This window comes from Lepisma saccharinum, chromosome 20, assembly GCF_977018435.1.
Source record: "Lepisma saccharinum chromosome 20, izLepSacc3.1, whole genome shotgun sequence".
Classification (NCBI taxonomy): Eukaryota; Metazoa; Arthropoda; class Insecta; order Zygentoma; family Lepismatidae; genus Lepisma; species Lepisma saccharinum.
In genome coordinates, this window is record NC_139248.1 from 56,347,024 (window position 1) to 56,419,112 (window position 72,089).

At 38.2% G+C, this 72,089-nt stretch overlaps 2 protein-coding genes across 2 annotated transcripts; both read left to right on the forward strand.

The window, feature by feature from the left end:
• The first annotated feature begins 5,975 nt into the window (after window positions 1–5,975).
• LOC146003475 (neuropeptide Y receptor type 1) lies at window positions 5,976–32,303 on the forward strand. The gene is made up of 5 exons (XM_083141765.1): window positions 5,976–6,450; window positions 9,693–9,871; window positions 13,894–14,037; window positions 29,819–29,995; window positions 31,980–32,303. The coding sequence occupies exons 1-5, from the start codon at window positions 5,976–5,978 to the stop codon at window positions 32,301–32,303; spliced, it is 1,299 nt and encodes a 432-aa protein (XP_082997891.1).
• Window positions 32,304–66,179: 33,876 nt separating this feature from the next.
• LOC146003476 (uncharacterized) lies at window positions 66,180–69,214 on the forward strand. The gene is made up of 2 exons (XM_083141766.1): window positions 66,180–66,472; window positions 67,471–69,214. Exons 1-2 carry the CDS (start codon window positions 66,180–66,182, stop codon window positions 69,212–69,214), a joined length of 2,037 nt encoding a protein of 678 aa, XP_082997892.1.
• Window positions 69,215–72,089: the final 2,875 nt, after the last annotated feature.

Sequence of the window (72,089 nt, forward strand, 5' to 3'; positions counted from 1 at the left end):
TCATGGGGGTATTCCATCTCACCAGCCAAAATTCAATATTGAAACTCAAATTGCATGATGACATAGTGTATCCCAAAACAATAGCTCTCAGAGCATTTTATGGCATGTACTTGATCCCTAATATTACACACCACAACAACAAAATTGCAGATGACAAAAAATTGTCATCACTCCAGGGCAGTATAATCTGTCCACTCTAAATGCTCAATTACCCAGAGGTGTAGTGTTAAGTCAAAATTCTGTCACTCACAGAGTAGAGATTGTATCTGCCACAGAAAGAGTGGATCTGGGTACTATAGGAGAGCTGTTAGGCTTTGAGAACAACACAAAACTTGAACCAGGCATCAAACACACTGCTATTAATATACCTAAATTCTTAGCCATAGAGACTCTAAATATTCACTGTAATGTGGCAGAGGGTATGATCACCAAATCAAATGGCATAGGCACTCACAAACAAACTGGCATCATTGCAACATTTAAACCTAATTCTGAATTTATGGAGCCCATCATCTACAATCCATCCCCAACATTATATTTTCCTGTGTGCCACAACAGAATAGATTATATTGAATTGATGGTCACTAATGAAAAAGAAGAATTAGTTGATTTTGCTGGAGCCACAACAACTGCAATCATAGAGATTAATATTTAAATAAAAATACATACAAAAAAAATGGAAAATATTGAGAGTTATGAGCTACAATCATTCCCCCCAAACAGGAGGACATTTGCAAATTTAAATCAACCCAACACAGAAATTGAGGTTGATCTTGATGTAGGGGATGGCTTTATACACCCCCACAGAGCAGATCTATACATCAAATTTGATGTTGTAAAGCTCGATGGAACAGATTATCCGGCAAATTCAAATATAAGATTGGTGGACAATTTTGTGCCGCATCTGTTCTCTGAAATTGAGATCAGAAAGCATGGTGTTGTTATAAACAGAGTGGATTATCCCGGCATTACCTCCACAGCTTTGGCCACATTAAAATTATCCAAAACCGAGGCTTCTTACTACAAAATAGGTGGATTTGAGGCTGGTGATAAAATATTAAGCAAAAGCCACACAGTGCTGTTCCCCATGCGCCTGTTGCCAGGATTCTTCTCAGATTACAAAGATATTATGTGGAAGGGTGGTTTAAGAATCACATTTAGAAGAGCTGCAAATGATAATAATGCTTTGATGAGGTACAGCACATTAAACTCTACAGGGGAAGCTCTGCCCAATACCCTACCTGATGAAGGCAAATGCATTATTCAGACTATGGAGCTAAGAATCCCAGTTGTTGAATATGAAGCCAGTTATGCTCTTAAATACAAAGCAGATATAATAAAAAATCCACAGATTCCTTTACAATTTTATACATATCAATGTGTACAGAAGCCTGCCGCTGGTACTTAATATGAGTTTGATGCTACAAATTCATTCTCCAGTATACAATATGACATGCCGGATTTTGTGGTGGTATTGTTTCAGACTGAAAGACACAATAATCAGGAAAAAAATTCAAGTAGATTTGATAACTGCAACATCAAGAACATATATCTTAAAAATGGCAGAAATGAGGTATTCCCTAGAGAAAATTATAATTTAGACATGTCCAAGGATGATTTCCTTAAATTATATGAAGCATTTACAGCATACAAAAGGGTCACTACTGGCAATACTGACATGTATTACACACCAGATGAATTCAAAGCACAGAGACCCATGTTTGTCATCAACACTTCAAAAAGAAAACAAGTTGTGGTTAATGATGGGACAAATATTAAAATTATCTGTGAATTCCATGAGGCATTACCTAATGACACCATATGTAGTGTTATTCTCATAGGTGAAAAATCATATGTTTATGATGTAAGAAATGAGAGAGTCACAGAACAATTCTAGAAGAATTACATTATCTTAATACTAGATATACAAGTTGAGCCTGGTGCCCAATTGAACTTAAACCGGAAGTAAATATGTGTGTGTGTGTGTGTGTGTGTGTGTGTGTGTGTGTGTGTGTGTGTGTGTGTGTGTGTGTGTGTGTGTGGTGTGTTAATACGTTTGGCGTAGTTTTAGGTGTGGCCAAAAAAAATATCAAGAGGGGCTTATTTTTGACAGGTTTATGGACAACAATCTCACAGAAGTGCCTTTTATAAGTGTAGGCAAATCAATCTGAGGGGGCTCATACTTTCTCAGGAAATTCCCGAGGGCATTTTTACAAAAATCTTGGATTAGACGGGGTTCCACACTTGAGCAAAAAGCTCATATGGGCATGTTGAGCAAGTTTTAAGTGTAGACAAATCTGCCAGAGGGGGGCTCATACTTTCCGGTCCTGGTTATACAGTCAATCAGACTACTCTTTCTCTTTCGCGAACCCGAAGTGTTTCCACCTTTAAGGAAAAACCTCTGAATGCATGCACAAGGTATTTTGGTAATGTATCTCCTTTATTTTAATTCATCGCATCTAATTCCAGCTTCTATTTGTTTCCACTCATCCATCTCTGACACAATCTTGCATTTATTCCAAGGAGTTCGGTGCAAAAATGATACAAGAGAAGATTGAATATGTAATGTGTGCGCTTCAAACTTGAACCGCACGCAGCAACACTGGAAGGGAGGAAGCAGCGAGAAAGGAGCCTTGTCCCGCGCCTTCTGCGAGAGAACGAACTGCGCATGACCGTTGGGTTGAACATAGGTTCTGCAAATCTCATCTCCCATGTATTTTGTCCTATACCCTCCTCGCGCTTCTGCTCCCGCACGAAGCTTTCACAATGGCACGAGCTGTCCTGTGGGGGTTCAACTGAGGGTCTGTATCAGGGCGGCCGATTCGCGGTTTCTTCTTCTCAACAAGAGAGTTCGCCGTGTTACGGGCACAAATACATGACTTATTGTGTAGAATTTTTAGCGAAATAATGTGAAAATTTAAAGACATTGTTCATTGTTCATTCTCGAGGTGATTATCGTATATTACTGGGGGTTCACTGATCCTGTGCGCTATAGGGCCAACCGCGCCTGGGGTTGGGGGAACCCAGTGTCTCAAAATAATAATGTTTAATCTAAACTAATTATAATTATATTAACTTAATTAAAACAGTATTAATTAAAATATTGAAATTAATTAATATTATATTTTTATTACATGAATAGGTAAAAGGACGGCATAAGAATAGTGATATAACAGTACGTATTCATTATCTAGCTTACGTGTAGTTAAGGACGGCAAAATTTGTAAAAAAAAAGGCTCTGACAAGAAAATTAATGTGAAATAAATACAGAATTTAACATTTATTGAATATAAAAACGGATGTTAGGCCAGTTGAGAAAAGTAAAGTTCTTGGTATTTTATGAATGTGACGTTGTAAGAAGTAATAAATCTTGCGTAATTCTTCTGTGGCACTGCCATTCAAAGTTGTATGATCACAATATAATCCTTGCCTTGGCGGAAATAAATATCCCTCGACTAGACAACATGTGCAATCTTTTCATTATTTAATTTTAGTTATTTTATTATTTCATTATTTAATTGTATTACTTAGTAAGTCTTTCTGGGTATCCGGACCCCCTAAATACGTCCTGTCCCTGGAGCAAGCGAACGAAAACAAGTCTCTGCGCAAGTAGTGACACCAGACGACTCAACCAATGAACACGTGAGAGGGAATGGGATTGCTTGGAGGGGGGAAGATACTGCAGTTACCAGCTTTCGCAGCAGCGTGTACTGCTTCGCTCTGCCCACTCGATCCCCCCTCCCTTCTCTGCTGCTATGCGCGGCCTTGCTCCAGAGATAGTCGGGACAGAGTATAGATCCACCCCTCTCAAGTTGTCATCCCTGCTACAGAAAGCTAGGGTTCGAGTCCCGGCCTCTTCATGGGTGTTCTTCATGAGTGCCCGTTCAACAATTCCATATAATCATCATTGATCCTCTACGTCGCGATTATTCTAGAGTGTAAGAAAAGCAATGTAAAAGAACAAAATGCAAATATCACACCTCTCCCAACACTCTTAGACAGTGGCGTAGCTAGTGTTGGGTGAAATGGGCGACCGGCCATGGTCTCGCGCATGAAGGGGCCTCCCGCCCCATAGGGCTTACTTTTTTTTTAAAAAAAATGTAATAAATGGAAGTGAGGAAAGTAGATGGAAAATGCTACTTTTTTGTGGGCAAAAAAATTAAAACATTCTCTTATAACTGGCTTTAAATTCTAGTTTAATGTTATAATTTGAATGAATACGTGAAATCATAGGCGTGACATACAAGCGGGCGGGGCCCTAAGCTTAAGGGGGTTCGATATAAAAGTATAAATTATTGCCGTCGTATTTCTCATGTGAAACGTTTACGCAAGAATTCATAATAAGATTTGTACTTTGCATTTCTAATTTTTAAAAACGTTTCGTATATTTAAGGATAGTTTAGTTATGTCTTAATGCCTAAAGAACATCTTTATAAACGTTCTATTGCTATTACTTTGGTTACAGAAAAATCCAGCAGCGTTTTACAAGAATGTCTTTAAGTGTAAATTTCTCCGTCACATATTATTAAAGTATCATTTTCGTCAGTAATTTATTGTTAATATTAATATTTAAATATAATTTGCTGACGTATCCTTGTAGATTTTCTATTGATTCAAATTGAGATTTCAAATTTAAAGAACGAATAGGGGGTCTTGCTTTCTAATCTCGCCCAGGGCCTCGCGATATGCTGCTACGCCACTGCTCCCTGTACAGGGACAACGAAGTTAGTAGTGAGCTGGATACATATATACAATTTGCGTATCCAAGGAAACCTACCTCCCGAAATGAAATCACAAATACGAATCTTTATAAAATTGTATGAAGGAAATATACAAATATTTGACCACACGAAGCTCATCCAAAAAATAATGCGAACTGCGCCATAACACTGAAGTAAAATATACGTAATACTTCCAATTTCATCTTGCAGGTCTATATCAGACATTCATATCATCCCGATGTAGTTTCCAGAAGCTACTTCCTTGATATTATGAAAGTCGATAAAAAATGGGGAAGGCACATATTTGGGACAAAACTTAATTTATTGTACGTTGTGGCTCCTGATATCATTACTGCGTATATACTATATACGTTATAATATTCTCTGTAATTTTGTTCACTAAGGGACCCGAATATTTTACTTGCGGGGGGCCATAGAAAACTGCGCTACGCCAGTGGTCGTATACTCATGTACGTATGTTTCTCGACCCACAATATTTTGTCCACTCTTCTCTATACCAACGTTGCCAGGTGATGCATTATCATTAACTGATTTGAAGAGGATTTTAAACATATCCGCTAATGTACAGGACAAAGTAAACTTGTATAATGGAGTTGCGAAGGTAGAAAATTGTGATAAGGACATGGAGCTTTTGCGTTACATTAGTTGACAGGTGTCTTCCATTTCATCCGATATGAAGTCACGGCTTATCTTCTTCATGAGAGCAAATTGTGTTAAGCAGTGTAAACAGACTTGATCGTTTTGTGTAAAGTAACATTCACCCCTAAATCTAGTCTTCATTTTGGTACAAGGGTAATCCACCATTCTCCGAATATCATCATAAAACAACCACGAGTGTGAAGAAATCTGAACGTTTACGATTTGTGATCGGACCAAAACACATTCTCTATCAAGAAAAGTAATCAGTATCTACTGTTTTAAACCTAAATCTACCACCAGCTTCTGGGTTAGTTTGGTGAAACAGCTGTAAAATTGTGCAGTATTATTTGCTCTAAATCTATCGTGAAATTCAGTACAAGAATATAGTGTTGCCAGAACATGGACACAAAAGGCTGCGCTGAACAGAATTGTAAAGAATTATAAACATTTCTAAACGTCGTTGTTACATACTATAGTATGATGTGTGAAGAAAGTGGGAAAGCAACGATCATTTAGTTGTATTTTAGTGTAACAAGATTTACAGTATTAATTTACAATTCATCACAGTTTGTAAGCAACTGCTTTCTCTGAAAGATGTGTCTGATAAAAGGAGTTTCGATGCGAGATCAGGATGATTGTCCAGCACAGAACAACAGTGTCGGAATAAATTGTAGTGGCGATTCAGATTTGTTTCAAGTAGAGCTTGAAATGGACGTTCGGAACAACTACCATACATTCTATCTTACAGCCGCCGATGTACTGATCGAAAATTTTTCGAACCTCAGTTTCCCCAATAGCATTTGGATCAGAAATTCAACCTTGGAAATAAGCATGAAGACGGTTAGTTTCCTTCCAATTATTGTTGGTGGTATTTTGGGGAACATTGCTGTGCTACATGTGATCAGACAAAATCGTTTGATGCGAACGCCGATCAATTTGTTCATCGCTAATATGGCTGTTGCTGACCTTCTCACTGCAATGAGCTGTCCTTGGATTTTCATGTGTATGGATTCCTTCCAGAATTTCGTCCTTGGCTCTTTCTTCTGTCTTACTGAAGGATTCTTGCAATGTAAGTTTACTTTATGTAAAGTTAAATGTTTATATTTTTCTTGCCAATCACATGGTTTGATGAACAAGATGTATAAAGTATGTCTAGTGTGAATTTCGAACGCAGTTATTGATTGGAATTTACAAGTACTGTGGGGTCCACAAATATTACCAGGCAAATTATCCATTGATATTTTTATTCATCCTTCTATTTGTCGTAGTAAGGAATAAATTGTACTGATGTGAATTTCTTCGTTGGCGCTTTGTGTCAGTTCTTAAACTAACATTATAACATACAAAGTTACTAGACTCTCGATCAGAGATGGGTCGGTTAATTTCTAGCTACGGCTCTGGTGAGAGACGGCGAGATATTCTGTTATGATTAGGCTTACCATATTTTTTGGGTCCAACCCAGGACATATTCGCGATCAACTCGTTACTGATGAATTTCAGGTATTTTTACAAAAAAAAAAAATTAAAAAAATGAAATTACTTAAAAACATTAACATTTTATTGGAACATTAAACCATAAATTGTACAAGAAATAATATTAACATTATTTTCTAAAATCAATCAATTAATTTTCAAATGTTTAATTGAATAATACATTTTCTGATGTTTTCTCTGTTCTGTTAGTTGACTCAGTTGTAATTTTCACTAGACATGACTTTTTTTTTTTCAGAAATGGCTTGTTTTCTTTAATAACATCATAAAATTCACAACATGAAAGTTCTGAATTAATTTAAACATTCAGCAGATGTTTAACAGTCGATATTACAAGTCTACCTCTTTCTGCAGACCTCATAATTAATAATACTCTCTGAACCGGAGCAGATGCCAGGCAAAGACATAGCAAACTCAACCATTTTAGAAATGTTGGTACATGAAATATCAGTCTTTTGAAACATCTTAAAAATTGGTCGTGAATATTCAATACCGGTAGCTATTTTCCTGTTCAGATTCTCAAAACCCCGGACAGCACTAAAAAAAACAGGACTGTCTGGGCTAATCCCGGACGTATGGTAAGCCTAATTATGATTATTACACTGTAAAACGTTAAAGTAATAAATTTGCAATAGAAGAACACAAAATATTATGCCAAACCTCATTCGCCTATTTTAATTATTACCTACTCTACACCTCTTATAATTCAAATAACCAGTTGTGGTAGGGGGTACATGGAGGCTAGTGCTGTGATTCGCGTTTCACATAATGCGGTAGAATCACTACCCATCAGTGTACTTGAAGCACGAAGTTTCTATTTACAAATGTGTAATTTATTCGAAAATAAATTGAGCATAGAATTGAGCAAAATGGGAGGAGGGTGCTACCGTTTTCGGGAGTGCGTCATGAGCTTTGAGTGAGGGGATAGGCACCCCTGGTTCCCCAGTTGAACATTGAAATGCTAATAAACTTAAAGGTATGTCCACAAGCAAACTTTGCTTATGACCAGGGCCTGCATTTAAACGTGCGAACATAGTACATAAATATGTTTCAAAAAAACAATGCTTAAAATTTTGTAAGTATATTGAAATATGTGGAATGGGATTTTTCATGGTTACGGTGATTTTTCCTTTATTCTGTATTCCTGTGCAATTTTTGAAGGTTCAACTGGATTTCTTGGAAATTCGATCAGGGGCACCACCTGAACTAATGACTTGCAGTCAGTGTTTGCAAGTAACAGTTATTTTTTTACTTTTAGAAGTAAGTCTGTAGCTGTAACTGAGCTACTTTTTGCAATACGAACAGTTACTTTTACAGTTTCTTTGTGACATTAAAATCACCAAGCTGAAAATTTTGTGACGTTGGGGAATAGCTAAAATTGGTAACTCTGCTTCCAACTGGATGCTAAAGTGATAGGATTTTCGTGGAATTGCCCACGACAAGGAACCTAGGTTTCGTTGCATGCTAATTTTAGAAAATCCAGGCTTTGTTGCAATTCGTTACATCCAATTACGCGCTAAGACTTCAGTGTTTTGTCCCACCTTATGTTTTTTGTTGTTGTAATTATAAATCATATTTCTCTTATGACTGCAAAAATGAAAGAAAAGGACACGGTTAATAATACGCACTCAGCTCAACTCCTCCAAGTGCAGAAGGTTGCTTTGTCTGCCCGTATCCCTGCAATCACGTAATGGCAAAGCAGTGACGTCACGGTTGTCATGGCAACCAACGTAACACGGCTACCTTTGTGTGCATGGATATCGCTTTCCCAGCTAGAGCTCTGCACTTCTGGATCGACAGGTACGGCAAAAGCTGTACTCAACAATGCACAAATACGTTTCTTCTACTAATACACGTGATAAGGATAATTTAATAAAAACATTTTGCTCATTAATATGGGGTGAAGTGCCAATGCACCTACTTCACCTGAAACGCACCTACACAAAACTTTGATATTGTGAAATATAATCTTTGCACTCCAAGTTGACGTAGCTATTTGACTTGCTATCCGTTTTGTTCAGGTACCTGTGTTAAGCCCGCTTTAAACTAAATCCTTTTCCTTAGCATATTCTTGACATTTCTGTTACGACCGAATTATATCGTGTGCAAAGTGAAGAAATCTTGTAGCATTTCGATGCTACAGCATATTCCATTGCATTTTTCACATATAGAATCGGTCCTATTTTCCTTAGCATTTTGCGTAGCGTAACCAATCAGAAGCGAGATCTAGTCTACGAGTGCATATGCAATGGCGGTCGAGTGAGATGTAAACAATGCATCACTTCATACTTTTAAAAGCCGATAACTATTCAACCGAGAGGAATAACGTTTTCTTCAAAAAAGGTTTTATGTACAAATCAATGGCACTGCTTAAATACATATTTTATTGCACATGCAGTACACGTGTGGAGGAATAAATTAATTGTTGCAATTGTAAGCACCAGACACTGGCTCATTGGCAGAAATATTGATGGTTAGTTAACGTTATAAAAAATGTGTACAGCTTTAGATGGTTTAAACGATATCTCGTCAATTAAATTATCATTTCCTCTTTTAAATTCCTTCTCTTTCTCTTTAAATGTATTACTTATTATACAATGCCCATCGTGCTGTATGTATTATCTAACATTCTCTGCGCGTTTCATATCCCAGTCGCAAATGCTAACCGGAATGTTTTCCTTGAAATTCTTCCGTGTGAAGTATTGCCTGCTATGAGATTTTGGGTAGCATTTATGCTACCAAAACTGTTATGAAAATGCTTCCGTCTAAAGCAGGTCTTACACTTGCGTTTCTGTTGATACTGCTCATTGTCCTTTGCAGGTTCATTGATGCTAACCAGCGTGTTCAGTCTTATCGCGGTCAGTTACGATAGGTTGATGGCCATTATCTCTCCCCTCCATAAACGACTCACCAACAGGAAGACTTACGTCGTTTTGGCGCTGACGTGGGTCTTTGGCGCTGTTTTGGCACTTCCTTTGATGATCTTCAGGGAGTACAAGGTAAGATAAAAATTTGCGGCAAAGAAAATGGGGGGGGGGGGAATCGATTGGGCAGAGCGATGCAGTACACGGTGCTGCGAAGGCTGGTAACTACAGTCGCTTTCCCTCCCTCCACGCAATCCCGTTCCTCTCACGTGTCCATTGGTGAAACCGTCTCGCGTTACTACTTGCGCAGAGACTTGTTTTCGTTCGCCTGCTCCAGAGATAACCAAGACATAGTATAGGGAACGGGATTGCGTGGAGGGCAAAAAAGCAACTGCAACAACCAGCTTCAGAAGTGAAGAACTTCGCTCCGCCTACTCGCTTTCTCCCCTTCTCTACCGTTATGCGCGGCATTGCTCCAGAGGTTCCCGGGAAAGAGTACAGGAAAGCGATTATTTAGGGCTTGCCCTACAATTGGATAACCAATGTGCTATTGCCAAGCCGAAAGTTACAAGCTGTGTCAGATTCTGTTGTCGACCAAATTTTGCATTACACAACCACAGCAGACCTAGGGAGGGCAGGGGTGGGGGGATTTCTGTTTGTACCTTACCGAGACTAGAATTCGTTCTAATCTACGTTTGCATTGTTCCATATAAAATAAACAAAATTCGTTTAACACTATAAACAGAACCAAGGTGGCCTTCACGCTGTACATATTACCGTAATACACTGAGCGTTGGGTAAGTTGTGTCATTATCATCACAATTCGTACGATTTGTTTGGGTTTCAATGACAACAATACTAGCTCTGTTTTGACTACCTACTTCTACGTGAATCATAATGCTTTAAGGGGCTACAGTACATGATTGATTGATTGATTTGCTGTTTCAAGTCTACTTTATGCACAGTAAGGCTAATCGAGACTGGACCTACAGTTTAAGGTAGAATCCGAACCACTATGTTCCTCCACCGGGTATCGAACCCGCGACCCCTTGATTACAAGGCAACTACGCTACCACTGCGCCATCGGGGCAGCAGTACACTCTGTCTCGGGAATCTGTGGAGCAAGGCAATGCGTAATGGTAGAGAAGAGGAAGTAGCGAGTGGGTGGACCCGAGCAGAGTTCGTTGCAGCAAACAGCTGCTAGCTGCAGCCGCGTTTCCCCCTCCATGCACTCACTTGCCTCGGACGAGCTCATTGGTCGAGCCCTCTCGAATCCTCATAGCGCAGCTTTTAGTTCTGTTTCTCCAGAGATTCGTGGGGCAGAGTGTACATGGAATTGCTGTTGGATCACGCCTCTGCCAAGGATAGTGTTATGTACTCGTCATATGTATTCGGTTATTTTTTTCCGTAGAATATAACCATTTAGGAAAATTTCCAGGGCAGTAAGTTTCAGAATATCCAGTAACATAGAGGTTTATCGAAAGGAGAGGAATTTTAGAGAGCGGCTTGTCTGGCGTCGGCCAAGGGATCAGTGCTGTCTGCAACCAACATAATATACGCAGAAGACGAGAAATTGATTAATTGGTTTGCTTTATTTTACTTCGCTTGCCACTTTTGGCTAGTCGCAAAGATGAGGATGAGTGATCATTTGATGAAACTGAGGAAGGGACACTCACAAAGAAGACACATGACTGAACCCGGGACTCTAGCGTCGTAGCGTCGTGCTAACCACTCCGCCACGAGGATCGGCAGAAGACAAGGAACAAAACAAAATTGGAAGCCACCAAATACACACATTGTAACGAGCACAATAGTTACAATGTTGTGTTATGTTGAGTTATGATGAGTTTATAATGAGAATTTAGGAACGTACGTGTTCAAAATGAAACAAATGACTATCGAATTAAAAAAACAACAACAACTATACTCCGTGGCGCAACAGCCCTTGAAGGGCCAGGGTCTGCCAGAGCGACTTTTTCATTGGGTGACGCCTGGTCAGCGCATCGGATCCCATCGCCTCTGTTTTCCTGGCTTTCGTGACCGGAGCCCACTACTTCTTGAAGTAGCTTCCCAATTGTTCTCACGACGCTGGGTCAATGCCGAAATTATAATATAATTAAATAATATAGTTAAATAATGACAGATAAAGGGAAAAGATCAACACGAAAAGGACACACGATTGATGAAAGTTTGATTTCCGACAATGAGGAAATCGACATAGAAAATTTGGGTTGTTGTGGATAAAATGTGTAGGTTTGGCTTGGTCGCCAAATTATTGAAACCTACACATTTTATCGCCACAAAACTAAATATATTTCTAATTACTAATAATATTTCTGTATTCATAACTTAGACACGGTACATAACTTTTTACAAACTCTTTACTATATTCGATAGTCATTTGTTTCATTTCGAACACGTACGTTCATAAATTCACATTATAAACTCATCATAACTCAACATATCACAACATTGTAACTATTGTGCTCGTTACAAAGTATCGAAATACCGAGTTGATATTTCCTTTTTTGTAAGTATTGGTGCTTTGCTACTTTTAAATATCCATACAAGTTTCACTATAATTATAAATATTACATGAGTCAAATGAAAGCCATAAAAGTCCAATAAATATTACAGGACAGACTGTATACAGCTCAAATTTACATGAGGTATCAACTGTTATTTACAAAACGAGCTGAAGGCTGCAACACTAATGAAGTGAGCTTCAAAACGCCATTTTTGTTTTTTTAAAGATGGCGCCTCCTATACACACTTACACCAGTGAAAAAGAGTGCTTTCTTGCTCTCTGCCAGTCTAAAACTTACAGCAATTTCTAGGCAAATGATAATTCAATATCTCTGTGTATGCTCACCACACTAGCAAGTTTACTAATGGAGGAGAAAATCTGACAATGGCCTTAGTTCGCAGGCAGATGGGTGGCAAGGTCTTCGCGGTGGCTCATAAGTAGCTCGGATTTCAGGTTCTAAAAAGTGTGTTTTTAAGTTCCTAAAATAGGCTCTAAAATCCTAAAATAGGTTCTAGAAACCCTAAAATAGGTTCTAAAAATCCTAAAATAGGCCCTAAAAAATCTAAAGTTAGGCTCGAAAAATCCCGAAGTAGGTTCAAAAAAACTTGAAATAGTTCAAGATTCCTGAAAAATGGTGATTACGTATAGTCACCGGCAATGAAAATGAGACACCTATATCCTGAAATACGCACTATCTTGCATAACGTTATGTGTGTTGCCTAACCCTACGGCGATGGCAGAACTTACCATTGGAAATTTGCTACTAAAATCCATTCTTCGCCGTATAGTTAGGCAACAATCTTTTTTCATGTTATCCACAGTCAAACTCTGCAATTTTGTCTGTGAGGATCATCTTATATGCTGAAAACAATCTTTCAACAAAAGCATAGTCCGTGGAGGAAACTTCAGTGCAGAAATGTTAGTATGCAAGGCGTGAATGCCACAAACCACCGAAGGTGAGCAAGACCACATAGATCAGACCACTTTGGATTGTGCAGGTAACAGTGGCACCAGATCGTTTGCTTTGTTTAGAGCTTTCAAAAATCACCATCCACTTGGAGGAAGGGAAATCGACAGAGAGTACTTTTCAAACACGCTCGTCATTGAATTTTTCCGTGAGCAAACAAAGCAAATGCCTCTGTGTGACATAGAAATCCTGTAAAACCTTTTAAAATATATAAAAATCTAAAGAAAGGCTTGATTTAGTGACATAAACCTAAAATAGGTTCTAACAAGGAAAATAGTTTTTTCTAGGCACTATAAAACTTCCTCAGTTGTTGCGTTTTTTAACAAAACGCTGACATAACTTATTATTTCTTACATACCTGTAAAGGAAAAAATAGGTTAAAAACATAAAATCCGAGGTCTACTCATAAGTGACTGCACGTGGATCCCAAAGACTTGTTATTCTTGAAGTATACAGGCACTAACTGAAACTTGAAAGTATATATAGATCAGCAATAGGCCTGTGCTGACATGTAGCAAACTTGTGCAACCTTACATACAGAAATCTACTAGGTAAGAAACAAAAATAAATGAAGGGTATCATTTGATTCTTCCTTGTATAAGCAGCAGCACTGATTAAGTTTGGGATAATTTCATTGTTGAAGCGTATTTTTTGGAATTACAGGAACGGCAGTGGAGCAACTTTCTGGAGAAGTACTGCAAGGAGAACACCGCGGTCCTGAGTTATTACTGGCAAGTCCTCATCGGCGTCATGGTGTGGTTCCCTCTCGCGGTGATGCTCGTTTGTTACTCGGCCATCTTGATTAAGGTTAGTTGAAACAAAACCTAGCTTTGTTTGTTTAACCGTAGCTTGCCGTACGAGAAACTTACTTACCTGTGGGGGGATCACAGGCCCACACTTTTTTTGTTATTAAAATTCAGGAAACATTTTTGGTATTGAATATTGTTGGTAATAATTGTGCAGTTGTTTATTAATTATAATAATTAAAAAAAAATACCATAATAAGAAATTGTAACCAATTATTGCATAAGTGTCACACACTAAAACTGCCATAAGTGCATGGGCGGAGTTTAAGCTTTTGCTTTGGGGGGCCAGACTCTGGGAGTAGAATATGATGTACCTGAGGGTTATTGAATATCCCCTAGTTTATAAGGGGTTCGGAGGCCTTCCCCGGGAAATTAAAAAAACAACAACTTAAAAACACTGAGTTTTAGGCCTTTTAGATTTGAAAATGTTAAATTTCCTCGCTTAAGTAAACAAATATTAATTAGTATATTGGTTGTCAGTTTTAAAAGAAGCAAAACAGTACGATTATTGCATTTTGCATTTCATTATTTTTTTATTGATACAATACTCGTATTACTTTAAAAAAGTTACGGTACAATTGTAAGCTTCAGAAATTTCAGAAAAATTAAATTGAAAAGTAACTGTTGACTCAACACAAAGTCATTTTACGTGTTTCTTTCTGTACAAACTGTACACATCAATCAAATCGTCTAAGACACGCTATTGCGGCGCAATTACCGCACATGCCAAAATGCCAAACGTCAAGATTTGCGGTATGGCTTCTTAACAAAAATGTTGTAACTGAACTTAATCATGTGTTATTTTTTTAGTATTTTTTTAAGTTGGGAGCAAGGCCCCCTTCCCTGCCCGCTCCAGAACTCCGCCTATGCATAAGTGTCTCAACTACCACTCATTGAAAGATGGCGCCTGATAGGCTGACTACCTAGTTCATTTTTCCTCCTTTTTACATATTCTGTTTTTATGAACAAGAGTAAAAAATAATATTGGGAACACAAAGGGAACAATGCAATTAATTTTCAATTTTTTATGAAAATTTAAAATTGAAAAATCGAAAAAATAGAGATGATGGGCCTGGGCCCCTTTCGGGGAAGCTAGGTTTAATATTTCGCTCGAAAGGAGCGAGATCCTCTTCCAGGAACAGAGTCTCAGAAGTGAAAGAAGTCAATGGTCATGGTTTTGTGTAGGATAGGGTGATCAACTCTCCCGTTTTTCCCGGTAACTCCCGTATTAAAGCTAATTCTTTTGGACCTTCCCGGCTTCCGCATTGACATTCTATTTCTTTCCCATATTTCATTTGAATGAAGATCGCGAAATTTCAGCTCACTCGAGCCATGCCAAACTTCAAGTTCTTGGAAGTGACGTAATATCTTGCAGCAGTTGATTCATTTCTGCAGCACCAGTGGGCAATTTCATGTAGGTTAGAACTAAGAAACATGCAAATTTGTAAATTTTTATTCTCTATTTTGATCTGTATATTATATATAATGTAATTCATTCTTTTGTATAATATTATTCATTACATAGGGGAAACTGGCCTAAAATGACATAGTGCGTGTTTCTCGAATGTGGAGGTTTACAGGCGAAGGCAATTCAGTCCTTCCTACCCTAATGTGTACGACGAATGTGCTGTTGTTGGCACGTAATTTTGTGAAAAACTAGGTGGTGAAGTTTTCTCTTGCAAGTAACGGGAAATGTATTTGCACATCTTAAACTGTACACTATCGGCCTAACAATAGGAATTTCTGTGCATAGTGTTCAATGGCTCAGGGTTGCCCCCCCCCCCCCCCAAGGCCAATGGTGCACCCCCCAAAAATCATGTCATGCGTCCCCTCCAAATCATATCATTCGCGCCCTCAAACCATATCGTAATCCACACAACGTATTTAATCTCGACAGCGTGTCTACCGAAAGTAACTTTTTTCTTAGCTTTACAGAACACTATACTTGATCTGCCCCTCCTCCCTAAACAGGGTGCCCATCACTCAAGACCACCCCTAAAATTGTTCATCATAATCGAGAATATAGCCTGTCTTGTAATGCAGCTGTAGTATATAAATATCACATTCACCTCATTAAAGGGCCAAACACGCATCCTAGTAACACATTTACATTAAATGTTTACATTCATTTCTTTGCAGGCTTTCAAGAATATTAATTTAATGGGATGTCAATACTTTCTTAAGATCCCGAGATATTTAGTCTTTTCCAGCTACCCCTTAGGCACTTTCAGGCAGGGACCTGTAACGTAACCCAACTTGTAACGCTGTCAAGTTACGAACGGAACTATCGATATGCGTTACAATGGCATTGGCGTTCCACACAGTACCGGACAGATTGGACCTACCTACAACCTGGGTAAATTAGGCGTACCGTTACTCAACGACCCATTCGCTTCAGGTACTGAGTGGAACGGGTCTCGGATGGAACGGGTACGATCGTACCCGTACATACTGTACCTGAACGGTGGCTACCGGGTACGAAATGGAACCACAAGTTGGTAACCGGTACTGAAGCACAATGACCAGCGCTTGTTATTAAAATACCGGTACGTAGATAGAAATGGATGAAGCGGGTAACATTTGTAACAGGAACTTACAGTACGTATCATAACAGTTTACTGTCAATCAACATTCCACAGCAGCAAAAGGAATACCGATAAATATACACTTCTTTGTTTAAAACTAATTATAATAACTTTAGAAAAAAGTAATTCGTGATCTTTCTGGATTTCATTTATCCGAAAAATATGTATAAGAGCTATCTAGTTTATCTTTCATTAATTTGTTAATAATGGCATCAGCTATGCAAAAATTTTGAAGACCGTCACTCTGGCAAACTATTAACAATAGAAACAATTAGTTTCAACAAGCTCATGTATATTATACTAATTACAACGACCTGCGCAGAAGGTCGATATTCGTCATTCAGGCAACCTGTTATTAGGAGGCATGTGCAGTAGGCCCCATTACTTTTAAAATAGGTAGAGAAGTGAAATTGAGTTTGAAGGTAGATTATGCTAATTAGAGCACGGCTAAATCAACATGATTGTGGAAAACCGGAAGTTGATGGACGCCATATTGAAAAATGTTACTTCTTAAGATAGAGGAGTGAAACTCGGTTCAACGATAGCTTATACTAATTAAAGCATGGCAAATCAACGTGATTCCGGAAAACCGGAAGTTGGTGGACGCCAAATTGAAAAATGTTACTTCTTAAGATAGAGAAGTGAAATTCGGCTTGAAGGTAGCTTATGGGAATTAGAGCATGGCAAATCAACATGATTGTGGAAAACCGGAAATTGATGGACGCCATATTGAAAAATGTTACTTCTTAAGATAGAGAAGTGAAATTCGGCTTGAGGGTAGCTTATGGCAATTAGAGCATGGCAAATCAACGTGATTCCGGAAAACCGGAAGTTGGTGGACGCCATATTGAAAAATGTTACTTCTTAAGATAGAGAAGTGAAATTCGGCTTGAAGGTAGCTTATGGGAATTAGAGCATGGCAAATCAACGTGATTCCGGAAAACCGGAAGTTGGTGGACGCCATATTGAAAAATGTTACTTCTTAAGATAGAGAAGTAAAATTCGGCTTGAAGGTAGCTTATGGGAATTAGAGCATGGCAAATCAACATGATTGCGGAAAACCGGAAGTTTGTGGACGCCATATTGAAAAATGTTACTTCTTAAGATAGACTAGTGAAATTCGGCTTGAAGGTAGCTTATGGCAATTAGAGCATGGCAAATCAACATGATTGTGGAAAACCGGAAGTTGATGGACGCCATATTGAAAAATGTTACTTCTTAAGATAGAGAAGTGAAATTTGGCTTGAGGGTAGCTTATGGGAATTAGAGCATGTCAAATCAACGTGATTCCGGAAAACCGGAAGTTGGTGGACGCCATATTGAAAAAATGTTACTTCTTAAGATAGAGAAGTGAAATTTGGCTTGAGGGTAGCTTATGGGAATTAGAGCATGGCAAATCAACGTGATTCCGGAAAACCGGAAGTTGGTGGACGCCATATTGAAAAATGTTACTTCTTAAGCTAGAGAAGTGAAATTCGGCTTGAAGGTAGCTTATGGGAATTAGAGCATGGCAAATCAACGTGATTCCGGAAAACCGGAAGTTGATGAACTCCATATTGAAAAATGTTTCTTCTTAAGATAGAGAAGTGAAATTCGGCTTGAAGGTAGCTTATGGGAATTAGGGCATGGCAAATCAACATGATTCCGGAAAACCGGAAGTTGGTGGACGCCATATTGAAATACGTTAATTCTTAAGATAGAGGAGTGAAATTCGGTTTTATGATATTATGGATATTACTGCATTGGAAATCAACATGATTAGGGAAAACCGGACGTTAACGGAAAAATTTACTTTAATATTCCTCTTTCCTTTGGTGATTGCTTATGTTAATTAGAACATGGTCAATTTATATGATATTATAAAACCGAAAGTCGATGGACGGCATAATGAAAAATGCAATTTATTAAGATGAAGAAGTGAAATTCGATTAGATTATTGCGCTTACTAATTCGAACATGGACAATGCATATGCTGTCTGTAAAACTAGAAGTTGATAGACGCCATGTTGAAAAAGAAATACATTTGAGTGTCGATTCAGTTTATATTTATTAAAAATTAAATATGAATTCCATCAAACTCAGGTTTTCCAGAATCATGTTCATTTGTCATGCTCTAATTCCCATAAGCTACCATCAAACCAAATTTCACTCCTCTGTCTTAAGAAGTAACGTTTTTCAATATGGCGTCCACCAAATTCCGGTTTTCCACAATCATGTTGATTTAACATGCACTAATTAGCAAGATCTACCACCAAATCGAATTTCACTTCTCTAACTTAAGAAGTAACGTTTTTCAATATGGCGTCCATCAACTTCCGGTTGTCCACAATCATGTCAATTTGCCATGCTCTAATTCACATAAGCTACCGTCAAACCGAATTTCACTTCTCTATCTTAAGAAGTAACATATTTCAATATGGCGTCCATCAACTTCCGGTTTTCCACAATCATGTTGATTTAACATGCACTAATTAGCAAGATCTACCACCAAATCGAATTTCACTTCTTTATCTTAAGAAGTAACATTTTTCAATATGGCGTCCACCAACTTCCGGTTTTCCACAATCATGTTGATTTGCAATACACGAATTAACATATGCTACCACCAAATCGAATTTCTCTTCTCTATCTTAAGAAGTAACGTTTTTCAATATGGCGTCCATCAACTTCCGGTTTTCCACAATCATGTTGATTTAACATGCACTAATTAGCAAGATCTACCACCAAACCGAATTTCACTTCTCTATCATAAGAAGTAACATTTTTCAATATGGCGTCCACCAACTTCCGGTTTTCCACAATCATGTTGATTTGCCATACACGAATTAGCATATGCTACCGTCAAACCGAATTTCACGTCTCTTTCTTAAGAAGTAACATATTTCAGTATGGCGTCCATCAACTTCCGGTTTTCCACAATCATGTTGATTTAACATGCACTAATTAGCAAGATCTATCACCAAATCGAATTTCTCTTCTCTATCTTAAGAAGTAACGTTTTTCAATATGGCGTCCATGAACTTCCGGTTTTCCACAATCATGTCAATTTTCCATGCTTTAATTCACATAAGCTACCGTCAAACCGAATTTCACTTCTATATCTTAAGAAGTAACATTTTTCAATATGGCGTCCATCAACTTCCGGTTTTCAACAATTATGTTGATTTAACATGCACTAATTAGCAAGATCTACCACCAAACCGAATTTCACTTCTCTATCTTAAGAAGTGACTTTTTTCAATATGGCGTCTAATTTCCAGTTTTACCAAAATAATTTTGATTGGCAATGCCAGGTCAACCCGAATTTCAGATCTGTAACTTAGATGGTAACATTACTCAATATGGCGTACATTAACTCTCCCTTTTTTCCACATGTATTATTAGTTGGTAATATTCTAATTACATAAACTATCATCATGTCGAACTTTCAATATCTTGCTTGAAAATATTTTTTTTAAATATGTTCACCTTGCACCCAATATTACGTGTATTGGTTATATAAAAGTAACATTATTAATAACAAATCTCACGATTCCATATTTATTTATATATATATAATTTATATTTTATTGCCTACAACCTCAATTAATATTAGTTCTTATTCTTTTCAAGAATTCAACAATGAAAGTTTTAAAATGAAGAGTTACGTGACATATATTTTCTGATCCATTCAATACCCATTTGATTTGCTGAAAATAGGTTTTGTTACAATTGTACCCGATCCTAAAGTTCAGATATACCCATCATGAATTTGTACCGGTATGATTCTAAGGAGAGGTACGTACCGTAACGGAACCGGCATTCAGATAAGGAACAAGTTCCATGCTTTCTGGTACGGGTATTTTAACGTTCCACTCTGTGTACCCAAAGCTGTCGTCCCCGAAGCACTCTCGGGTACGAACGGAACGGTATAGCAGAAGCGTTACTGTTCGCCTTACCAAGAGGTTCTGGTATTTTCCTTGGAACGGTCCACAGCACTTGGGCCGGTACGCGGTACCCGGTACGGAAATAACGCGGAACGGTGACAAATACCAATGAATTGCGTTACGTTACAGGTCCCTGCTTTCAGGGTCGAAAACGTGTGGAAGCCACATCGCTAAATATAGTCTCCAAACTTTAATTTTGGAACTCTCTCTCCACTACAGAAATCCCTTGACAATCTGAGATTTAACACTTTATCAAGAGCTTTCTATTTCCCCTCTTTAAATTTAATACTCAATCCTACCACCAAAATTTCCATGTCAATTTTAGACTGATATTAAAGAGTGGATATTGCCTCCTCCAAAAAAAGAATTCTCAGTCTCCACACCAGAATTTCCGAAACAGTCTGAGACAATAGTAATACACAATAATTGGATACCCTTCAATTTAATACTCAATCCCCCTAACTAAAATACCCGCAATAATCTAAGACCTAGAGTTGGATATTGTTCCCCTTAAAGTTTAATTCAGAATCCACCCAGAACCCACTTGTCAATTAAGGTCCAATATGCAACATATTTCTCCCCCTCCCCCCTTCGATAATACCCTTAAACACTTTCCTTTCTTCATCTAATGGATTAAATATGGTACATTTAAGGGGTGAAACTTTCACTTATTTTTTTGGAAAAATATATAAATTTTGAATTTTATATTATTTGAATGGAAAAAATCCCCCCCCCCCCCAAGAAATCTCGATGGCGCAACCTGCGCCATAATCTCCCCTTGTGACACCCTTGCAATGGCTTAAATGAGAATGTACTGTCGCGTGGAATGTTCTATTGGCGTCTGAGAAAAATACCTCATAATTTTTGTTCATGTTGTTGGGTAAAACGACACATTACTGATAAGTAGACCTCTGAGTTTTAAGTTCTAAAATGTGTGCTTTTAGGCTCCTAAAATAGGCTCTAAAAATCCTAAAATAGGTTCTACAAATCTTAAGTTAGGCTCAAAAAATATTGAAGTACTTTCAAAAAACTTAAAATAGTTGAAAATTCCTGAAAAATGCTGATTAGGTATAGTCACCGGCAATGAAAATGGGACACCTATATCCTGAAATATGCACTATCTTGCATAACGTTGTGTGTGTTGCCTAACCCTACGGCGATGGCAGAACTTACCATTGGAAATTTGCTACTAAAATCTACTCTTCGCCGTATAGTTAGGCATTTTCTTCTTCATTTTTTCATGTTATCCACAGTCAAACTCTGCAATTTTGTCTGTGAGGATCATTTATATGCTGAAAATAATCTTTCAATAATAACAGTCAGTGGTGCAAACTTCAATGCTGAAATGTTAGTTTGCAAGGCGTGAATGCCACAAGGCACCTAAGTGACGCGAAAGTGACTAAGACCACACAGATCAGACCACTTTGGATTGTACACGTAACAGTGGCACCAGACATTTTGCTTTGTTTAGAGCTTTGAAAAATCACCAAGGAATTGGAGGAAGGGAAATCGACAGAGAGTACACTGAAAAAAAAGGTGTGGAAACTCACCTTTTGGGGTGAGTTTGGCTTGTCACAAATAGACGTCCCCAAAAGGTGAGTTTCCACACCCCATATTGGGGTGAGTTTTTTTCACCCTAGTATAGAGTGTGTTTTTCCTCCCATAGGGTGAGTTTTCTCACCCTAGTATAGAGTGTGTGTATTGAAAGGGCTCACACTGCATGCTAAACAGTGCCCTCTCACCGTGTACTGTCATTATTTCGAAATGTGAAACACATTTTGGTCTAAGCATTTCGGATAGGACAATCTGAGCATATATAAAGAAAACTTACAGTGTAAAATATTGAAAACGTTATTGAACTTACTTACCTTCGAATCCTGCTTTCTTATCTTCACTTTCAAATACCCACTCAGCAGACAAACTATTCTGGCCCGCGGCACAGACGACCTCACACAATGTCAACGGCAAGGCTATTCTGGGATGACGTCCTGCTTGTCCCAGACGTCCTTCGATTGGTCCCCACGAAAAGCGCGCGGTATACGACGCGTGACTCGCAACAAAAGACACTGAAAGTGAATGTCCTTTAAACAAAGCAACGATCTTTGGGGGTGGGAGTGGTTTAGACAACTTTTGTGGCAGGCGGATCCACTGGGAGGGTGATGGGAGCGATCTCCCTTCCCAACTGCCAGTCCTTGGATATGATATTATACCTGATATTTTTGAGACTCAGATGTTCCGCCTTTTATCCCCAAATTTAAAAGGCTCGATAATATTTATAAAATAAGTCAACTTTATGATCAAGATAAGCTAATCGAAACTGACACTACAGTTTAAATTTGTATTGAATCACTGTGCAATATGCTTCAAAATGAAATTGAACTGAGACCCCTTGAGGGAATAGGCTTTCGTGTTCTGTGCGTATTCACTATATTTCTCATATCTGCTCATTCAGTTTATATTGTGGCAATAGGAGGTCAAGAGGCATTATGATACAATAATAACCACCTATTCCAGTCCTCGGCCTCTATTTTTGCAAAGGAATTCTCTATCTTCTAGAACACAAAAAACAGCTTCGTTCCTGTTTACAGTATAATATGTTGTTTATATATAGCAGTGCAAGTGTATGTTAGAATTGAGGTTCGGTGAGGTGAGGCATTCGAATGAAATTCGGCCCTCCCAGCTGTAACTTCTGGATCCGCCACTGGTTTGTTTCAATTTGAAAGCGCTCTGTGGATACCAAAGTCCTAAGAAAATAAAGGACAGAATTTCTCTCCTCCACAAATTGATTGAGCTGGTTTATTTTATTTCGCTTTTGTGTCACTTTTGGCTAATCGCGAAGATGAGGATGAATTGATGATATGATTAAATTCATGAAGGGACACTCGCAAAGAAAACACATCCCCAGGCCTGGATTCGCTGCGCTACCCACTCCGCCATGGAGACCGGCTTTCCTTCACAGAGATAAGTACTTCATAATAATATTAATGTAGAATATAATATTGTAATTCTCCCAGGAACAGCCCTATAGTAGGGGGTGGGAGGATAAGGGCAGTTGATTCAGGTTCCGCAACAAACAACTTCAAACTTCCCCAGAACTTATTAGTTAATAGTTGACATTGATACTTTCTAATACACATGATTAGTTGACCAAAAATCTAGATTTTTACCCCCTAAAAAACTAATGTGAACATGAGAATGTTTTTTTGTCGCTTTTATATAAAGAAAAGTTCAAACTGCGTTTATTGTGTAATGCTGGTTATTATCAGTTCGTTACAATAATCTGTAATGAAAATTTTATAATAATAAATGAGTATTTAATGTCTTATTGTTGAAAATATTGTCTTTGCATTTACTGTAGTGTCCTAATATACTGATTGGAACAAAGAACTCCAGAAAATATAACTTATATGGTGGTCGTTACCAAAGATAATGTACTCTTCCTGCGGGATTTGTAAGCAATAAGTTCTTCTCAATAAGGGGACCCCCATGGACAGGGTGCAGAGCTGTGGTGCAACGCTCTCGCCACTTGGGGTCCAGGTTCGAGCCTGGGTGAGTGACTGTTGAAATAGCCATTTCCATAAGATAAATTATTTGTACATATTGCCAATGGACACGAGAACTTGCGAAAAATAACATTTTTTAAAAATAATCCAGATAGTTAATAAACAAGCGTGAATGTGAAGATATGAAGGACGTATCATCCAAAATACAATAAGTAACTTCATTTTTTTTAACTAGTCGTTGAATGCAGGGCCTTGCACTACTAATAAAACTGTATCTTAGATAGTGGTAAGCAGGAATAATGCTGTTTTCTTTTCTTTCTCACTGGCAGGCAGACACGTCATTCGAGGTATTACATATATCGATTGCCTTCGACTGTTGACTAGAACAATAGAAAACCAGAAATTTTTAAAGGAAGATCGGCCGTTGGTATAAAATTTATTATTACGTATTATGATTATTTTGATTGATTGATTTGATTTATTTTACTTCGCTTTTGTGCCACTTTGGCTGAAACCGAGCACAATTTAAAATGAAGACAAGACCGAGAGTGACAGCCGTCTGTATAATCGAGACTCATACTGTCCGAAAGCCTTGTATTGTTCAAGGGTTTGGTAAATCGTAGTGTAAATTATTTTTAGAATTCGTTAAAATCAAAATTTCTTTAATATGCAAATTGATTTACTTTTTATTTAAAGATGTTTAATTTTCTAAAATTTTCGTTTTTAAGTCCTATTACTAAATGTCTTTAAACGTTTCTTATATATTTATTATTGAGATAATCTAAACGAGACCGAGGCTTTTCCTTCGGGAAAGAAAGAGCAACGAGAACGAGTCTGCTTACAGCAACGTCTGGCGAAGAACGAAAGGTTCCTTCATTCACGACTCTCGTCTCAGTTTGTAACCTAAATTCATGTTGCACTTTTATTATTTTTTGTAAAAGTAATCCTATGTTCAATGGCATTGATTCACTTCAGTTGACCATATTTTGAGAAATCTTACGTGCCAGTATAATGCAAACTGTCTGAAATAAATGTAATAAGTTAGCCGTGACCGAGCACGTTGAATAGTAGACTCAAGGATTTTGCTACCGAATGCTTGACGGTCAATTAGTTGGCTTATGAAAAGGTCCACGTATATATCCAAACCAATAATAATAATAATCTCTTGATTTAGTAGGTGACGTGCGCGTGGATTACAAGCAAGCAGAATTCTTTATAGGGGTGGTCCGGCCAACAATAAAATTCAAACAGTAATATTAATAACAATAATAATTATCATGCTTATGATTATTATTGTTATAAACTAATTGAAATAAACCAATTTTATTCCAAATGTATTATCATTACTATTATTATTATTATTATTATTATTATATCCTCCTTGGAGAGAATTTTCTTCTCGATCCACTTGATAAATGAATTTTCAGCGCAACAGTAACTTGACTGAGATGCTTATATCATTAAATTTTGTTATTAACTTCTATAATCATAATACCCGTGGCTCTACAGCCCTCGAAGGGCTTGACCTATCTCCCGGCTGCCAGGCTCCATCCCACAATCCTACCTAGAGGTGTGGAGATCTTCAACCAGTAATGGGGTGACGTGGGGTCAGCACGTTTAACCCCTAGCCGTTATAGGAAATATCCGTGACCGGATTACACTACTCACTCGTAGCTCGCCAATTTCCTCACGATGGTGGGTTGCCACAGGCCGAGAACCCAGAGACTGAACCCAGGCGGACTCGAACCCATGCCGTCGGAGCCCAAAGCACAGCGCCTTAGACCGCACTGCCACGGACGAGGACAATTAACTTTTGTACAGTTTGTTCAAGAAAAAGCTTTCAAAGCTAGTTAGAAATTTTAATCACAGCGTTTATCAGAGGAATATAATCGTGTACCCGAAATAAAACATTGCTTCGACTTGTAATGTCATTCCCAGGGAAGACTTCAGATTTGGTGCATTGACGGGTGACGCGCACAGCAAGGGGTTGCTCGTTACAAAGGAAAAGGAGAGAAAGTCCAGAAACGGAACTTTGGAGGATATTCACGTATGGTATTCAACACGTCCTTGCAAAATTTATTTGTTGCCACATCTATTTGAAGACAGTGGCGCAGAAAGGGAACCAACTTGCCTCATTAAATGTAGCGTATATTTGGAAATGAAACAAGAATAACAAATTGGAACTGCGTTTATGGTATTATGTGCTCATTGAAATTAATTAGCTTAACCAAAATTTCTTTTGAATACTTAGATAAGCGGACCTATTTAGAAGCTTTTATGATTTTTGTTTGTGCTGCTCTAAAGATTTCAAAAATATGGATAAGCATTTTAGGTTGAACATTGACTGTGATGTAGGGGTGGGGGAAAAGTAATGAAAGTTGAATGTCTTCTGGAGTTGCGGTCCCTTGCAAGGATAAAACGCAAAGTGGGATGAAACATTTTCTACTAGACTGTTTGTTGTTGGAGTTACTGCACTTAGGCATACCTTTTGAATAAATGCAAAAGATAGTCGTTGGTGTAGTAAACTACGAAGCAGAGTGTTCTAGGTTCAAATTTTGGGTAAAGTTTGAATATGTCCTTTTCTTTGTCTCATCAGTGTTATCCCCATCGTTACAATTAAGCCATTCGTCAAATTGCAAATTGAAGTATTCGTCACATGTCATATTGGTGGCGTACGTAAGTTGTTTGGCAGAGAACTTTAATAAAGAATTTCAAATGCAGGAAGGATGGGAATTCTAGGAACATGACTATAACACAGGCCCGTTTATTTCGGGGGGGGACTCATCCTTATCACCACAGGCGTCGCCAGAAATATTTGCAGAAGGGGACAGGCCATTGATTGGTAGAAAGAATAATGACAATAATAATTATTACCAGTTTACCGTGGTTATAATTATCATTTTACAATAACAACTATTATAAGTTATTGAAAATAAACCAATTTTAATCCAAATTATTTGTTATTATTATTATTATTATTGTGTAAATGGAGAGAGACTGCTACTCGATCCACTGTATGAGTGTATATCCAACACATTGTCCATTTTTTTTTACATTTTGTACAGTTAGTGTACTGAAATTCATAGTTATTGTATTTTGTTATTATCCTTTACACATTCCGTCAGTAAAAGGCTTTAAAAGTTTTGCCCAAATTTTACTCATAAAGTTTATATAGTATGACTTGTCACAAAGAAATCTATAAATTTTGAGAGCTTGTGGATCCATTTATTCTTTGGATTAAATGGTAGAATATAAAAATATATACTGATTCCTCTATTATACACTAAACTGTTTTCGATCTAATGTTTAATAATGCTAAGTAAGTAAAATTAATTACCTCTATGCACTATTTAAATTAGATATTTGTAGGATTTCGGGGCTTCAGCCCCCTTAGCCCTCCCCCTGGCTACGTGCCTCATAACAAGAAGGCATAACCCTTCTCTTATGGTCATAATCCTTTACGATAATCCCAGTGACTTCGGAAATATTAAATTTTTAATTGTGGTGGGGTCACATTTTAAACATTAAGTTTATTTTACATCTCAGCACAGAGAATTGTCTTGACGCCTCTCGTTAAACTTACTGTAAAATAGTAAGGTTAAACAAATTATTTAAACGTTAAAAAATAATTCCAATTACATTGAGTACTCAGGATGTGTACTCCTGGTGTTATATCTGTAATCTGTGTTTTGCATAAGAACTTTCTCCTACCCGAAAAAAGTAATGAAATAAGAATAGGAAAAGTGTAATGCAGCCCGACAGATAAGCGTTATGAATGAACACTAGAAATACCGACTCCAGGTAACAAAATTTACTTCTCCAAGATAACATTGATAATGAAGGCACATTATATTTTCATGAGAAAATAACTACAAAGATACAGTCATACAGGTTCGAACAACAAGAAAGAAGAAATATTGTAAACAAAAAAACACAGTTCTTATGCCTTAATTTGTATGCACTTGCACGATTGCATATGTCACACGTTCTTTCAGGCTATAAACATGTATTTCCTTTGTTTAAGTGAGGAAAAATCATATTTTTCTTTCGGCTTAAATTTTGTTAATTACTGACGTAAAGCAGTGAAATTGTACTTGAAAAGAAGAAATGACTATTCAAATAGATTATTCCTGAAATTTACATGTAACATACAGTTATTTATTTCGTACACTTTCTACTTATTAAAACATCACAGGGATCTCGAAACTGACAGGTTTATTCCAAGGTCCCTCGACCGCTAGTTTCCCCCACACGAACAACGTCGACGGACTTCAGGTTTTCGACCTATTTTGAAAGTATTTCACGATTTCGTCACTCGAACCAGCGCCACTTGCAGTACAGCGCCTCTGCTGAATATTTAGAGAACTGCTACAGGGTGATAATTTGTTGGGAAAAGGGTTCAGCAGGTAGAAAAAATTGCCTCGGAGAGCCTGGCAGGGGGTCCAGGACGACAAACGTTGTCATGTCGGCAAAATTCTTTCGCTATGACAAGGCCTGTGAGTGGATTTTCAGTGGGAAAGTTTGTACATGTGGCATCACGGTGCAGCCGAAACTCACCCAAAGGGGTGTATAGGGAAGGTTTTCACGACAGATCTGCACTCACCCTAGGGTAGGGAGGAGAAACTCACTCAAAAGGGTGAGGATTCCGAGTATTCTGACCTTCGAAGCCTCCAAAGAGCGAAACTCACCCCAAACACACTTTTTTTTTTTTTTTGCAGTGTACGTTTCGAACACGCTCGTTATTGAATTCTTTTCGTAACCAAACGAAGCAAATGCCTCTGTGTGACATAAAAATCATGTAAAACCTTTAAAAATATATAAAAACCTAAGAAAATACTTGATTTAGGAGCATATACCTAAAACAGGTTCTAACAAGCAAACTATAAACTATAAAACGTCTTCAGGTGTTGCGTTTTTTAACGAAACGCTGACATCACTTATTATTTCTTACATACCTGTAAAGGAAAAAATAGGTTAAAAACATAAAATCCGATGTCTGCTGATAAGCCTAAAATTACAGTATGTCATTTCACCCTAATACAGAAAATGAGGAAACGTTTATCTTGTACTTAGCGTCGTCGCCTTGAAATCAAGGGGTCCCGGGTTCGATACCCGGTGGAGGCACATAGGGGTTCGGATCCCACTTTAAACTGTAGTTCCAGTCCCGATTAGCCTTTCTGTGCATAAAGTGGACTTAAAACAACAATTCAATCAAAATTATACAGTATGTCATTTTACCATCACTTACTATGTCATTTTAGGCGTACTATTTCAGTACTTGAAAAATTGCATCTTGCACTTCAAACGATTATTACTAGTTGTTCTTTGAGCATATATCATTCTAATTATTTTAATATTGTAGCTAAAGAATGTAAGAATGGGTTACAATAAACTCAGATTTCTAACCTGTAGTCTTGTCCTATTTTAGGCGTTCTACAAGAAGTATGTCATTTTAGGCCAGTTTCCCCTAAACATTTGATGGAGTAATGCCACTCCGCTAAAAATGTGGAAAATTTGTCGCGACTAATCTCCCATAAATTCAACGCCGAAAGTTGGAAATCTCCCTTAAAATTTAAATATTTCCAATTAGAGTAGTGTTTCTCTTCTTAATTGTGTACGGTCATCTGCAATACTCTCTTCCCTGCTTGACGTTTTGTGTGTTGCATTACTCTACGGCAATGAGCGAAATTCAACAGCGGAGTTGACTATATGTTGTCATGAGTGCAAATGTTTATTGTGCGAATATAGACTTTCCGTTCTTCCCTCAGCTGGACCACTACGAGCAAACGGTGCTTCACAGGGAACACAGAGCCTCCGTGAGCTACAAGACAAGGGTGCTGAGGATGCTGTTTGCAGTCGTCATCGTCTTCTTGATTTGCTGGATGCCATTCACCACGCTCATCTTCATCAGGACATGGATGCTGGCGAATGATGAAATGAACCAGGTAACGTATTTACTGCTCACCATCATTGTAAGAACGAAGGTAGTGTAAACAAAGAGCATGTTGAATTGTAAGATGAATTGGCTACTTGAAGAGTTAGTCCATAGATATACAGGGTGTTTCCGTAAACTTCAATCAAATTGTAGGGTGGATGGAGACTGGTCCAAGTACCAATATCAGATAAGGAACCCCGGTTTGGAAACGCGCCATTAGAAAGTTAAAGGTGATAAGCCAAAACTAATTGGGGCTGCCGATGACAGTGGAATCAAATAACTGAAAGATGCGGCTTGTAGATGTAATACGGACATTACTACAGTGTATCGTAGCACTCTTTACAATAGTGTTCAAAATGAAGGCCCCTAACGTCGATGCAGGGGATTAGAACGACTCCAGGGAAGTTAGAGTGGATGCGCCAGAGCTTCTTGCGACGAATTCTTTGTGCTAAATAGCTGACATTACTGAAAGTGATGCTTTCCACTCAAGGAACACTGTAAATTTTTCTTTGGCAAATTTACATTGTCTGCACAGACCATGTATTTAACAAAGTAGCGCACGAAATGCCATTTTTTTTTGCAAAATCCGCATACTCATCATAAACTTTATACACAATTGGTACACAATTGATCACCATGGCCTGGGAATATTGCTCCCTAAAGGATTAATCAGTGGCGAAGCGTGACATTTTTAATTGTCATTTAAAATTGTTAAACTTCTCTCTCCGAAATCCGGATAGTAGAATTTTTGAATCGAGATTTTTAGATTTTCTGGAATCCTGATATTTTTGGTCATCCCTGGTGTGAAAGTAAGATATGTTAGGGAAAAGGTTTTGTTTGAGTAAGTATGTCCATCACCTCGAGAACAAAAATCTTGATGAATCTTGTCATTTGTAAGCATAGTAAACACAAAACAGCAGGAAGTACTTCGTGTTTTGTAAACCAAGAACATTTTTTTTCCAGAAATCGATATTTGAACCGCAGGTTCCAAAAAAATTAAAAGAGGAAATACTATGAAGAAAATAGAATGGACCCAGAACTGCTTTTTTTTTTCAGTTCTTTCAAGCAGTAACCGTGAGGAAATTTATGCTTTTGCTTACTTATATTTCTTTCTTATGCGCCATTACTTTCATCATGTATTCTGTGTAAGTTGAGTTGCGATGCTCTTCAATACGTTTTTTTTCTCTTAAAAAACAAGAGCGTTGCATGCTTTACAGTGCTGTACATTATGAGAAGTTTCATCTTGATGTCACAGAGACCCTGCCGTGTTTGTTAACAAGGAGGCTTAAAAAAAAGTCTCTTATGACCAGACCTTCAAAAGCGGGGGAAAAGCGGTCGAAGGACCTTGGATTCGCACACCTGCTGCGATGAGCTGGCCCACCTGACGCCATTGCACTGAACGGAAACGCAGCGGGACGGTTGAGCATGGGGGGAGGGGTGTAGAACTGGGCTCTCCTTTCGATGAGCTAAACTTATCGAATCTCTTGCGCATTTCTAGCTGTTTAATGGTGTTACTTGACTAATTTCGCTCAAATATGCGAATATTCTAATTTATTCTTTCTTCTTCCCTAAAATATTTAAAAAGCAATATTTTTATTATTTTGCTTTGTCATCGCCGCATCTCCCGATGACCGGGCGCCTCTCCTCTGGGATTAATATATTGAACATCAAATCGTTATTGACTTGCCGGCACGGAGGCTTGCCACCAAAGACGCCTCAATCTGCTTCGAGAAGCATTGTATGTAGCCTAAGTGTCTAGTAGTTTAGCAGCAGCCCAACAGATGTCTCTATCTTAGTCGTCTAAGAAAAAGGTGACCATATGGCGCATTTACCAGCACCTACTTTATTGAAATAATAAGTATTTTTACCTAAGCTGAAATGAACGATGCCAATTTCCATGCGGGGGAGAGTTGACAGGTTCGATCCCCCCTCGCTATCGCGGCTTCCACTTTTTCCGTTTAGATTCCTGAGTGGATTCTATCTTGTCTTTTCAGGTGACCGAGGCGTTCCGATCACTTTGGTTCGCTTCCCACTACCTGATGTACAGCAACGCCGCTCTCAACCCGATCATTTACTCGCTGACAAACGAGAACTTCCGACGTGCTTTCAGAACTTCTTTTCCCTGGATGTTCCGCAGGAAGAGGCCCTCCACTAGCGACACGGCGGCGAGGAAGGAAACCTACAACGCCAGGAACGCGAAAACTCTAGTGCCGAGGGGACCTTGCCACACTGAAACAAGATGGCCACAGCTGAAGGTGCCCTCCCAGACGAAAATTAGTCCCATGCCCATTTCTCAGGAGCCTAAAGCCGGATTTTAACTAGAGGCAGCATTTATCACGTACATGTATTACCTTCGCTAAAGAAAATGATTGTTGTGTTGTGCAGGTTCACAAAGTGAATTTAAAATATATACAGGGTGTCCAAAAATGTATGCACACTATAACAGGAATTTATAAATCAAGTGTCCATTGCATTTTGAAGCACTGACGTTGGAAGAGTTACATTCCAAGAAGAGCCCATTCTCTCAATGCAGGGGCGGAGAGTACTTGACAATGTATCGAACAGATGGATTGTACAGAGGGGTACAGAAGAATACCCACCACGTTCACTAGACCTCACGCTACGATACTTTTTTGCATGGGGATACATTAAATATAAAGTTTACACTGCAAATCCAACAAGAGTCGACGAATTGAAGGCAGCCATTGAACGAGACACAAATACCGAATCAAATGATGATTTTGATGTTCGAGATTTCAATGCTTGGCGTTCCAGGCATAGCCTGGACTACAAAAGTCATCGGTTTGTTGAAAACAGGCATTGTATGTAGATTTTGTTAAATTTTGAAAATGAACTATAAATACATCTTAAGAAACACACTTTTATAATCATTCGAAGTATGTATACATTTTATTGGGACACCCTGTTTATATTTGACTACACTGTCTTAGGAATCTGTAAAGCAAGGCTGCGCATGACGGTAGAGAAGGGGAGAAGGCGAGTAGGCGGAGCAAAGCAATGCGCTCTGCTGCAAACGGCTGGTAGCTGCACTTACTTATCCTCTCAGGAGCTCATTGGTCGAGCCCTCTCGAGTCACTTGCTCCAGACATTCCAGGGACAGAGTGTAGTTCGAGTCTACAGATGAGACAAGTTTATTTCGAGAAAGTACTGAAAGTGGCTGTGTCCGAATCGACACCTACTGTCGCTTAAAAGCACCGTTCTATCCGTTGTATCACCCTACCATTATCGTCAGAATCTGGGGTATAGGTGGGTTTTAAGGGGAGAGGTGGAAGGCGCCACAAGTGCACGCTGTAGCGCTACACTCGGCAGCCATATTACAACTTTCACTTTCCCGAGGCAATGTTTATTGAATATCCAATGTAAAACTCGATGCTACTTAAGACATCACATAAAGTAGTAAGTAGACGGAAAGGATAATTATGGCGTCTGCTTTCTGCTTCCCTGCTGTGCGCCTGCGCCTCAGAGCGAGTTGGGTGACGCTCGAACTGACACCTTGCGAGAAAAGTGGCAACTTTCGATCGAACGAATATGACGGTACAGGGAAGAACGTAACCTCTTGCGGGGCACTGCCTTAACCATCATCATGCTTACAACATTACAATTAATATAAAAAATAGGTCGTGATTTATTTAAAATTTTTAATGAAAACTGCTACCACTACACACTATCTTGTAACGAATAGATTCATTTTAAACAAGGTACCTCAAATCTTTGTCATAGTTGCCAAGTAATAATAAAATCTCCACACCTAACTCATTTCCATAATCTTTGTATGCATGTGTATGTCAGAGACACCCGCAGAGGTTTTTTCAGGTAGGGGTAAGAAGTGTCTTTCACCACAGGAAGTGGATTGCCCATTTCAGATAAAAAAATTTGAAGGGAGATCAGGTCACATGTTTAAAGTGATTAAATAGTTGTTATAACGGTATAATGAATATTGCACCTACATTAACAATACTAAACTTATTTTGTTGTCCTTGGCACAAATGTTTATAATTGTTTCTCCAGATTTCAAACCGTTAGCACATTGAAATATATTTTCATCCTTATGTAGTTTCTCAAGTCCCAAAATTTATGTGGAGGCACATAAATTCGGATCGGATCCAACTTTAAACTGTAGGTCCAGTCCCGATTAGCCTTACTGTGCATAAAGTGGACTTAAAACAACAAATCAACCCAACCCAAAATTTATGGGCATCTTGTCGACCTATTAGCTTGTCTTCTGAGCCTTAATTATGAATGCAAAATTTATATTTAATTGTTAAATTATTTCATATTTTTTCGAACCTTTAAAGGTATTTTAATAGCACTAAAAAACAGCTATTTTGAGATTTAGTACCTATTTTCAATAATCTTACCTAATTTGAGTTTTTCTGTTTTTTCTCTTATTACTGATTTGGCTCAAAAGTATACGGTAGAAGGTAATCTGTTGTTCTGTGAGTGCCCCCTCGTTAATCTGATCACCATCAATTATCATCGGCTGAATGGTTATCACAGCGTGCTTCAACGCCAGGGGTCCCGGGTTTGGGATCGAATTCCAGCCTGCGTATCCTTTGTGACTGTTCAATTTCACCATATCATCACTCATTCTCAAAATCACGATTACTCAAAAGTGGAAGAAAAGCGAAGTAAAATAAACCAAATAAATCAATCAATCAACCAACTAATCATTATCATAGTCGCGATTAGATAAAAGTAACAGAAAAGTGACGTGGAAATGAGAAAGCTGCGATAGAATAGAAAAATTCAAGGCAATAAGTGTGCAACTGCCTAAGAAAATTAATAACTTCTTATTCACTGACTATTTTTGTGCCTGTTGACACAAATTTGAACTGCCTATTTTCATTATTTTTACAATATTTTTAGTAATTTTATTAATCCGTAATCTAAATCATAATCATAACCGTGTTTGCATAGGTATCTTGGTTATTTAGCGTAATTTCTCTGCTACTTTCGGCTAATCGCGACGACGAAGATGAGTGGTGATTAGATCAAATCTATGAACGGGCACTCACAAAGAGCACATATTACCAGGCCAGGACTGGAACTCCTTAACTTGGGTGCCGAGATCAGGGGCGTAACGAGACTCGTGGGGACCCCGGAGCAGACTACACGAATGGACCCTCCCAGTAATGCTATTACAATGACTAGATATACGAATAAAAAATGCGTAATTTTCCCACATGGAGTGTAAGCAAATACAATTCTCTTTATTATGATTAAATATGTGTTTGTTTTTTATAAATGCTAGAGACGAATAGTACAAAATTACTAATAAAATAGATACTGTGAAATACATTATTTACTCATTAACAAATTAAGATTAATGATTGATTATAATGCTTATATTATAGATAAATTTATTATCATTTACGCAAAGCATCGATTACTCTGTTAAACTTGATTTTTTAGCTCTGTCATTTTCAGTTGAAAGTAAAGACCACTAAGGGAGAATTTACACCGAAGAGACATGCGACATGGGACATGAGAGTTTCACACCGAAGAGACAAGATGCACGCGACACGCGGCAAGCGACACTTGTTTCTTTGCTCAATTCACATGCTGGTACCGATATAATTGCATTAATCAGTTCATTTGTTACCCAAAAAAACGTAACAAGAGACATTGTTACATGTAAATCGCGTTTTAAAATTTGTGCAAGTTATTGAAACTCTGGAGAGGCATGTTGTGCATGAGAAAACTGAGAAATAATATGCACTGACCTCAAACTATGTATGCTATACTTTCCAGCCTGGATAAAGCAATAAAACACTAGAGCATGGGCGTCGGGAGGGGGAGAGGGGGTTCGAACGGGTCGATGGTCCCCCCTGAAAATTGACATTGTTCATTTAAAGATACAAGAAAGTCGACAGTTTGTTACTCTTATTGTTAAGAACATAAATAAAGTTCATTTAGTTAGTATTCAAAGAGAATAATCAAAGTAAAAGTGCATTGGATGGAAAACATTGAGTGAAAAATACATGAACAAGGTTATATTCTACCATTTCATCCAAAGAACAAATGGTTCCACAGTTTTCAAAACTAAGAATTACAGTTGTAGGTGAGAGGCCACACAACAAACTTTATGAAATAAAAAAATCCCCCTAACATTTAAAGCCTTTTCTTGAACGAAACGTGCAAAAGTTAAAATGCATTCAGATACTAACTACATAAAATGCAAAAGAAATAATGGAAAAGAGTTGTGCTGGTATTCATTCGTTTGGTGGATCGAGTTTCCCCATTTATATAATAATAATTATTATTATTATTATTTCGAATAACATTTATTTTTGTTAGTTTATAATATTTATTGTTGTATAATAACATTTATAACCGTGGCAATAATACTTATTATCTTTCTACTATTCAACTTTTATCATTTGCCCGACCCCCCCCCCCTGCAAATTTCTGGCGACGCCCATTCACTAGAGAAATTGTTCTGAACCTTCGTGAAACCATGTCTCGGTATTTTTTTTTAAATTCAATGCCCTTAGCCCAAGAATTTTCCTCTTGAATACCTTCCCAGTATTTAAGATTTTATGCATGGATTAACATGTACCCATGAAATTAAATATTGATAAATAAATTCTGGCATGATCAAAAAGAGTTAATAATACGTAGTTGGATTACGTGTAGGATTGTTGACAAATATAAAAATATGAATGACGAAACGACAACGTCGTCTCCTTGTAATTAAGTGATCTTTGGTTCGATACCCAGTGGAGGCATATAGTGGCGCGGTTTCCACTTTAAACTGTAGGTCCAGTCCTGATTAGTGTATTTCGCATTCAAATGGACTAAAAAAACGAAAACTCACAACTCAAATATGATATTAGGATTGTGTTTTTGTCAACCAATGTCATCAGAACCTTTCACAGCTCAGTATAGTTGATACAAGGGCCCGTCAGTTGAGAAACAATGCACTAGAGTACTTTACCACGTTCACTGATCTATTTTGGACTCAAGTGTCTCCATGCGCTGGCTTTTTAAAATAAAAGCAGTCACGCCCTAAAAGGCCAAAACACGTCCACTTTGCACGATGTTGAAGGCAAATTGCAGCCGATACCTGCATCAAAAAACGTGATAAAGCGAAAAGAACGTTGTGTTTAAATTCGATACTTTATTATATCAACAAATTAGAGGTTCAAACATCTTGTAATGCCTCCGGTTTGGTTCTTTGAAAATAGCTCGTTGGGGTGACGCTTTCACTGAGCATGCGCGAACAACAAACTGAGGCAACACGCCGCACAGTCCGAGAGACACGTAAGCGACATGCGGCACGTGCTGCTTGCTGTATTTCTTCGGTTCGAAAGGTTCACTTGATTACTGAGTGTTGGCTTGCAAGCGATACGTCTCTCTGGCAGCGTGTCGCATGTCGCGTGTCGCGTGACTCTTAGGTGTGAATTATCCCTTAGACGTACCTGACTCATAGAACTGTGCAAATACGTTTCTGTAATTTTAAATTTAGAAAACGATCTGCCTTTGCTACTGTGAGAGGAACAGCAAGGTACAGTTACGGTCACATAACGGCTTGCAGGGAAGTGAGTATTTCAGGATCTAGAAGTCCCATTTTTATTGCCAGTGAGTGTACGTACAGTCACTGCCACTTCTGGCTTGTAACGACCCTATTGAAGAAGCACTGAAGCAAGCCATCCATGTCTGACCACCAAGCGCCTTGTGACTAGACAACCCAACCAGCATTGCAATTCTGCGGCTTGTATACCAGTCACGGGTATACATCTCTATAAATTGAGTAGTAATGCCAAAGAGAAATACGAGATGAAGATTGTCGATCGTAATGTCTCGTGTTCTCGACATGGAATAATACTCGGTCCACGTTACGTTCCATTATTTAATGTTGTTTGGGAACGAACCTGACGGACTGGGTTTATATTTTCACTCCTTGTATTACAGTAAATTCCATATATTACAATTATATTAATGCTTGGAACGAAAATAATACCCACAAAAATATCGAACACACGTTCACACCACTCTTCTCACACACATGCACGTGGAAACAAACACACAAAGCTAAGTTTTAACTTCCAAGTGAATGTCCAAATAACAGTAAATGGAGAAGCACGATGTGCGAAACATGGGATTTTTCACAGAAAGAATGCGTCTATTTGTGACATACGTGGTTTCTATTAATGGACAATGAAACAATTATGAGAGAAATTAACATGCATTTTCGTCTACAGGTGTTGAGGAAGGAAACAGACTGACTGGAAAAATGAAAGCATGGTGCTATTGATAGAGTGTTGGCTAGCGTACAGAGCTTTCATCAGTGAGGTCTAGGTTCGATCCCCACCTAGGACAATTTTTTTATTATTTTCTATTAGTGAAGAAGTATGTAATATTGTTTTCTAGGCATTTTGACGAAAGGATACGCATCAAATTTGTTCGTTTATCTGTATTTTCATTCTTCTAATAAGTTCTCTATCGCAATAGGATATAGAGATTCTCTTTCTAGGCGATGGATATCTTCTCAATGGTTACGTAGCTGCGATTCTCCAGTCCCTTACACCCACTTGTCTTATATATTTACTTCATTTGATATCTAACGAAAACACACAGATATAGTTAGAACAAGAAACACGGTAAATTTCTCGTATAGGACAAACGGCTGAAATTTGCTAGTTCATTTAATTTGAATATTCGTACTTACGTATTCTGCATTGAGAAACATTGCTGAAGGTGGCATTTCGATTATTTCATGGAAATAAGCTCTATTTGCGACATATCGAGTAAGTTTTCTTAGTTTCTTTTTGCCTTCGGTAACACGCAAAATGGCGGTCACAGTTTCACTATCGTACTCGGCATGCAGTGTTTCCACCCCACTGCACCCAAAAATACCTACGTAGTCCCACAAACCATTGACGCATAGCCCCACGAACCATTCATACATAGCCCCACGAACCATTTTCGGTAAGGTTAGGTTAGGTAGGGTCCCTATAGGTTACAATAGTGAAAAATTGGTTTCGAAAAAAATATGCGTAGCCCCACACACCATTCTCGCATAGCCCCACGAACCATTGACGCATAGCCAACGAACCATTGACACATAGCCCCACGAACCATTGATACATAGCCCCACAAACCATTTGCGGAAACGTACCTTCTTCAGTTACAAAAACACGTGTTTGGAAACACTGACCGGGATTACGTCATCAGAGACAGGCTACATCCACCTGGAAGTAAATGGATGCAAGAGCTTTCGTGCATCGGTCACACATTTATATCGAAAAGTAGATGATTTACCGGCAAAATTCAATGAACGATGCGAGAAAACACTTCCCCGAACTTCCACAAGTCTAAAGAAACTGCATTCGGTAAGTAATTTCTCCTGTAAATTTGAAGAAATCCGTTTGTCCGATACGAGAAATTTACCAGAAACACACCTCGCGTCGAAGGTTTCAGACTCGAGTTCTGGCTCTTTTTTTTTTGCGAGGGTGATTATTCTTGTGTGTCTGTTTATCAGCTTTGTCAAAAAAATATTCCTCATTATTGCCGTGATTAACCTAGGGAGAGACCAAAGCGACTGAAATAACAAAAGTACAGAAAATGCATAGGCATAGGAGTTCATCGTAAGTATCCTTTCATATATTTCATCATATTATCATCATTCATCCATATCTTCGTGATTAGCCAAAAGTGGCACAATGGCGAAGTAAAATAAACCAAATCAATCAATCAATAGGCTAAATAAACTTTGAGAATCTTTGTTGCTAAGCAGGCAAGAGAGGGAGAGGGGGCCATATTGTCGCCTGGAGCACAGAAAACTATAAAGCTGCAAAACATGGGAAATTCCATAAAATGATGATTTAATACCTGTAGACATGTTTTTTTGTCGATTGTTGCTAGGCAGTGCTACTAATAAGAATGCGAGCATTGTTGCCGGGTGTGATTCTTGGCTGCCCTTTCCGTGGAAACTGGCGCCTTCAGCCTAGCCTGGGTGGTATGGTGTCTAGATTTGCTCTCTCGAGTAGTTTTGAGTATAGAGTGAGTAATTGATCGCGGATTACAGTCATGGGTTATTGGATGGAGGCCCTCAGCCTGCTATTCGCGTTGCTGCTTGATGCAAATCCTTGCATCGCGGCTTTCCTGATTTATTGTCCGACCACGCTCTGGACCTTCCTTTGTCGTCGCATGTGGCAAATGGCAATAAAGCGTCACGTGGCCCGTCTCCAAGAAGCAGCGGAAGGAATGAGGAAGCTCAAGTATTTCGACTGCGACTTGGGAGGACAGTTGCTCCTAGACGGGATCCACAATATCACCATTCCTTGTTGGATGATACGTAAGTCGTTCTACGAGGTACGTAGATGCAACCACGCTCTGGCTCGTAGAATATGCTTCTGCCGTGGCCTTATGCTACCACCGTGTCTCGAGCTGGTCAGGTCCCACGGTTCTTGTGGTTACAGAGGTTAGATGTCCCTGTAGTTCCCTGGCTGTGTATTTTGATGGAGATGGGTCTCGTTCCGATGCAATAATCCTATCTTCTGGACACTCGGAAGAACGAGGATGTCGTTGCATCGTTTTAGGAGACGTCTCTTGCGAAGATAGCCACTATTTGCTTTACCGGTTTGAGTTCTTCAATAGTACTTTGGTAGTATGTCGTAGAAGCGTGTCTTTGTCACTAGCAGCCATCCCGTTCTCCGGAGATGTTCCTGAGCAGGAAAGGCAAGCTAGGAACGATGCGATGAACGTCGACAAAGAAAAAAAGCCTACAGATCTTCCGGTCAGCTCGTCTTCACAGCTTCCCACGACTGAGAAGCTCACGGAACAAAAGACAGATTCCTTCCTTCTGAAGTCTTCAGAATGCAGCAATTCAACAACCGATGTGCCTGAAACACGCTCTCTGACCAGTGAAGTTCGTAGCTCACAACTACAGGCAGATGGAGAGAAGAAGGAGAGAGAAGAGAGACTGGAAGATGCTTCAGAAACTGCGGAATCCTCCTTCCCTTCGTGCTTTCTCACAGAGTCTGCTGATAAAATGAAAGGAAGTACTCTTAGCAAACGTTCTGCAGAAAGTAGTGTCGAGTGTGGCAGTCCCGTTTGCCATGCCTCTTTAGCAGAGATTTACTGGGTCTTGGAAGAGGAGGAAGAAGAAAAGACACCAGCTTCGAGAGAAAACGTGCAGAATGAAGTCAAAGAAGAAACGCCGTCTGGTGACATGATTTCAGATCCCCTCGCAGCAAGAGCTCCTGCTAAGAATACAGATTGGACGGACTATGCCTCTGCAGCAGACATATTCTGGATCTTAGAAGATGAGGAGGAACAGAAGTCGATAGTTTTCGAAGAAAACACAAAAGAAAAAGACAAAAGAGAAGAGTTACCATCTAGTCTTTCAGGACCTGTAGCATCTTCAGCACCTCACAGAGCAAGTCCTCCAGTCGAAATCCCTTCGAATGCAGAGCGAACAAAACGAGAAGACAAGTTTGAAGGTAACGAAGAGAGCTCTAGAATGATGGCGCACCTGAACGCGATGTTTGAGGATCTGTGCTCTACTGCCATGAACGATTTGGAAGACAGTATCCAAGCAGAGTACAGGTTATGCGTAGATCTGCTAACGACCAAAAGATTGGACCATGCCGTTAGTAAAAAGATCAACGATAAGATTCGTTCCTGCAGAAAGAAAGCGATGGATAAGCTGGAATCTTCCCTGCATAATTTGCAACTTGATATCTGCAGGATGAGAGACGTAGGCAGGCGCTCGGAGTACGAGAAGTACTTGAGAGATGAGGTGGATCTTGCAGTTCATGAACATGAACGATTCTTCAGCCATAGATTATTTAGATTAAACAAGGTTCTCGACTTATTCGAGTCACGTGGCCTTGTAAGTAAGGACAAGACAGAAAGACACATGAAGGATGATGCGGAGAAAGATGCATGGAAGAAGGATCTGAAAAAGACTTACAGTCAAATCCGGAAAAAAAGTCTGCAAGAACTCCGTTCCAACCTTGATTCTCGCGTTCGTGTATATAAGGTATGCTTGCAAGCGATGAACCTGGATTCTAAGACTGTTGCGAAAATCTTAGCTAAGGCCTTGAAGGTCAAGAAGTCAAGCATTGGAAACATGAAGAGGACTTTCGTTCGTGTCAAAATGGAGATGAAGAAAAGAACGGTTACGATAAGTCCAGAAGAGTGGACGGAGTATATTAAAGAAGAGGCTGCATCTGCCATGCTAGATACCGAGAAACAATTGCAGAATTTCATTTACGGTATTAACCGTATGGTGTTTGATTTAGAAGAAAGGCAAGACTCGTCAACTCCTAGTTGCTTCTGTCTCCGCTCTGCATTCAGAAGAATAAGTCGTAGCGTTCGTCGTTTTTGCTAGTTTTTTCAAGTTCAGCCGCAGTAGTACATGTAGTTATTGCGCATGCAGAAGACGTTTACTTATAGTGGACCCAAAAATGGAGTCAAGTTACAAAATTCTTCAGCAATATATAGTGGAAAAAATCTAGAACAGCGATTTCAAGCAACAAGACTTGCCGCAGCATTGAAAAATTTTCATTTGTACAGTATTCGTTAGTAGATAAAAAGAGTAGATACGGCTGAATATAATAAAGAAAGTGTTCCTGAAATGACTTTGTCTTAGCAAGAACATTAGGTTTAACTTTGACAGGGACATCCAAGTAGGGGAGGATGGGCTCCAGCCCCTTTGTAAAATAGTTTTTGCTGTATTCGAACAAGAAGGAAGGGGAAACAGCGAGAGGGGGAGGGAGGGAAATGTTAAGTGAAAATAGAACGAGAATAGTTGCCTTCATAGTCATTTACAATTTGCGTATATTCTTACAAACTTTAGAAATTTTTTAACAATTTCTTAAGTATATAGTCTTATAATTAAAAGAAACAGTGGTTCATTCATACCATAACCAGATATCGAAGATAAATGACTTCATAAAGTAGCTAATAACTTTGAAGAATGTCCAAAATAAAGTTAATGCAAGTTCAAAAATGTTTCAAGTTGTCTTATTCTTCCGTTACATTGTAGTATGTGCATAGATCGATGTCGACCCATACGTCAGAAACTATAAGTTCTGAAAATTTAAACAAAGGATTCATATCAAGGATGAAAGTTTATACGTAAGACATTACGTAAAATTTCCAAGATTTTTCCAAAACAAAGTTAATATGGGTTTAAATTAATTTATTACACATATTCTTTCATATTATGGCACAATAGAATGTCCACAGGTTTAAGCCTACACGTTCGACAGAATAACTATTGCTAAATATTTCAAGACAGACTAAGACATTGAACATTCCCGTTTAGGGAGCATTTTTATTATGTTAAACAACTTGAGCCGGCCCATAAGTTGCCATGAACTAGTGGATGAGTTTTAATTTATTGGTTTGAGTTGGTGGTTTAAGTCCACTTTATGCACAGTAAGGCTAATCGGGACTGGACCTACAGTTTAAAGTGGAATCCGAACCACTTATGCCTCCACCGGGTATCGAACCCGGGAACGAGTTTTAATTTATAACCTTCTAAAATTCCGCACATGTCAAGTAAAGATTAAATCACAAACACCATCTTTGACAAGTCCATGGTACAACTGTCAAAACACATACATTTGTGATACACATAAACAAATTACGAAACAAAGACAATATTAGATTTCTAACATTCAATATCAAACCATATTTTCTTATCCCAAAACAATAAATATTCCCCTTGTAAAGATATATATTTCAAATATCCATATTCGTATATCTATTTTGCTAGCAAATGCTAAGTGTTGGCAAATATCGATCTTAAATGTTCACAAGGCTTATATTTTTTCGACGTTAAAGAATGTTTCTTGTACGAAACAAGTTTTTCACCGGAATTTGGCCCTTATGGATGTACAAATAATTACAATTTTAACTAAATCGAAGGTATTTTTATTGAAATTGGACCCTCGAATGAATAGGTACGTTGTGTAAAATACACTATCAACCTTGCAATAGCTGCCAGGTAAGTAACTTTTAAATACATGGTTCTAATTGTAAATGCTAATTCTATTAACCTTGCATGGTTCGATATTTTTTGAATACTTTGAATCCTAACCTGATTCTTGCAGTTTGCGTTTGTGTGCAGAATGTCAAACCGATATCACATTCTTAATTGACTACTATTTGGCAGGTAACATCTAAGAATAGCTAAATGTGGCAAAATAAATTTATGAAGCCTTTCCCCCTTGCATTTTGTTCAATTACATTACTGATCCATACAAAGACAAACTATGAAATGAGAAAGGTTAGGTGTCCATAGCATTTGTTAAAGAAATATTAGTAATTATATATTGAAGTGTATTTTATGCCCACGTTACGCTTAGTTACGTTAAGTGGGACTGGAACTACAGTGCAATGCGACTCCACCGGGATCGAATCTGGTGGTGACAGAATTATTGCCACGTCATTGGGGGCGCCCTCAGTAATAAACCCTACCTTAGAGGCCCACACATTACTGCCTTTCGTTGTTTATGTACGTGATATACAAGAATGATTACGAACGTTACAATATTTAATTAATAGCAAGAACCACTTATTTACTGTTGCTTGCACGTAGAGTTGCAAAAAAGCAGGCTTTTTTGAATGGACGTTTTTTTTTTTCGAAATTTGTTCGGAAAAAAACCCGGAAATTTTGGGATTTTTGGGTTTTTGGCTTATTACCCATTTCGGCTAACCAATTTCACTTGCAGTGTTAGTTAAGGGTTTAGATGTTCGTAATGTCATATTTTGGAATTAGCTAAATAATTTTACATGATGTAGCAGCCAAAAGATACATATTGCAATTTCTTCTACAGGGTGTTCAAAAAGTCACTCAACTGAGACATTGAACGCACGAAAATTATGCACAAAAGGAAAAAGCGATAGAAACATGAACATTCAGACGGGGAATAAGTTACTAAGCTAAGGTGTAAAAACGTTTTTGTACAAACTGAAAACATACATGGATAAAAGACAGCTGTTGAGAATTTTGTTTGAAGCGTCTCCACAGCTGTCTTTAGTAACTTTTTCCCCCTACTGAATGTTCATGTACAGCACAATTTTCTAGTTTAATATTAAAAAATATCCACGTGGACAAAGTTAATACCCAATGTAAGATTCATGTTTTGATTACTTTTTGTACAAAAGTAACGTACAGTCAAAATCTCAGTTGTGTGCAGTTACTAACTTGTTTTTGCCATATTTGAGTATATGTATGCGTGTATCCAATGGCATACTGGTAACAATGTTGTCTTGTAATCGATGGGTACCAGGTTTGATCCTCAGTGGAAACATATTGCATAAAGATTCGGATTCCATTTTAAAACTGGCTGCCCAATCCTGATTAGCCTATCTGAGCATAAAATGAACTTAAAACAAACTTTCACATGTTTGTGTCGTTGATGTTACAAAAAATTAAGCAAATGTTGTTATTAAAATATTAATATTAAAAGCTTTACTATTCATAATATGTTTACAGAATTACATGTGTGTATATCCCATTTAATATTTGAGATCAGTATTCTACTACAAGAGAGATTTAGATCCCAAAGTAACTTATAATTGCGATCACTGTTGTTGGAAGATGGCTGCATATATTTATTTAAAAGAATGAGCCTCCCTGATGGCATAAAATAATGTCGTCACTCTGTAATCAAGGCGTTCCAGATTCATTCCCCAATAAAGGCACAGTGGCTCAGGTCCTATGCTGTAGGTCCAATCCCAATTAGCATATTTGAGCATAAAGTGGACTTATAACAAACAAAATTTTACCGAAACAATGTCAGATTTTTAAAATTTAACCTTTTTTTTGCCATTTGAGGCCAATGTATTAGTCTTTGCCTCACTTTTAGGGCAATAGTGCACTACTGTCGGATTAAAAATTATAGATATTCGAGTTTGGACTCCAAGAAAAACTTAACCGGTAGACCTACATCAAAATTTAGCTTCTGCAATTCTGAGTTAATCTATGGTAACCAACTTTTTTTAGTACACGTTCCATTTTTTATCGTCTTGAGAACAAAAAAAAGTAGCTACCTCTTTGTTATAGTTTTGCAAACGATCACTCTCTTTGAAATTTCATAAATATAAAACGGGTGGTCCGATTCTGATGAAACTATAGTACCGCGCAGACAAAAAGGTTCTAAACACAATTCTTAATTTTCGAATTTTTAAAACTTGTCAAAAAACTGTTCGTATCAATTTTGTAAGACAATTTGTTCTTAGTATTGGATAGTCCTACAAATACAATATTGTTCTTGTTTTGAAGCTCTTTGCGTCTGTTTTTGAAACCCATTATCATTGTCAATTCACATTGCAAAACCGATTTTATACAGATTTTTATTCACTGGAGTAAAGTTTGGCAACATTGCACACAGTGATGTCCGTGGAAACTGAGGACTGTCATTGCGAGTCAACGCATGCGGTGTTGCCACGTTCCACGTATATCCTTACTCCGTTGAATAAGAATCTGCATAAAATTGAATTAAATAAGCTAAATTTTGATGTAACTCATTTTTATGCAGGTCTATTGGTTAATTTTTAATTAGAGTCCAAACTCAAGGATCTATGATTTCTAATCCGACAGTAGGTCAGCTGTTAGGCTGTAGGACCATTACCGGGGCCGTGAGAGTTCATTAGATCTAGTGGTTGCCAACTGTTCTAAACCCGATTAATTGTCAACAAGTCTAGACATATACTACGTGTGGGGCATTATTTATTAATATTTAATTTCAAAAAGGTAAAAGGTAAGGTTCCTTGTGCATATAACACCATGCCATGAAGCCCGATTTGGGGAAATTTGGGGTAGGGCTCTATACATTCTCGATCTTACCCATTTGGAGGTGATGTGATCAGCACCATGCTCCGGCTCTTTTGGGGCCCTTTTTGTGCCCCAAAGATGAGAAATTATGAAGAAGAAGAAATCTACCGAATTTATTGTAGTACATCATGGAAACTATTAATCTGAAAGCAAAGTAGTATGATTTGTGATATTACTGGGTCGATAAATGATGAGCCCCCCTGAGGCAGATTTGGCTACACTTAAAACAAGCTCAACATGCCTATATGAGCTTTTTGCTCAAGTGTGGAACCCTGTCTAATCCAAGATTTTTGTAAAAATGCCCTCGGGAATTTGATGACCCCCCTCAGATTGATTTGCCTACACTTATAAAAGGCACTTCTATGAGATTGTTGTCCATAAATTTGTTAAAAATAAGCCCCTCTTGATATTTTTTTTGGATACACTTAAAACTAAGCCAAGATGCTCATAAAACCCACACCCACCCACATACACCCACACCCACCCACACCCACACATATTTACTTCCGGTCCACTTCCGGTCCACTTCCAATTCACTTCCGGTTTGCCTACTTCCGGCCCACTTGTGACCTACTTCTGGTTTATTTCTATTGCATCATGTTGTGCAACAAATTATTAGTCATGTGTTGTTTTCTGATTGGTGGGTTATGACATAATGTGATGATGTGTTATATTCTGATTGGCTTATTGTTTCAGATGTTTTCAATGTGGTCTGTGCTTAGGCTATATAAAGAGATTTTGCATTGCATATCAGCCAGTATTGTGAGAGTTGTTGAAGAGTAAGGGTGTGTTGTTGCAGTGTTGCTCATATTTTTAAACAGAAAAATATTGCAGATTTGCATAAATTGAATTACAAATCTATTTGATTTAATATACAGATTTTTTGACAACCTGTCATAGGTTTATTAAGTATAGAGTTTTGATTTGAACCCCAAGAAATTTTATATAAATACCAAAGCCAAAAATATTAACACACACACACACACACACACACACACACACACAAATCACACTGCTGAACCCAACTGATATTTTTTATTAAGCATAGAATTTTGATTTGGACCCCAGGAAATCTTATATAATAAACAACAACAAAAATGCCAAATCAAAAATATTGTAATCAATGCAATAAGAATATAACCAGCCCCAATTGGGCCAGGCACCAAAAGAATTGTAATCCAGACAAATGCAGAACTCCCACAAAAATATGCCCTAAATGCCATAGAAAATATAGTCTGGAATATTTCACATATAAACATAAAGGTACTTGTTCTGCACAGTCATCAACATTGCCCCCACAACCATCTACATCTGGTCTGAAAAGGAAGCATGAAGCACCTGTTAATGCTAGAGCAGCAAAGCAGCCACGCTATGCACCTATCCATAGCAGTTTTAATGGCCAACTTAGGGATCACCGGTTTGTATCAGAGCCAAAATGTGACATTAAGGATTTTTTGAACAGTATAAATTCTGATGTGCAGGCAATTCTAAATGCACAAAATGGCTCTTATAAGCTGTCCCTCAAATTGTTTACACAATATAAGAAGCCAAATGGCACAAAATTTACACAGCCCCACATAACAGAAACTGTAGCTGTATATTCAAATGCAAATTTAGACAAAATAATAAGCAGTTTGATAGATCAATTGAATATTAAACACTCTGAATTTGCAGCAAAAGAGTCAGGATGGAGCCTATGCGGATCTCCACACAAGCTCTATGTTAACATTTCTGAATTCAGCCCATTACAAGGTTCCACATATGTGCCTTTACCTGCTAATATTAAAAACAAAAAAGCTGTGCTTAACATAGAAAATAATGATCAGAAATGCTTTCTGTGGTGTATTTTAGCTGCTTTGTATCTAGTTTCAGATAATCCAAAGAGAATAAGTTATTATAAACAGCATGAAAATGATTTTGATGAAGCAATGGAGGGTTTAGAATATCCAATGTCTGTTCAGAATATTGATAAATTTGAAAAAAAAGGCCAGGAATATCAATGGTAAACAATTATCTATTAATGTATTTATTTGTTCTACTGGCCATGGCAATTGCTTGATAGCACCTCTCAGAATCAGTACATTTGATGATGATTCTGCTGTTCCGATTGATCTGCTCTTAATTGAAGGGGATGATACACACCATTATACTCTGATACATAATCTTGAAGCTTTAGTCAGAAAGCAACTAGACAAATCCAATACAATATTCAAGTTGTGTAGAAGATGTTTAATTGTATTTGATGGTAGAAAAATGGTGAATGGTGTTTGTGAACAGAATGCAGAAATTGCTAAAAACAAGTTAATTGAGCATCTGAAATACTGTGGCAACCATAAACCTGTTCATATGGTGATGCCTAATCCAAGTGAAAAAGCCAATTTTAAAAAATTTGAAGCCTTGTTGGAACACCCAGCATATATAGTCTGTGATTTTGAATCAAACCTCAAACCCCTTGCATTCTGCAGTCCAGATCCTGATGAATCTTCAATTACATCATACCAGCTACATGAACCTTCTAGTTTTTATTATGTGGTTGTACAGGATGGTGTTGTTAGTAAAGAAGATTTATACATGGGAGCAGATGCCATCAAAGAATTTGCAGATAGAATAGAAAATGAGTGCCATGACATAGCATCTAATGTCTTATTAAAATCAAAACCCATGTTGCCTTTAACAGAGGAACAGATTGAAGATTTAAACAATGCAGAAAAATGCCCGGTATGTGATTCTGAATTTTCAGATGCAAATATCAAGGTACATCACCATTCTCATACAGATGGTAAATTCTTAATGGCCCTGTGTAATAGCTGTAATATTAAGATCCAGAGACCAAAATTTGTCCCCATATTTTGCCATGGTGCATCCAATTATGATTTTCATCATTTGATCAGGTACGAGGGGTTTGACAAGAGGAATTTAAATATTTTAGCAGAAAATGATGAGAAATATATTGCTATTAGCAAGATAATTAAAGTTAATGGTGTTCCTATTCACTTAAGATTTCTTGATTCCTACAGAATTCTGTCTGCTAGCCTGGCTACACTGGCCAATCAATTATCTGATGATCAATTCAAAATCACATGTGCTTTGTTTCCAAATCAGGACCTGAAATTAATTAGGCGGAAGGGTGTATATCCATATGATTATGTTACAGATTTTTCTAAATTTGATGAGTGTGCTCTGCCACCACAACAAAAGTTCTACAGCAAACTCAGAGGATCTGGAATCACTGATGAAGATTATCACCATGCCCAGTTGATGTGGAACAATTTAAAATGCCAGACATTTGGTGATTATCACAAGGCATACTTGAAACTTGATGTCACTCTCTTGGCTGATATACTTCAGGCATTTAGAAAATCTTCCATGGAAAATTATAAGCTGGATCCAATGTATTTTTACAGTGCACCAGGCCTAGCATGGTCTGCAATGTTTTTAAACAATAAAATGCAATTGGATCTCATTCAGGATCAGGACATGTATCTGTTTATGGAACAATGTATAAGAGGAGGCATGGTGCAATGTTTTCAGAGATATGCCAGAGCAAATAACAAATATATTCCTGATTATGATCCAGCACTGCCATCAAATTATATACTGTATGTAGATGCCAATAGCCTCTATGGTTATGCTATGATGAAAAAACTGCCATATGCAGGGCTTGAGTGGGTTGAAGATTTCAACATTGAAGATCTTCAGGATTTTGATGACAGTAATTATGGCCTGTTCTTAGAAGTTGATCTGACAATTCCTGATGATTTACACAACACATTTTCTGATCTGTCCCCAATTCCTGAGGTTGAGTGCTCATCTGGCTCTAAACAGAAGAAATCGATGATGACTCTAGAGCCAAAACAGGATTATGTCATATATTACAAAAACCTCCAGTTCCTGATGAATCATGGTGTTCAAGTGACCAAAATTGGCAAAATCTTAAGGTTCAGGCACTCAAGATGGTTGAAGCCATATATTGATACAAACACAGAGCTTCGAACATCTGCAATGAGCCAATTTGATAAGACCTTGTTTAAATTGATGGTCAATTCTGTGTATGGCAAAACAATAGAAAATGTCAGAAAACATATTGATGTTAAAATAATTACTGACCCCAGCCGGAGCAAAAAATTGATTGCAAAGCCCAACTTCAATTACAAAAGAATTTATGATGAGAATAAGGCACTTTTCAACATGAAAAAAACAAATATTAAGTTTGATAAGCTTATTTATGTAGGGGCTGTGATATTGGAATTGGCCAAATTACACATGTTAAAATTGTATTATGATGTGTTGAATCCTTTTTATAAGGATCGTGTAAAACTGATGTACATGGACACAGATAGTTTTATCCTTGATATTCAAACAGAAGATGTTTATCAAGATATAACACAGCCTGAATTGTTTAAATATTTTGATACCACTGAACATTCAAAAATTAAACCCCACAACAAAAAGGTGCCTGGCAAGTTAAAAGATGAGACACTTGGTGATGTTATTGCGGCATTTGCTGGGTTAAGGGCCAAGATGTACAGTTTTGAAACATGTAGTGGCGCTGTTGCCAAAAAGGCCAAGGGCATTGGCAGAGTAATTGTGGACAAAGAGCTTGAATTTGAAGATTACAAAAATTGCCTCAAATCATGTAGCACAATCAGAACATCAGAATGCAGAATTCAGAGTGTGGATCACTTGTTGACTACAAATATTGTAAGAAAAGTGGCTCTGGACCCACATGATGATAAGAGATGCATTTTATCATGTGGCATACATACTCTACCATGGGGTCATTGTGATTTGAAAAATGGCAATCAATGCCCAATTACAGAGCATGATTTGAAATAAATAAACATGCCTATGAACTTATTTGGGTTCAAAAAACAGGCTATTATGGACCTGCCAACACCACAACCCTCTTCTGATATGATATCTAAACTAAGTGCTTTGTTAATTATTCATCTGAACAGCATACTTACAGATGTTGATGATGAAACAGGTAAAACATTGTACATATTTAACAATAATTTAAATCATTACCACTTACCTGTAGGTGGTCAATTGCAATTTATTACAACCCCTGAGGGTAATGTCAAGATTTCAGTAGGGAGAAATATTTATAGAATTAAGCACTCAAACATGATTTCTGGCACTGTATATACTGTTTCTGCTGGTGACTGCTTATATATTGAGGTCCCTGGATCCAATGACAAGCTTATACCTTTTTTTTATAGAATTAAGAATTAGATATTCAATAATAAATAACCACTAAATCAAAATGCCTAATGATATATTTGACCATACAAGACATGAAGATCACAGTGATGAGATTCTGATGCTTGATGTCAGAGTCAAGAAATTAAGAAGTGATTTGCAAGCTTTACAAACCACACTGAATGCCAGTCTTCAACTAGAAATTACAAATTTGTAATCACAATGCATGGACCCTCTTCTTAAAATTGATTCTGAACTCAAATTGCTGCTTCAAAAATATACTGACTTGACCACATTGTATAATTTTCAAAGTTTAGAAGAAGCTGTAGCAGCTCTTCAAGCCAAATATAAGAGCCAGGCCACCAACTCTGAGCAATTGAAACAGCAATTGGAAGAGCAGATAAATAATGTCCAGACACAGCTCCAAACAATTGTCAAAAGCATAAAATCACAAGAAGATTTTGATCTAGTGATTTCCACTCTAAAGGAACAGATTCAATCACTCCAGATACCTAATCTGGACCCCTTGAACAATGCCATAGCCGAGGTTAAAGAAAAAATTGAGACACTTGAAAATTTTATGAACAACTTGCCATCTTCTGATGCTTTGAGTGCAATAACTCGGAGTGTTGCCAACATTAAGCTGCAACTTGAAACATATGAAGATTTTGGAAAAATTCAAAATACCATAACCCATCTTGAGGGTACAATAGCAGCAGTGCAAAGTGATTTGACAAATGTACAAGAATCTCTAGTATCCCGCCTGCCTGGTATTGTAGACACACTTGTCAGTGTCCAGCAACAGATCACAAATCTTGAAAACCTCAACACTGAATCTGAGCTATCTCATTTTCATCATTTGATCGATGATATCCAAACAAAACTTGAAATTTTACAACAATCAACACCCACTCAGGCAGATATAGCCCTGCTCCAAAATGCTATGCAAAATGTGGCTGATGCTTCTGAATTAAATAATGTGAAATTGGCACTTGAATCTTTGCAAAATACTGTAACAAATCTGCCTACATCACAGGAACTTAAAAATATTAAGAGAGCAGTGAATCGCATATTGAAATCAGAAGATATCAAGAATATCCAGACAGAGATCAAACAACTTACTCAGACAGTGGCCACTCTACCAACTAATCAACATATTAATGAACTGCATGCCCTGTTTGAGGATATCAGAAGACAGGTCCATGATCTTACTGCTCAAAATTCAAAATTGGCAGTTATTGAAAATTTGCAACAAATTGTAGCTAATATCAAGCAACAGCTAGGGACCATGGAATCCAATCAAGCAAATGCTCTGTCTGTTTTTGCCACCCAGCTTCAAGAGATTGTGCAACAATACAAGAAACTTGTTGTGGACATAAAAATCAAGCCAGGCCATGATGATGTTGTTAGGACCATCAATGAGCACCTTGAATCTGTAACAAGCAGATTGCTTACAGCAGAAAAAGAAATAACAGGCATAATTGAGAATCCAAAACATACAATAATTCTTGAATTGTACAGCATCCCCAACAAAGAATATGATTCACCATTTACACCAGGTGGCAAAATATATATGCTGTCCCCTGCACAATTTTATTACCAGTTTTTTGTTGGGGGCACACTGAGACCAATCAAGATCAAATATTGGCTTCAGCCACAGGCACACCACTACCCCACCTTATCAATAACAAATTCTGACAACAAACCAAAAATCACCAGTGTAGAGTTAGAGGATTTTACAGACCCCAACACATTAGAAACAGCCTATGCTGAAGATGATGGCTCTCTGGAATTTCATATACAAATAGGAGACAAATTATATTTAGAAAATCCTGTAGTATCAGCTGCTGAACACCCCATAGTTGCAATATTCTTGTTTTCATATTATGTCTAGACAAATTATTGTTGATGAATTACACAGACAAGCCAGACATAATTATAGGAGACTGCCAGTAGTCACAAAAGGCATAGATGATTTATGGCAGTGCGACTTGGTTGAAATGGCAAGTGGACAGCTGAAAAACTTAGACAAGATCAACAAGGGCTACAAGTATCTACTCACTGTCATAGATACATTTTCAAAATTTGCCTGGGCTGTGCCACTCAAATCCAAGACTGGAGCATGTGTTACAGAAGCCTTCAGGACAATCATCAATCAGAGTGGAAGATCACCGCGCTATTTGCAAACAGATAATGGCAAAGAATTCTATAATTCTGTGTTCCAACAATTTATTAAAAGCCAGTCAATACAACATTACTCGAGTTACAGTGATCTCAAGGCCTCAATTGTAGAAAGATTCAACAAAACCCTAAAAAATCATATGTATAAACAATTCACACTTCAAGGTAATTATAAATGGCTTAATATTCTTCCAGAACTTTTTCATAGATATAACAACTCGGTCCATTCCACAATCAACATGAAGCCCTCTGAGGTAACTTCATCTGATGAGCAAAAATTGATCAGAACTGTTTATTATCCTAGATACCAGCCAACAACAAGAAAAGCCAAATACAAGGTGGGTGATCAAGTAAGAATCAGCAAATATAAGCACTTATTCAAAAGAGGCTTTACAAGAAACTGGAGCACTGAATTATTTACAGTGGTTCAAGTTAAACCTGGGACCCTTAACACATATATAATAAAAGATCACCGAGGAGAAATTCTCAAAGGCAGGTTTTATGAAGAAGAACTCAGCAAAAGTAAGCAGCCTGACACATATCTCATAGAAAAAATCATCCGCAGAAAAGGCAACAAGTTACTTGTCAAATGGCTAGGACTCCCAGAACACAGCTGGATCGATGCAGACAAAGTGATACTATGAACACCTGGGATGTTATAAAGAGGCTGCCAGAGCCTGAACAGCAGAATAAGAGAAATGGAATGCTGCTGCCTGATAATATTAGATGTCTTATTGTTGGGCCATCAGCTTGTGGTAAAACTACACTAATGATTGATAATTTTTTATTGGCACCCAACTGGTTAGACTGGAAAAACAGGCACTTGTATGTCTTCTCTAAGAGCTTGGAACAATTAAAATATCAGCAACTGATGAAGCTATATGATGGACTGGATATAGCCATTTTTGAACCAGATGTTAAGCCACTCCATGAATGTCTTGATAACTCTGTTGTTGTGTTTGATGACATTATACTGGATAATCAAAACAAGGTTAGAAACTTTTTTACACAGGGGCGGCACAAGAACATTAATTGCTTCTACCTGGCACAGACTTTTTCTAAAATACCGAAGCAGCTGATCCGAGACAACAGCAATTTTATATGTGTGTTTCATCAAGATCATACCAACCTCAAACACATACATGATGAATATGTAGGTGGTGACGAGCTACAATGATTTTTCTAAGATTTGCAGTAGGTGCTGGAATCAGGACAGTTATGGGTTTGTCACAATTGATATGACAAGGAAACCCAATAGTGGCAAATACAGAAATAAAATCAACAATTTTCTAGACATTGTAATATATATAAATAACCATGAAAAGGCCAATCATTGATGATCTTAAATTAAGAGATTATCTTGTAAAAAGGTTTAAGGGATGGAAATCAGAGAACCGAGGAATCTATGAACAACACAAGCACACAGAACAGCCTATTATTGATGCTATTAGTGAATTAGGTAAAAATATCAAAACTGTTACAGAGCAAAATCAAAATTTGATCACAGAGCTTGTACCTGTAGCTGCAAGGAACATATTAGATTATCCAATCACCCTACTTTCTAGTATTCATACACCTAGTCCTGTTGGTCCTCGAAGAATTGAAGCTTCTCAGGATCCTATTGAATTGGGTCTTCTTGCTCAAAAATATTTAAGCACACCTAAAGACAACAAAGATGAGGTCTTTGGCTTATATGCTGACACAGAGCGTGATGGTAGCATCATACATAGAATTGGCAATTTTAGAGTAACATTTATGGGAGATGATCTGATTGTATATTCAGAATCTCATCTTGGAGAAAAAGGTGGTTTTGTTAAGTATCCCGGCACACCTGGATTGTGGGAACTGATGACTAGGAAAAGGCCTGGCAGCTATACAGATCAAGACTATGAGCACTACAAGGAAATATTAATAAAATCAGATGCTCTATACCAGAACAATGATCCTACACAAAAAAGAGTCAAGTCTAGCAGTGGAGCAAAATACAACAACTTAATCAAGCCCATATGGACACAGATCAAGACAGGTAGTGGAATCAAACAATACAACACCCTGCCTAAAGAATTTGTGTGGGTTGATGATGTCAGGAAACTTGTAGATAGGTTACTGGTGATAGCTGGGGAGGAAAATGCTGGCAACCACAATTTTTACAATGAAAAGGTTGGAATTATGGACATGATAAGCACCAAATTGTCTAATTTTATAGTGAATGACACTAAGGGCATTGGATATCTTATAAAAATTATTAATACTCTACCACCTAAATTTTGGAATATCTCAGAGGGTCGGGGGTTGGTTAATGACATTATAAACAAGCTGCCATTTGAACTACACATTCCAGGCTATCAGTATTGTGGTCCCGGTACAAAATTTGACCATAGATTAAACAGAGGTGACCCTGGTGTTAATCCCCTAGATGCTGCTTGTAGAGACCATGACATAGCATACAACACACATTCTGATCTTGACAAGAGACATGTTGCAGACAAGAAATTAGAAGAGGTTGCATTTGGTAGATTTGTAAGCAAAGATGCTTCTTTAAGTGAGAGAATAGCAGCATTGGGAACCACCATAGCTATCAACACCAAACAAAAACTGGGGTGGGGGCTGTGAATATGTATATAATAAACCTAGGATGAAGGCCAAGGGTGTTATGTATCAGATACCTTATGCAGGTCTTAAATCTCTTAAAACTATTGATAGTCTTTTAACCAAAAAGCAGCGCAAGAAAAAAAATTCTTGTCTTGCCAAGGGCCATGGTATGAAATTGTTGCTTAGTACCCCCCAATTAAAAAAATTACAGCAATCTAGAAAAAATCACATGTGGGTGGATTTATATTTACTATCCCGGCCATCTTAGCAGCACTTGGGGCTGTGGGGAGCTTGGCCGGGGGATCAGCTGCCATAGCAAAAACAGTAATAGATGCCAAGAAGAATAAGGCAGAATTAGATGAATTGAAGCGCCATAATCTGGCCATAGAGAAACAAGGCAAAGGTGTTAAAAGAGCCATGAATAAGTTTAAAAAACAAGAGCCGCTTACAAACCAAGATATTGAAGCTTTAATTAAGCCACTGGGCATCAAAAATTTTAGAGGTGTGTACATGTCTGATTCTTTACCAGAACAACCACTCAACAAAGAGTGTGGCATTGTTAATTTGGTTAAGTACAAAAATCAGGCACTCACTGGATCTGTTATCTTAAATATTTAAAAAATGAGGCATTTGTGTTTGATTCATTTGGAGGTATTCCACCTGAAAATTTAGTAAAATATCTAAAATCAGCTAATCTTTATTACAATAATGCCCGTGTTCAAAATTTCAAAGATGTTAATTGTGGACATCTGTGTTTATCTGTTCTTAGATATATGTCTCAAATAAATAAACCATCAATTGAAAATTTTCAAAAAGCCCTGTGGTATCTGAAACATCATGGGGGTATTCCATCTCACCAGCCAAAATTCAATATTGAAACTTAGATTACATGATGATATAGTGTATCCCAAAACAATAGCTCTCAGAGCATTTTATGGCATGTACTTGATCCCTAATATTACACACCACAACAACACAATTGCAGTTGGTGATCAAAAAATTGTCATCACTCCAGGGCAATATAATCTGTCCACTCTAAATGCTCAATTACCCAGAGGTATAGTATTAACTCAAAATTCTGTCACTCACAGAGTAGAGATTGTATCTGCTACAGAAACAGTGGGTCTGGGTACTATAGGAGAGCTGTTAGGCTTTGAGAACAACACAAAACTTGAACCAGCCATCAAACACACTGCTATTAATATACCAAAATTCTTAGCCATAGAGACTCTGAATATTCACTGTAATGTGGCCGAGGGTATGATCACCAAATCAAATGGCATAGGCACTCACAAACAAACTGGCATCATTGCAACATTCAAACCTAACTCTGAATTTATGGAGCCAATCATCTACACTCCATCCCCAACATTATATTTTCCTGTGTGCCATAATAGAATAGATTATATTGAATTGATGGTCACTAATGAAAAAGAAGAATTAGTTGATTTTGCTGGAGCCACAACAACTGCAATCATAGAGATTAATATTTAAATAAAAATACATACAGAAAAAATGGAAAATATTGAGAGTTATGAGCTACAATCATTCCCCCCAAACAGGACATTTGCAAATTTAAATCAACCCAACACAGAGATTGAGGTTGATCTTGATGTAGGGGATGGCTTTATACACCCCCACAGAGCAGATCTATACATCAAATTTGATGTTGTAAAGCTCGATGGTACAGATTATCCGGCAAATTCAAATATAAGATTGGTGGACAATTTTGTGCCGCATCTGTTCTCTGAAATTGAGATCAGAAAGCATGGTGTTGTTATAAACAGAGTGGATTATCCCGGCATTACCTCCACAGCTTTGGCCACACTAAAATTATCCAAAACCGAGGCTTCTTACTACAAAATAGGTGGATTTGAGGCTGGTGATAAAATTATATCTAAGAGCCACACAGTGCTGTTCCCAATGCGTCTGTTGCCAGGATTCTTCTCAGATTACAAAGATATTATGTGGAAGGGTGGTTTAAGAATCACATTTAGAAGAGCTGCCAATGATAATAATGCTTTGATGAGGTACAGTGCAATAAACTCTACCGGGGAAGCTTTGCCTAATACCCTACCTGATGAGGGCAAATGCATTATTCAGACTATGGAGCTAAGAATCCCGGTTGTTGAATATGAAGCCAGTTATGCTCTTAAATACAAAGCAGATATAATAAAAAATCCACAGATTCCTTTACAATTTTATACATATCAATGTGTACAGAAACCTGCCACTGGTACCTATTATGAGTTTGATGCTACAAATTCATTCTCCAGTATACAATATGACATGCCGGATTTTGTGGTGGTACTGTTTCAGACTGGAAGACACAATAATCAGGAAAAAATTTCAAGTAAATTTGATAACTGCAACATCAAGAACATATATCTTAAAAATGGCAGAAATGAGGTATTCCCTAGAGAAAATTATAATTTAAACATGTCCAAGGATGATTTTCTTAAATTATATGAAGCATTTACAGCATACAAAAGGGTCACTACTGGCAATACTGACATGTATTACACACCAGATGAATTCAAAGCACAGAGACCCATGTTTGTCATCAACACTTCAAAAAGAAAACAAGTTGTGGTTAATGACAGGACAAACATTAAAATTATCTGTGAATTCCACGATACACTCCCTGATGACACTATATGTAGTGTTATTCTTATAGGGGAAAAATCATATATTTATGATGTAAGAAATGAGAGAGTCACAGAGCAATTCTAGAAGAGCTCTGCTTATTACATTGTGTTAGTATTAGATATGCAAGTTGAGGCTGGTGTTCAATTGAACTTAAACCAGAAGTAAATATGTGTGTGTGGGTGGGTGTGGGTGGGTGTGGGTTTTATGAGCATCTTGGCTTAGTTTTAAGTGTATCCAAAAAAAATATCAAGAGGGGCATATTTTTAACAAATTTATGGACAACAATCTCACAGAAGTGCCTTTTATAAGTGTAGGCAAATCAATCTGAGGGGGGTCATCAAATTCCCGAGGGCATTTTTACAAAAATCTTGGATTAGACAGGGTTCCACACTTGAGCAAAAAGCTCATATAGGCATGTTGAGCTTGTTTTAAGTGTAGCCAAATCTGCCTCAGGGGGGCTCATCATTTATCGACCCAGTAATATCACAAATCATACTACTAAGCAAAAATGGTAATAAACAAAATGAAAGACCATTTAATTTTGAAGAAAATGGTTTTTGAATCATTACATTATAGAATGTAAGTGACAGCGATTTTCGTAAACGTCTGAAAACGCTAAGACGACCTCATTCCGCTGATTCAAAATTGCTGCCAGATCCAAACTGTAACGCTATTCCTCGCTCGCAAAGGAACATAAATTAGATTGTGTGCAATTCGATATTCATTTGTTTCCCTTGTTTGAAGAAGTAGTACGTCACCAATCATGTGACTATGGAAAGGGAGGGCTCTCTCTCTCTCTCTCTCTCTCTCTCTCTCTCTCTCTTACTCTGGCAGCGGTTGGGGTTACCTGTCGTAGCTCTACCTTGGACGGGTAGAATCGGTTAACTGAAGTTATCATCTGTGTTCTGGTGGTATAATTATAATAGATTTAAGTTTAATTTAAGAATTATATTATTTCATTTAGTTAATCAGTTTCATTTTGTGCACTATTTAGTTATTCGATGTTTGATACTACCATTACGCAGATGGTCATTTCAGATTTGGCCGATACTTACTAGTCTTCTTTATTTTGTATCCGATTATATAGACAATTTCACCCTCCAAAATTTCTGACTAATATATTATATACTGAACAATAATATCGAATATTGAACACAATCTAAGTCCGGTACATCGATTTGGCCTTGTATGAAATGGGTTGGTTGGATTTGTAATCTAAATTAATGTAAATCGGATATGTGTATATTATACTAAATTTGTTATTGGAAGATTTCTATTGTTGACGTTACTGCTGTTACATATGACCAATTTCTAGTAGTTATTTCATCAATAAATTGTTAAATTTACCTTTTAATTTTTGTACTTCCCACAAAGGCCTCTGAGTCGGGTGAATAGTTCAATAAGCAAGGTAGTCAAATTGTCAGCCATTAGTATATATAATTATAGAGGACTAATGACAAAATCCCAAATCTAAATTATATGTGAAAATACTAGGGTGGTGACAAAACGCAAGCCTGAAAAAAATTTCAATGTCGGTTTTGAACACTTGAAAGAGGTCGAAATAAGTGGTTAAATTATTATTAATACTCGTATTTTGAAAAATGATGAGCCGACAAATTAATTCAAAATTGATCGAAATTGTATGGAATGACCCGTTCTTTGTTTGCGTCCCTTCACCAGATTTTATCATATCATCATTCATCTTCATATTCGCGATTAGCCAAAAATGGCAGAAAAGCGAAGTAAATTAAACCAAACCAATCAATCAATGTTGTATATTATTTCACGCAATTCTTCTATCTTCGTGGCTTAACGAGGATTAAGAATGAATAGATGGAATTTGTCTTGGTTCCTCGGTGGTCGAGGATCTCACTACTGACGGTCGGAGGTTCATATCTCTGCATTTTTCTCATATTTAACTAGTTTCCTTCTATCTTCCTGACTTGCACATGCTGTTCTTACACTTCGACATGCCTCTCTGGCAATCGCCCGTCCTTTTCTCTATCTCTCGTGTTGTTCTTCTTTCATTGTTCATTTCTATCCCTTTCTTTTCGAGTAACAGCATCAGAGGGAAGGGTTAGGGCACAGATAAAGATATGCGAGTATATATATATATATATATATATATATATATATATATATATATCTTCATCTGTGGTTAGAGAGGGCAGGAAAGCAGACGGGCTCCTGGTCGAGCATTTCGCACCTTGTTGAAGCAAAGCAAAAAAAAAAAAAAATATTAATTGCTATTCTTTTGGCTCAAATGTGCATTTTTATGGTATTTAGTGGTAAAATAATTGTGTCTGGACCCTCTACAATAATTGAAGACCCAGGGGGAAAAACGATGAATGTCGATTTTTCGCCCATTTTGAGATCGCAGCGCCATCTGATAGCTCAAAAGCTGTACTATAAGAATGAGAACGGCCTTGGTTGGGAAACGGTGAGAAGTGCCTGAAAAACGCATTATTATTTTGACATATATTGACGTATTTATGAAAGAGAAATACTTGTTTTTGATTTCCTGGCAAATCGTCTCGAATGAACATTTATCGTTTTTCTCCCTGGCCCTTCAATTGCTCTCTCCTCTGTCTTCCTACTCGTTATTCTGGCGCCGTCTCTCTCTATCTCTCTCTCCTTCAGGCACGTAGCCAAGGGGAGGGCTAAAGGGGCTGAAGCCTCCACCCGAAATCCTACAAAAATCTAATTAAATGTTATTTTTATTGTTAATAACATAAATAAAGAATACTCACAGTAAAAACTGCATTGCATCGGAAAAAAGTTTAGTGTATAATAGAGAAACCAGGTTTTTTTTTATATTATACCATTTAATCTAAACAATAAATGGATCCACAGCTTCCAAAACTTATAGTTTTCTTTGTGACAGGTCACAGAATATAAACTTTATGAGTAAAATTTACCACTAACTGTTAAAGTCTTTTTTTGAACGATTGTGTAAAAGTTAATACAAAATACAATAGCTATGATTTTCAGTACACTAACTGTACAAAATGTTAAGAAAAATAATGGACAACAATTCTGTTGGATATTCACTGATACGGTGGATCGAGTAGCAAAGTCTCTGCATTTATGTAATAATAACAATAGATTTAGATCAAAATTGGTATATTTTTAATAACTTATAGGCCTAATAGTTATTATTGTAAAATAACATCAATTATTATTGTCATTATTATTTTTACTAATCAGGTTTACCTGACCCGACCCCGTCCACAAATATTTCTGGCGACGCCGTGCTGATAAGGGATTACCCCACACTCCCGAATTAACATCCTGACTACGGGCCTGGTCTCCCTCTCTCTCTCTCATTTTTTTGTGTTTTATCTCTCACTTCGCTCAGTCTACGTTTTATTAACATATTATCTTATTCCTTTCTCTGTTCATCCTGATTAACCCATCCTCCTTTATTTTGCTCTGTTCGCCTGGTTTTCTTCCAATTCATTTCATTTCTATCTCTCGTTTTTCATTTACGTTTCAATTTGAAGACCACAAGGAAAGAACGTGCTTTGTCCATTCTTAGCCAAATTGAGGTAAAGGTGCTATCACATAGCTCTGTGTGAAGAACTAAGAATTGTGCTCTTTCCATCCATTACGAAGAGGTTTTGATTGCGTATACATTGAAAGAACGTGCTCATGACCATGAGAACAGAGAAATATGGTGCTCTGTCCTACAAACTGAAGGCCTACAGCATCTGAATTCATCTTCCTGAGAGAGCTTACACTGGTAAGTTGATTGATTTGGTGTTTCAAAGTCCACTTTATGCACAGTAAGGATAATTGGGACTGAACCTACAGTTAAAAGTGGGATCCGAACCACTATGTGCCTCCACCCGGGACCTCTTCATTACAAGGCAAAGACGCTACCACTGCGCCATCGGGGAGGCCAACTTGTAAGTTGTGTATTCGTACCACCTTTTCTTCTTGCGTGGATTTTGGTTTTTTGTCAAGTATAGCATCTCTTAAACTCGATGATTGATCATATTATGTATTCAGATTATTTTTCTCAACTCTCATTTATTGGTTGGTTGGATATGAACTTGGGTCGAAAACGACTCAGGAAGGAGGTGGCAAATATGTTGTAGCAAATGCAATGAGCCAATGTTTCAAACATTTATTAGTAAATCTGAAAATAATTTTGTCTGCTATTGGACTTGCTTCCCGGCTCGAAGACGGCCCAAGCACAAAATAAACAATGTTAATAACCACATAACATCATTGGTGTGTTATTGTTGAACATTTAATTCATTAGAATAAAAACAAAAGATAACTTATTTTTTAAAACATATTGTTACTACTTACGTCAATGATGAAGCCTGCACACCATGAAAAAAGACGTACCGCTCTGAGCACAGCAATTAGCTATTGTTACACTGGGGCAAATAATATTAGGGGTCGTTTTCGACCCGGGTGGCATATGTGGGTCAATACCCACGTTTTTATTTTACGTGCAATTATTTTTCAGGTGAACTGAAAATTTCGCAGAAGTTTCAAGACCTTCAGGTTTTAAAACAGGTTTATGAAGAGAAAGTATTTTTCTTCGACTATCTTCGTTCTAAAGGATTGGGTGTGCAAACAATAGCCAATAGTGATAGAGTGATGTAGTGGCACAATGGTATTTGTGTAAGTAATAATGTACTAAACTTCTGTGCTTTCAAAGGTAGTATATTCGTATCGTACGTACATGAAACAAGCCATGCACCATCACAATAACTGGAAGTCAATGTTGCATCACGAGATGAGCAAGTTCTTTCACTTCATTCATGCACTTTATCTTGTGTTTGAAAGAACTTCTGATAATAACATTTATGAATAAAATAAAGGTTAGAAAATGTTTTTGAATTTTTTTCAGTTTCTTTGCGAAACTCGGTGTCTATAGATCTTGACATAAAGAACGCTGTATCACTTTTTATGTGTCTACAACTCCTTTCATGCCTTTATAACGATTTTGCAGTTGTGAGCAAATTGTGTCTAATATCAGGTAAATTATTTATATTTTTTAACCAACTCTCTCGGTTGGCAAGTCTTTGGACAGAGTTCGTCAAAATGATTCTTTATCTTTTTGATTCTTTTATCGGAGAGTTTACGTGAAATCCTCCTATTTAGAACATATTTTCATCATTTTAACAATTGAATTAAATGCTGGCCGAAGCTCAGTCTGTTCTAAAGCCGGGTCCACACCAGAGTAACAGAACACCGTAGCGTATCACGCGTTCGTGTGTGGCGGCATTGCGTATCTTGCACGCGCAACCTGAGCCCGCAACAATTATGTTACGCGTCGGGGTTCACTCCGTTCCATGACTTGTCGGTTTTTCCGCTTAGCATCAAAGGGCTCAGCGCGTTCAAGTTGTAGCAAGTCTGGACGTGCATAGAACAGAGACGCGTAACACTCATTCCGTGACAGTCGAAGAGAAACATGGAGTGAACCCAAGAAAGTACTCTAAATTGTATTATGTTATATATTGTATTTCCCACCAACGTATCTGTTTTCCATTCCTTTTCAATGCGTAAGGTACGTGTACGCTGCAGCGACATCCATGTTCGTACACACTCAACTGTTCAAACGCGGGAATGTTGCAGTTACGGACTCCGGTGCGGATTGCAAAACTATCATGCCATAACATAGTCGCTTGCATTGCCCCGTACCAACTTTGAAATGCTACGCGGTTACGGAACGGTGTTCTGTTACTCTGGTGTGGACCCGGCTTAAGAGAGCGTTCTCTAAAGCCCGGTATCCACTTGTTGCAAACCAGCGTATCGTATCCCCGTATTTATTCGAAAAAACTTGCAACGCTCCGTTTCAAAATGTGAGAAAAGATACGCAACGGACCTGATCGCTCATTTGGCGGTTTTCCCCCGTCACATCAAGGGAAGAACACGATACGCGGTGGAGGTGCAGTGTGGACGGGCATGCGCGCGTTCCATTGCCTCGTTGCATCATCCTTCAGTGTGTAGTGAGCTCTGTAAATGACAGTACGTCCCATTGTCAACTTATTATCTTTATTATGAAGTGGGATAAGGAAAGTACTATTTGTTGGCCCCCACAATGTACTTGGATCCAACATGGCGGCCAAGACATTTTTCTTTATATTTGCCAAGTAAGTGTTGGCAACACTTGTCATCGAGTGCGCAGCAAGTATGGCTGTGGGACGTCGTTTTGTGTCTACAGTTTTATCTCTTGTCATCTGTGTGACAGGGAATGTGTAATCTATGTAAACATATGTGTGTGTCATTCAACATGTAGTTTACGTAACGTGAGTCTCCTTTGCAAATTCACCTACCCAGCCACCGAAAGTTTTTGGATACAAATCGGAACGGGGCTCGCTCCCCGACATGGTCCTCCATAGCCGGATGTGTGACATTCCGTGAAAGTGATTCTAGTGACTTTGTGCTTTTCTACATGCATAATTGTGAACTGTGACTGTGAGTGTGCATTTGTGTGACAAAGACAGTCTCTACACAGAACTTCTTATCACACGTTTCGTATTTTCCGTTCGTTAGTTCCTCGCCCGCGAGACGCGAACAAAGAAACTGACGTCATCAAGGCGTGGTGCTGGCCTAAACAAGCATCTTTCGTTACCAGCGTGTAGTGCAATCCGGTTTGCCAATTTTCGGTCGGTTCACGGTTAGTGAACGCGTCAAAATGGAGCGAATTCTCGCAGCAAAGACAGTGCTAAAACGTGATATTACGCGTCTCGAGAATCGTGTCAATTCCGGGACTTTAGACAATGCCACGATGTCTTTGTGTAGTAATAAAGCGTTGCAACTATCAAGTGACTGCAAACAATTATTAATTGATCTTGCTGCAAGGGACGCTAGTGACTTCGAAAGGTATGAAGGTGAATTAGGTGTGGAAGAAGACAGACTTCATCAGATTGTCTACAAGCTTCGGTCAGAACAATTAACGGCATCAGGAAGTCTTACATCAGTGACGTCATCATCACGTGACAGCCCACCCCAGCAACAAGTAGGTGAAGTTAAACTACTGAGATTGGAAATTCCTTCCTTCAGCGGATCGCTGGAGGACTGGTTAGTTTTCATGATTTGTTTAGTGCAAGTGTGGACAAAAACGCGAACTTAAGTGGTGCACAAAAACTTCAGTATTTGAAGGCTTCTCTTAAGGGCGAGGCTGCCTTGCTTATACAATCGTTAGCAGTGTTGCTCAACAACCGCTATTCTAACAAGAGGGAATTAGTTAGCAACACTGTCCAGCGACTGATGAATCAGCAGCAAGTGAATGAGAACTCGCACACAAGTTTACGTCGTCTTATCGACACTACAAATGAGTGCATTCGTGTTTTAAAGGTGCTCGGTGTACCTGTTGAATCTTGAGACGCGATTCTTGTTTATCATACAACAAAAAAGCTCGATTCTGAGTCAAGTAAACAATGGGAACTCTCTCTCACGTCGCAAGAAGTGCCTAGTTTTTCCGAGTTGACCCAGTTCCTAGATCAGCGTGCGCGTGCATTGTCGTCAATGGCAAGTGAAAACAACAATCGGCGGAAGGCGGTGAGTCATAAGAAGCCTTCAACCTCTTCCTTTGTAACATCAGCTGTTTCCTTCTGCCCGAAATGCCACACCAAGCAACACAAACTACACAAGTGCGAAGAGTTTCTTCAGATGTCCGTGCAACAAAGGCACAGTTTTGTGAAGGAGAAGGCGCTTTGCTTTAATTGTTTTCAACAGCACAAATTAAGAGTATGTACATCAAACGGGTGTCGCGTCTGTGGAAAATATCACCATACTTTAATTCATTTTGACAAGGCTAACTGGCAGTCGACCAGTTCCTCTCCCCCACAAGTGTCGTCTCATGTTGCAGAAAACAAGTTAGTTAAAACCTCTGGTGTACCACTAGTATTGTTATGTACTGCTATTGTTAATGTTAAAAACAAACAGGGTTATTGTCAGCCTTGTCGTGTGCTTCTAGACGCGGCATCGGAAGTGTCCTTTGTGTCTGAGATGTGTTTACAAAGGTTGCAGTTACTTAAGCAATGCACTAACATAAATATTTCTGGCATAACTGAAAGGTGTGTTTACACAGCCAATGCTATAGCTAATGTTCAGTTTCTGTCAAAGTGCAAGACACAACTGTACAGTGTAAGGGCTGTGGTAGTGAAGAAAATTACAGGTAATTTGCCAAGGGTGCAAGCACCAGGGGCGTGCACTTGGTCACACATACAGGGCTTACCCTTGGCTGATCCTACATTTAACGTGAATGCTCCTGTGGATATTTTACTAGGCTGTGACATTTTTCCTTTATTGTTGGGAAGTGGACGCTGCGTGGGACCTCCTGGTACTCCATCAGCATTAGAAACAGTCTTCGGTTGGGTGTTATCAGGGCAAATTGATGGTAGTGTTGGTAATGCAAATGCCAACTCAGTCTCATCTTTCCATGTGTCATGTGATTTGAATACTAACGTACGTAATTTCTGGGAACTTGAAGCATTGCCAACCCTTAATCATTTAACGTCAGAAGAGAAAAGGTGTGAAGCACATTTCATAACTACTCACCAACGAGAGAATGGTCGATATGTAGTTAGCTTACCATTTAAGAACAATGATGTGGTGTTAGGGTTTTCAAGAGAAACAGCAGTTAAGAGACTTAAAAGTCAAGAACGCAGACTTTCTCACTCCCCTGAACTTCGTAAACAGTATAATGCTTTCATGACTGAGTATAGAGAACTTGGGCATATGGAACTCATCCCCCCTGAAGAAATACATAAGGTGCCTAGTGAAAGCTATTTTATTCCTCATCATCCTGTATTTAAAGACAGTACGACTTCACCTATTCGTGTAGTTTTTGATGGGAGTTGTAAAACGTCTACAGGTGTTTCTCTTAATGACACTTTAATGATTGGCCCTAAGTTACAAAGTGATATCATAAGTGTGATATTACAATTCAGAATACATCAAGTAGCCCTAACTTCTGACATCTCAAAAATGTATAGACAAGTGAAAATTAATCGAAAGGATACAGACTTTCAGAGAATTGTGTGGAGAGAGAATCCTAGTGAACCATTTCAAGACTTCAGATTATTGACTGTCACTTATGGTACTGCTTGTGCACCATACTTAGCTACGAGGTGTCTGCAACAATTGCGTGAAGATGAAGGTGCAAATTTCCCCCTTGCTTCAAATGTGTTACTTAATCATGTGTACATAGACGATTTCTTAAGTGGGAGTGATTCTACGGAGGGTGCTATAGAACTGTACCATCAACTAACCCAACTCCTGCTTAAAGGTGGTTTTGAACTTCGCAAATGGTCCTTAAATGATCCTAATGTGTTAGACAGTATTCCAAGCAAATTGCTTGAAAGAAACGTGCCGTTTCAATTTAATGACAGTGAATGTAAGAAAACAAAGGGGATTCAGTGGTGTCCTTCCTTGGATAATTTCTCCTTTAATGTAGCGAGTCCAATTGTGCATTCTGTGTTGACCAAGCGACTTCTCCTCTCAGAGATATCTAAGTTGTTCGATCCTTTGGGCTGGCTATCACCTACCACAGTGAAAGCCAAATTATTGATACAAGAACTGTGGAAATTAGAACTTGACTGGGATGATGAACTTCCAACTAATGTAATTGATGAGTGGGTTAGTTACTGCAGTGATTTACCAAATTTGCAAACTATTAGAATTGAACGTTGCATCATTCCAAAAGACTGTATCGACCTTCATTTAGTCGGGTTTTGTGATGCATCTCAAGTAGCCTATGCAGCGGTTGTTTACCTTAGGTGTGTGTGTGCTGATGAACAAGTCCAGGTTAACCCTTAGTTTGCAGCCGTAACACATATGTTACAAAAAAAGTATGTCCCTTGTAGCCGCTGTAACACATATGTTACAAACAGATCTAGATACAATTATCGAGGGTTTGCCACACTTATATATGTATATTAAGGTTGAAACACTGACAGTTCGTTCGGGAACATGTTTTGCAATCATGTTTCGAAAATTCCAAATCCCCCCACCCCCTCCTTTCTCAGAATATGTCACGTGTTTGGGCTCACCCAAACACGTGTTCGCTCTTCAGTTGACAGACACAATAAATGCTTGGTATTTACGATGCTGTTTTCCTCCAAGCTTCCAACGCTGTGATTTAGTACTGATAAGGCACACATTCTTCTTTGTGTTTAGACCTGGTGATCGAGCTGAAGTAGTGGCGGGAATTAGGGGGTAGGGGAAGGAGAGAGGGGATTGGATGAAGTTTGGCATTGTCAGCTTTCTGTCGCCTCTATGTTAGAAATGCAATGAAGCTTGACGATAGCCAGAGGCCAAAAAGCATGAGTCTAAAGCGTGCGTCTATCCAGAAGTATAGACAAAAGAAAGGATTGCAAAGGCTCCGTCCCTTTTCTGTTAGGACTAACAAACGCCTCACCATAAACACTTCGTATCATATAACAGCTCATCGATTTCCCTAACGCACAAACGTTTCCTTCCGGACATATTTCCACAAAGAGCCGAGTCAAAAGGGAGAAATAGATTCACAGTAGCTACACAAGATGCAAGTGCGAACGAAAAAAGCAAAAGTTCGGGTTTTCTCCCCAAAGCAGCTGGAGAAGAGGGGACAAACTCCACATTTTTATGATTTTTTCATTGAAATTCGGGGGATGCAGCCCCCGCCCGTAACCCCCCCCCCCAACGGTTGGGGCATCCAAATTTTACATGGTTGCATGCAAAACAAAAGTTATCCGAAGTAGATTGGTCCCATTGTGTCAATTATAACAATTTTATGAATAATATGCAAATTGGCTAAAATTCGCTAGAGTTTTACGTTTTGCCTTATTATTCAAATTGTATTGCACCCACGAACATGAATCAAGTTTCATTCTGTTGTGGAAGGTCCATTATTTTAAAAAAAAGCAAAAGTTCCGGTTTTATCCCCAAAATAGCTGGAGAAGAGGGGGCAAACTCCATATTTTTATGATTTTTTCATTGAAATTGGGGGGATGCAGCCCCCGCCCGTAAGCCCCCCGCGGTTGGGGCATCCAAATTTTACATGGTTGCATGCACTGATGTTCTGCCTGCAAAACAAAAGTTATACGAAGTAGATTGGTCCCATAGTGTCAGTTATAACAATTTTATGAATAATATGCAAATTGGCTAAAATTCGCTAGAGTTTTACGTTTTGCCTTATTATTCAAATTGTATTGCACCCACGAACATGAATCAAGTTTCATTCTGTTGTGGAAGGTCCATTATTTTAAAAAAAAGCAAAAGTTCCGGTTTTATCCCCAAAATAGCTGGAGAAGAGGGGGCAAACTCCATATTTTTATGATTTTTTCATTGAAATTCGGGGGATGCAGCCCCCGCCCGTAACCCCCCCCCCCCCCACGGTTGGGGCATCCAAATTTTAGATGGTTGCATGCACTGATGTTCTGCCTGCAAAACAAAAGTTATACGAAGTAGATTGGTCCCATAGTGTCAGTTATAACAATTTTATGAATAATATGCAAATTGGCTAAAATTCGCTAGAGTTTTACGTTTTGCCTTATTATTCAAATTGTATTGCACCCACGAACATGAATCAAGTTTCATTCTGTTGCGGAAGGTCCGTTCTTTGAAAAAAAAGCAAAAGTTCCGGTTTTCTCCCCGAAGTAGCTGGAGAAGAGGGGGCAAACTCCAATTTTTTTTTTTCATTGAAATTCGGGGGATGCAGCCCCGCCCGTAACCCCCCACGGTTGGGGCATCCAAATTTTACATGGTTGCATGCACCGATGTATTGCCTGCAAAACAAAAGTTATCCGAAGTAGATTGGTCCCATAGTGCCAGAGTTGTTACGATTTTTCTCCATTATGTATACGAATTCAAATTTCCCGCTCAAAGCCTCGGCGACACTGGGCTTACTTTCGTCAGACCGTGCGGCGTACTAAGGGTTAAACTTGTTGCCTCAAAAACAAGAGTGGCTCCTCTGAAAAAGATAACACTTCCACGACTGGAACTTTGTGCTGCATTATTGTTGGTTCGCCTCATTACTTATGTGCGAAAAGCATTGCCAGTCAACTTCACAACTGTTATCTCCTATTCGGACTCCAAAATAGTTTTAGCTTGGATAGCTTCATGTCCTAGTCGTTGGAAAACTTTTGTGGCGAATCGGGTCTCTAAAATACAAGAGGAAGGTGATATAAAGTGGTGTCATGTCAGCAGTAAAGACAATCCTGCTGACTGTACAAGTCGTGGGATTCCCCCTTCCAGCTTAGTGACACATTATTTATGGTGGCAAGGGCCTCCATTTTTACATGAGCTACAATTGCTTGAAAACAAGTGTGACATAGAAGAATGTAGTGAAGTGAGTGTAGAACAGAAGCAGTCTGTTGTAAGCCTTGTGTCAACACAAGACAACCCATTATTTGAGAGGTATTCCTCTCTAAATAAACTGCAACGTGTAGTGGCCTGGTGTAAACGGTTCATTTTCAATGCCCGCAACAAATCTAACAAACTGCATGGTTCATTGACCACTAAAGAGTTGTGGAACACACTTCTGGTGTTGGTGAAAATTGTGCAACAGGGTGAATTTGCCAGTGAAATTAATGCTCTTAACAATGGTTTACCCTTATCTTCAGGGAGTACCTTGCATAGTTTAAATCCATTTTTTGATGAACTAGGTGTTCTCAGGGTGGGCGGCAGATTGAAACACAGTAACATTCCATAC

Excerpts from the sequence above, each read along its gene's own strand:
- LOC146003475 (XM_083141765.1), top strand. The coding sequence starts at position 5,976 with ATGTGTCTGATAAAAGGAGTTTCGATGCGAGATCAGGATGATTGTCCA. Across the intron at positions 14,038-29,818 it reads ACTCGGCCATCTTGATTAAG|CTGGACCACTACGAGCAAAC; the intron begins GTTAGTTGAAAC and ends TTCTTCCCTCAG. Across the intron at positions 29,996-31,979 it reads CGAATGATGAAATGAACCAG|GTGACCGAGGCGTTCCGATC; the intron begins GTAACGTATTTA and ends TTGTCTTTTCAG.
- LOC146003476 (XM_083141766.1), top strand. The coding sequence starts at position 66,180 with ATGTCTTTGTGTAGTAATAAAGCGTTGCAACTATCAAGTGACTGCAAA. Across the intron at positions 66,473-67,470 it reads AGCGGATCGCTGGAGGACTG|GTGTGTTTACACAGCCAATG; the intron begins GTTAGTTTTCAT and ends CATAACTGAAAG.